This window comes from Vicia villosa, linkage group LG1, assembly GCF_029867415.1.
Source record: "Vicia villosa cultivar HV-30 ecotype Madison, WI linkage group LG1, Vvil1.0, whole genome shotgun sequence".
Taxonomy (NCBI): domain Eukaryota; kingdom Viridiplantae; phylum Streptophyta; class Magnoliopsida; order Fabales; family Fabaceae; genus Vicia; species Vicia villosa.
In genome coordinates this window covers 1,924,240-1,996,328 of record NC_081180.1, presented here as the reverse complement: position 1 = coordinate 1,996,328, position 72,089 = coordinate 1,924,240, and the positions used below count along the sequence as shown (strand labels likewise).

General features: G+C 36.7%; 3 protein-coding genes and 1 pseudogene across 4 annotated transcripts; 3 read left to right on the top strand and 1 right to left on the bottom strand.

The window, feature by feature from the left end:
* The first annotated feature begins 25,579 nt into the window (after positions 1–25,579).
* LOC131626406 (nuclear transcription factor Y subunit B-3-like) lies at positions 25,580–26,417 on the top strand. The gene has a single exon (XM_058897223.1). It carries the CDS (start codon positions 25,630–25,632, stop codon positions 26,044–26,046), a length of 417 nt encoding a protein of 138 aa, XP_058753206.1. The 5' UTR covers positions 25,580–25,629; the 3' UTR covers positions 26,047–26,417.
* A 1,044-nt stretch (positions 26,418–27,461) lies between these two features.
* Positions 27,462–31,413, bottom strand: LOC131626390 (nudix hydrolase 2-like). 2 transcript variants are annotated; one of them, XM_058897215.1, is made up of 9 exons: positions 30,948–31,413; positions 30,631–30,806; positions 29,140–29,205; positions 28,867–29,004; positions 28,552–28,629; positions 28,416–28,466; positions 28,241–28,275; positions 28,029–28,137; positions 27,462–27,946 (listed from the first exon to the last, which is right to left on the bottom strand). In XM_058897215.1, exons 2-9 carry the CDS (start codon positions 30,688–30,690, stop codon positions 27,743–27,745), a joined length of 741 nt encoding a protein of 246 aa, XP_058753198.1. In that variant the 5' UTR covers positions 30,691–30,806; positions 30,948–31,413; the 3' UTR covers positions 27,462–27,742. The 2 variants fall into 2 exon arrangements, with proteins under 2 accessions (XP_058753198.1, XP_058753190.1); XM_058897207.1 differs by lacking the exon at positions 30,948–31,413 and having other exon boundaries at positions 30,631–30,907.
* Positions 31,414–42,694: 11,281 nt separating this feature from the next.
* On the top strand, positions 42,695–66,895 carry LOC131626383 (uncharacterized; annotated as a pseudogene).
* Positions 47,643–49,205, top strand: LOC131645243 (uncharacterized). Its single transcript, XM_058915917.1, has one exon. The coding sequence runs from the start codon at positions 47,643–47,645 to the stop codon at positions 49,203–49,205; it is 1,563 nt and encodes a 520-aa protein (XP_058771900.1).
* Positions 66,896–72,089: the final 5,194 nt, after the last annotated feature.

Here is a 72,089-nt window from a genome sequence, read left to right as displayed (position 1 = left end):
ATACTTTTGAATTATGGGCCTTTGTCCTTGACCCGGCCCAGCACGAATTCTGGGTGAGGGAAGTAGGGTTTTGAGGTCTTGTTGCCTCATTTCTCCCATTTTCTTCCCCTAGTTTTCTTTCTTCCATTATTTTCTTTTTGTCTTTGCTAATTAACCAAGGTTTTTGCTCTTTCTTCATCATCACCAAGGTATTATCATCTTTTTCTTCTTCTTATTTCTTTTCTCTTATGCTTGTATTATATATATTAAGGTTTAGATTGAAATTAGGAATAAAAAAGATGTGGTTAGGGTTTTGTTTATTGAAAACATAGTATAGATCATGTTCTTGTGCCTTATATTGTGTTTAATCTGAATTTGGGTGTTGTTGAAGCATGGATGAAACCCTGGTTCGCAGGGGATTTTTTTTGCAAATCGCAGAGCCCGCTTAGCGCGGTAGGCGCACTTAGCGCGGTCTGGGGATTTCAGAAAAATCCCCTCTTCTCCCTGTTTTTGTTTGATGCAGGGGGAGTGATCTTGTGCTTTAATTCTTACTAGGGCTGTTTATTTTTGTTATGTATTGTGTTAACATATTTGTTTTTGTGTTGCTATTTCCTTAATCATTTCAGATGGGACCGAAATTCCTAGGCTCTAAGAAAAGAAAGACCGGAACCGAAGGTGGCAGTTCTTCTCAAGCACCTAGGGCTATTCCGTTTAATCAAAACCGTTTCAAGAGTCATGTCCAAGAGGAGAGGTACAAGAAGTTAGAGGTTAGGACATGGTGGCCAGAGCGAATTGTGAGGATCAATCCTGAGGGAACCTATGGGTGGTGTCATCGCACCATTGAGGAGTATGGTTGGCTTAGACTTTGTGAGCCTGCACCTAAGTTTCATTTGGAGATTGTAAGAGAGTTTTATGCTAATGTCGTTCCAAATGAAGAATTTCCGGTTGAAGGTGTTCCCTTTGAGTTCAAAACTTGGGTGCGTGGTAAGGAAATTGATTTTTCTCGTCAGGCTATCCGTGAGTTTCTTGGAACTCAATTACCTTTTGAGGATGGTGAGCTGTGTGGGTATCATGTGCAATTAGCAAGGGGTAATTTCGATTGGGAGCATCTGAGGGAGGTCTTGTGTTCGGTTGGGCAGTCTTATGATCTTAATCCTTCACAATAGCCCCAGAAATTCTCTAGGAAGTCGTTGTCTACTAATGCTCAGATTCTCATGTCTGTGGTCCTTCATAATTTGAGGCCCAGGAGTCACACTTCTTCTTTACCTGCTGAGTCTGCTGTTTTGGTTGCTCGTATGATTGAGCATGAGCCGATTGATATTACTCGCATTATTGCGAATGAGCTGAAGAGGGTTGCTTTGAGTGGAACTCGCCATGGTGATCGTGCTCCCTGCAAGTTGATATTCCCGGGTTTGATCATGAATCTGTGCAGGAAAGCTAGAGTGCAGATTCCTTCTGAGGGGCTTATGTCCATTGACACTTTTATTGATGATACTTTTATTGAGCGTTATTGTTTATCTAGGTTGACTGCTGTTCCTGTTGCTGCTGCTCGCCCTGCTCGCCGCCGTAGTGATCCTGATAGAGAGGAGAACTTGGCATTTCATATGGCACATCAGAGAGCATTCATGTTTATGCATGACGCTATGTCTCAGCTGAGGTTGCAGATGATGGAGCCCCATGTGGCTCATCCGTGGAGTTCTCGCCAAGATTTGGTGGATTATGCTAATTGGCCTGAGGTCAGTCCATTTCCTGAGGAGGAGGGAGATGGTGGCGAGGATGAGAATGTGGAAGATGATGAGGATGAGTAGTTCTTTTTAGTTGATGCTTAGTATGTTTAGTTAGTATGTTTAGTGCTAGTTTTTTTTATTTTTGACTTAAGCTTTGTAGTTTTTTTTTTTGTTGTTCCGTCCTTTTATAGGATGAGGTATTTTGAACCTTAGGCATTGCTATGCCTTTTTGGATATTTTGACACCTGTTGGTGTTTGTTTTTTTTTTAATTTATTAAGTTTTTAGTTTAATTGCTTTTATTTCTATATACATATGCAATTGTGTTTTTAAATTTTTGTTGTTGTTCTTGTGAAAGTGCTTCCTTTGATGAAGCAAGCTTTTACAACCAATTGGGGCGGTGATGATATAGTGTGAAATTAGTACGTGCAAGGTACATTTCTACCGTTCCTTTAATATACCATGAATGAGATGCTTGTAACTGTACAAATGAGATGTCATATTTTCTTTAACAAATATAGTTCAATAATGAATCATTTTAGTTCTAAAACTAGTGTGAGGAGCCTTTCCATTGTACATATATATATTATTTTGTGGTTACCAACAATGTGCGTTTAACTCGTGTTTATTATGTTTAATCTTGCGTTTTTTATTTTAAATGTGTAAAGCATGAAAGTGATCAAAGCATTTTGTTTCGCATTTCGAGTAAAACTTCTCTACCATATATAACCTACCCGGTGAGTGTGTGAACATTTGATAATCACTTTGAGCCTTTTTGCCAAGATTCAATCGGTATCATTTCCTTGTTTATATTTGCCGATTTTTGATCTGAATCTTGATGACTTTCTTTTAACCTTAAAGAGTACCATGAAATGTGGTTAGGAATGATTCCTTTTCGCCTTAGAATAGAGAGCATTCGTGATTATGTGGTGGTAATATTCAAGTTGGGGAGAATAAAAATTTTTGGTTGTATTGGTGATGAGAAGAAAATAAGTGATTGCTCGAGAGAGAAAAAGAAAAAAGAAAAAAAAGAAAGAGGAAAAAGAAAAAGAAAAATAAAAAGAAAAGAGCTTTGTATATAGCTAGTTTCCTGTAAATTAAAAAGATGAACTCTTGAGCAATAAAATTGTGTGATCGGTTGATAAGGATGTGTGGATATAATCTTGATTTGAATGCTCTCTTAGGAATTGACCCTTTCGTTTCAATGGCCTTGAGAAATGACACTTCCTTGTTAACCAAGCCAAAATACAACCCTAAAGTCTTTGTGATTCTTGCTTTTACGCTTTTTATATAAATGTTATGTAGATGAATGCATAATTAATTCTGGATGTTGGCGACATTGTTGTGTGAGTGTTAGGTCCTCAATTTTGTCTCTTACTAGAGAAGTGTGTAGGTTGTGATTCAATTTTGAACTTATTTTGTTTTAGGAACTGTTTACATCAATTGTGTATTTAGTATTAGTATCTCAAGCATGGTATTATTTGAGCAAGGGTGAGATGTTGCTTGTGTGCTTATGGAATTTGAACCACCCATTTGTTCTTGTCTTAGCTTGTGCTCTCATGGTTTTGCTTGTTGTTGTTTTTGTGTTTGTTTTTGTTTGAGGACAAACAAAAGTTTAAGTTGGGGAGAGTTGTTAGTTACCAATTTGTGTAAATATCTTAGGTAATTTTTGGTAACTTTCAAGTCTTTTTATGTTTAATAGTAGTATTTTATTATCATTTGGTATATATTTATTCTTATATTTATATTATTGTTGAATAGTTCTTATCTTTGCAATTTCTGTTGGATTGTGTAGTTTTTTTAGATAATTGGAAGCTTGGACCATGGAAAAAGGACTTTGAAGATGTTCCAAGACCAAAGCCAAAGATTGCTGAAAAGAGGTAGCGCGCTAAGCGAGGTTGAGCCCGCTAAGCGCGCTTTGAAGAGAAGAAGGAAGTTCTGGCAGAGAGTTCCGCGCTAAGCGAGGTCTGGAGCCCGCTAAGCGCGGTTGGGCGGTTTAAGCATTTTTTGATGGCGCGCTTAGCGGGCTATACCGCGCTAAGCGCGGTTTGCGAAACTTTATTTATTTGTTTATGGGCCAGATCATTTTGTGAGGGTAGTAGAGATATTTTAGAGAGAAACAAGAGCATAATACACTGTAGCAAACATAGAGTTGAAGATTGGAAGCCTTGATCGTCGATTAATCGCCTTTGATGCTTGTTGATCTTCATCCTTTCCTTCTTGTGCAAGCTACCATTCTCATGGATAGCTAAATCCCTTTTGTATCAAGATAAGATGTAATCTTCCTAGCCTTTTGTATGTTTTTCTTGTGAATATATGTGTATGAACAAGTGATGATCAATATAGATGGTTTAGTTTGTTTATTAAAGCTTTTTCTTTGGTATAAATGTTTGAGACATCAATGTTTGTATCTAGACCTAACTCATCATCTTTCAAACTATAAGTTGCAGACATGGATTTAGAGTTTGATGCTTACTAAGTATCGGTTCTTAAAACGTTATTTGTATTGTTTAAACGGTGGAGAAATCGTCGGTTAAACAATACGGTAAATCTAGCTATATCGTTGCGGACACGGACGATATAGGTGTCGATACGTAATTATATTGATCGTTAGCAAGTTCATAAGCATATATTTATAAGGAAACATACAAACTTAGGTCGATGAAATCGAATCTTGATGCATTTTCTTTAACTTAGAACCTTCATTAATTTACTCTTTGCTACTAAAGTGATTGAATGACCTTTTGCAAACCTAAAACTAAAGTAACATTAACTCAAGACAAAATAGGCTATAGAACGGCGGTGATATCGCAATAATCCCTGTGGATACGATAATAACGAAAAGTACACCACAATACTCTTTCAACAGCCGTTAATAGCTTCTAACGTTCCTTTTGTCAGTCAGCGTAGCCTGCCATCTTGTAATTGATTCTGATTGATCTTTTGTAGATACAACGTTTGAATATCATCAGAGTACAAACAGCTTGGTGCATAAGCATCTTCTGATCTTCTGACCATGAAGTGCTTCTGAGCGTGATACCATTACTTCAGTGCTTCTACTTCTGAACTCCAGTCCTTATGATGCTTCCATAGACCATGTTTTGATTCTGCTTGACCATCTTCTGATGTCTTGCCATACCATGTTCTGATGTTGCATGTTGAACCTTTAGAGTCAAAGCTTCTGAGCGCTGATTTGTGCATACTCTTTATATATTTCCTGGAAAGGAAATTGCATAGGATTAGAGTACCACATTATCTTAAGCAAAATTCATATACATTGTTATCATCAAAACTAAGATAATTTGATCAGAACAATTCTTGTTCTAACACTATGGTGTACCCAACTTCTTGAGGGTATCTTTCTAGGACATCAAGTAGTTGTCTAGATCCTATTTTTCCTAAAATAACATTGACTATGACTGGGCGATTCAAACCTTTTTCCAGAAACTCATACCTAAGTATCACATGAAGGGGCTTTAGCTCTAACTTATGTAGCTCTGGTTCTTGTGTCGGAGTTGGGTCAGTGGTAAGAGTAAGACATTCTAGTAAGCTCTCATAATCTTGGAGATTTTCAGCATCATCTCCCATTACTTCTTCTCTTGGAAGTGCATCAAACTCTTCAATTTGAGGTTCACTTAATGACAACTCCCTAATACACTTATCTATAATGTCTATAAAGCAACAAGTATCATCAATAGAGGGAACTTTCATGAACTAGAAAAGAATAAACTCAGTTTTCTCCTCACATACCTCGAAAGTAATTTTTCCTCGTTTTACATCAATTATCGCTCCTACGGTGGCTAAAAAGGGTCTTCCGAACAAAATCGGGATATTAGAGTATTCCTTTATGTTCATTACTATGAATTATGTAGGGATGTATTATTGGTCGATCCTTACTGGAACTTTTTCCAGAATACCTACGGGATACTTGACTGAGCGGTCAACCAGCAATAGGGACATTCTAGTAGGTTTCAAACTACCAAGATTTAACCTCTCACAAATTGAGAGAGACATCAAGCTTACACTAGCTTCTAAATAATAAAGTGTTTTGTCGATGACATATTTTCCAATTACGCAAGGAATATATAAGCTCCTTGGATCTGATTGTGGCTGACTAGGAAAAATGCTAGTTGGGGGAAGAAGTAGCTATTTGTTGTTGGGCTACTTGTGATATTTGTGTCTTAAGCATCTTGTTGTGGGTGGCCAAAGCATCTACTTTATTTTCCAGTTTCTTGATCTATTTATTCGTATGAATGTTCTGGTTCATAAGCTCTTTGTTCTGCTGAGTTTGGGACATGACCAAGTTTTCCATCATCAACTTTAGGTTGAACTTTTTAGGTGCAGTAGGAGAAACATGGGCTCCTTTTTGAAAACATAGAGGTATAGTGGGTGGTGGACTAGGAGAAAACAAAACGTTGTTGTTTTTATATGAAAAGTTCGGGTGTTTTTTCCAGCCAGGATTATAGGTGTTGGAATATGGACTCTCTTGTGCATAGTTTACCTGGCCAGGTGGGGTTCCAGCCAATAGTTAACACTCTATAGCGACGTGTCCAGGACTACACATATCTCACAGATCGGAGTCACGGCAGTTGCGGTAGCTGCAAGATTTATGGTTAAATTATCAATCTTTTGGGTGATGGCGTCTACTTTAGCATTGACGTGGTCAATGCCATTAACTTCATACATGTAGCCCTCAAATTGGGGCTTTTCCACAGGAGTGCGCACCCACTAATAGTAGTTCTCAGCCATATTTTCTTTTAGGTTGACGGGCGCTTGGCAAGAGGCTGACGCCTAGTTAACAACAAGATCCTCTTTTTGTAGCGTTTTTGCCATTTTTTCTCTGTTTTTGCTCACACAAGTCCCGATTAACATGTACCTAAAAATCACATATAATACCATTGTAATATAATAGAAACATATAAATTTGACACTAAAATGCATGTGAATCGAGTGAAAATATAATGTGTTTTTATGTTATCAAATGTCTTTTTTGTAAGCATTTTTATAAATTATATAGAATTAGTCACAAAATACTCTACCAAAGTTTCATAAAAAATAAAAAAATTCATCTCATAGTTACATGTTACACCTACACATAATTAAAGTGTTAGCTAAAATCAAAAGACATATGTTTTTAGAATATTCAAATGCTCCTCAGTCGATAGCAAGTAAAAAATATAAACACAATAAAACATGAGTCAATCAAATCATTTAAAGTCTATCGAGACATATTATGGTCGTCAAGACTCTATCAAATCACAATAATATTATATAATTGAATTTATGATCATGTTCTGTGTTAATAGTGCTACTAATAAAAGATGATAAAGACTATGCACCACTACCTAAGAAAATTATTCATAAGAGATAGAGAGAACAAAACATGTTGAAAAAACACAAGACAACAAGTCAGACATTTTGTGCAATAAATTTCAAAATAAAGTGAACATTCACACACCATGTAAAATAGTCAAACGAGACGTGTTTCTGTAGACCATGATTTTATGGCCAGTCATATAGATTTCTCTATAAATACCATATTTTGTTAAGTTATTCTATATATTCAATCAATTAACTTAGTACTAAAGAGCCTTGAATGAGGGATCTTGGGTCAAACACATACTTATGCAAGTGTTAAATTTTATTGAGAGACTCGACGAATCAGTCTACATATGTGATGTCCAATTTCCACTAAAAACCAACCAAACTATATCATATCATAATGATTTTTTTATATTTAATTATATTAATAATAATTTTATGAATATGATACTACCATATAATTTTTCTTCTAATTAATCATAAATCACACTTCTAATATCATCTTGCTAACTCATGAGTCATTCTCTTAAGTGATGAGTCATGAATGTGGGTATTCCATCTTCAATGAGCACTACCCTTTAAATTGAAAAGTGTTTAGAAGGTGGCACTTGTTGATTGGAACACTGATGATGGTTCGACGAATCATGGTTTGACATCATCATAGCCATCCAATTAGTGGGAATATTATAGACAGTGGCGTGTGATTTGATTAATGATTAATTATGGATTATTTGACGCAAGGCCCATCCAAATCAAATGCCTGTCCAACATGACTCACAGCCCAAGTCCCTTGAAGAACTTTTTTTTTTGGTTCAAAACCTAAAAAAGAGAATAACTAAAAGATGCATTAAAATATAAAAAAGATACAAGAAGAGGGGAGCTAGACCTGATCCTTAAAGAACTTTAACAAAACATAAATAAAATATTATTTAACAAATTCTTGGATAGGTTCCCTCTAATGACAATAGGTGTTTAGTGAGTACATTCTCTTATAAATGTTATATAGATGTAAGTGATAATAAAAATCATAGAGTTTAAATGTTGAGAATCAAGTTCGAGGAAAAAGTCACATATTGTATAGACTCGAAGTGCCTCTAATAGCGGTATCGTGAGTGTTTGGTTTAAAAAAAGGACCGACTTATTTGCAATTAAAAAAAAAGTCATTGAATACACATGACTGTGGAAGAGAGCGCTTTCACATGAAAGAGAGCATTGTGTAAGACACACACTTGAGGGGGAGTGTTGAGAATCAAGTGTAAAGAAGAAGTCTCACATTGGTTAGAAAAAGGAAGATAGAATATTTTATAAGTGAGAGGACTCACACACGTATCACTTTAAGGTTTTAGATAGACATGTGGTGTGCTTCTCACAAAGTGTTTTCCAGGTGTTATGTGCTCCCTCGTTGACTCCTATGATATATATATTTACACAATCGTAAATTATAATTAAATATTCTCTCATCACATTTTATACATTTTATTTTGCCTTAAAGCGTTTATGTTATTTTATAAATTATAAATATAAGGCTTAAAGTGAAATCTCTTTCACGGTTATTTTATAAACATAAGGCTTAAAGTGAAATCTCTTTCACGGTTTTTATAATTTAATGACAGAATTAATGATTGATTTAACCATGGGTTTAGCAGGAGAGACTTAAAATATGGGTGAAAACTTTATTAAAATTACTATTTGATAAAAAAAATTATAAGGACTAAAATCGAATTTAAATTATTTATAAAAATGAAAATATATTTAATCGTAAATATAATCATTTTTCTCACTTTCTACTCCATCTTCATCTATTTTATAGTGACTATTATTTTAGTATTTTTTTTATAGTAAAACTTATTTTCATTTTTTAGGATAAAATCAATTATTATTTTTTAAATTATGATCTCTGATTAAGATTATATGCATTAGTTTCAAAAATATTCTATTGTACAATTCTGATGGTGATAAATATACAGATGGTTAGTAAGATTAATTAAGTAACAGTGTCTTATTATTTTTTCGAGAATTTTGTTGCACTTTTTAATATGTTTAAAAATTATAAAAACCAGCATTTAAAAGCTAAACTATTATTTAAGTTTAATTGTAATTTTGGTCTTTTTATTTTTTTTATCCCTCTATTTTTAAAATTACGATTTTGGTTCCTTTTTAAGTTTTATGTTGAAAATGAGACACAAATGAGAATTAATTTTGTAGAATAAATAAAATAGGGGGACAAAAATTATACAGAAAACTTAAAAATGAATTAAGATAGTAGTTTTTAAAATAGAGGGATTAAAAAAAATAAAAAAAATAGAAGAATTAAAATTATAATTATGTCCATTATTTAAGAGCAATGGACAGTGGTGGATCTTGAATAATTTATTCTGCGTGCTAAAAATGTATAAGATATATTAAATTTGGTTAAAATATTTTTTACAAATTAAGGTTGATGTAATCATTAGTTTAGCTTAATATCGTTCCATAGACGAAGGTTCAAAAGTTGACCACCCAATATGCTATGCTATCAAAACAAAGGGGTATAGAAGCTACCTTTACAATTGAAAAATCGGTTGTGCTATGTTTACACCAAATAACATACACCGTATTTATACCGTAAAGTTTTTAAAGCATTTTAACAAATGACACAAAAACCAAGGCATGGATAAAATTATTAAAAAAGACAAATGGTACATATAACCGTATTCAAATACGGTGTGGGTGTAATATTAGGTGTCACATTAGCATTTCTCTTGAAAAATACACCGTATATTTATATTATTTCATGTATTTTTTATTATTTTTAGAGTTAATATCTATTTTCATACCTGCCAGTTTGGTTTGAAAAATTCTTCTGCCAAAAAAAAGTTGCAAGAATGATCTCAACAAATTTCAAAAGTTTCATTTTGACCCTTTATCAGGCCACATCATCAAAAAGTCTAATGTGACAGTGTTTTTTTTTAACTTTTTAATGAATGGAATTTCCACATCATATATTCAGCCAGTGCAATGACATTAATAGCCTTAGTTATTAAAAATAACTAAAGGTATTAATGATTATTAAAAATATGAAAAGCTGCATAGCTAAGGGTATTAATGCCATTGCACTGACTGAATATGATGTGGAAATTCCATTCATTAAAAAGTTTAAAAAAAAAAACACTGTCACATCAGACTTTTTGATAATGTGGTCGGATAAAGGGCCAAAATGAAACTTTTGAAATTTATTAAGGCCATTCTTGCAACTTTTTTTTTTGCAGGGGAATTTTTTAAACCAAACCCATAAGACATAGATGAAAATAGGTATTAGCCCTTATTTTTTCTTTGCCTGGATTTCTTTACCACTTTTAAAAGCTTTATAAAAAGCTACGGTGTACATATGTAGCTAATCTAGTGTAAAAATAGCAAACCTCTTACTATTAATAGGTATCTTTGGTGTATTTTAGGAGCTAAATAAATAATTAAAATAATACTTAGATTAAAGAGAATGAAAGTTATGTGATATATAGAACCAAAATTACAAAAACATGATATATGAAAGGCAGCCAATACCTTCCTCAAAACAAATGAACTTAGTGCTACCATTGCACACTACATGATAACAATATTATATATATATATATATATATATATATATATATATATATATATATATATAATTTTGTTGGAGTCAACACACAAACTCCATAAAAGCAAAAGAGGATAAAGATAAAGATAAAAGAAGAGAATAAAGAAAGAGAAAATTATGTAACTAACTTTTTTTTTCTAACTCAATTGTGAAATCTGTTACAAATAAAATTCAATTTGAGTTTATATATTAACACCCAAATAAAAATATAAACTGAATGGATAGAAGAGGAAGACCCGATGTCAAGAACATCTCATCTGATATCAGGAACCAAAAGGTGTTTAGCTTTAAACTAATACTGCTGATTGTGAACTTCCTTCTTGGCTTGGTAGCCCCCATATTAGGTGTTGTTTGTACTGAATTGGGTTAATAATTCATTGTGTTCTTTATCATTATGTCTTTATTTTTAGTTTTGATAAGTGTGTTGTAAGTCAGCAGATGTTATAACATCTGTCTTAACATTGTGTGTTGTTAGGACATTTGTCTTAACATTTGTTGTAAGTTCCAGGATTTCAATTGGCATCAGAGTAGGCACCTTGTTCTGTTTATTAGGTGAGCTCCAGAGAAAATATTTTCTGGTACTATGGATAAAGAAGGAGGATACAACAACAGACCATCCTTGTTGGATGGTTCTAACTATGATTGGTGGAAAGTTAGAATGATTGCTTTCTTGAAATCTATGGACACCAAAGTTTGACAAGTTGTTTTAAAAGGATGGGAACATCTTGTTGATAAATAAAAAGAAGGGAATGTGTCCTTAAAAGATGAAGAAGATTGGTGTGATTAGGATGATAAATCTTTTCTTGCAAACTCCAAGGCTCTGAATGTTGTATTCATTGGAGTAGACAAGAATGTGTTCAGGTTGATAAACACGTGTACTGTGGCAAAAGATGCCTGGGAAATCCTCATGACAACTTATGAAGGCACATCTAAGGTAAAAATGTCTAGGCTCCAACTTCTCACTTCCAAATTTAAAAATATGAAGATGAGTGATGATGAAACTATCCAGCAATATCATATGAAGATTCTTGAAATTGCAAATTGATCCAGCGCATTGGGAGAAAAAATGTCAGATGAAAAACGTGTAAGAAAAATTATTAGGTCTCTACCTAGGAAATTTTACATGAGTGATGGTCATTGAAGAATCTCATGACATCACCATCATAAGGGTTGATGAACTTGTTGGTTCTCTTCAAACTGTTGAATTAGCTATTAGTGACAAGTCTGAGAAGAAGAACAAAGGCATAACCTTTGTATCCAGTACTAAAGATGAAATAGGTCAAGCTAATCTAGACATTGAGGAAGTACTGTCCAAAACTGTTGTGTTACTTGGGAAGCAATTCAATAAAATTTTAAAGAGAATGGATAGAAGAGGGAGACCCGATGTCAAGAACATCTCATCTGACATCAGGAACAACAATGATTCTCAGAATGATCCCAGATCTGAATAAAAGTCCAATCTAAGCAAAGGTATTTGATGTTATAAGTGTAATGGATATGGTCACATTATACCAGAATGTCCAACTTATCTCAAGAATATGAAAAAAGGATTGACTGTATCTTGGTTTGATGATGATGAGTCAGAAGATGAATCTACTACTGAAACTGCTAAACTTGTGATGGCTTTTTCTGGCAGATGGGCAGATGAAGTAGAATCCTGTGATGAGAATGATCTCTATAAAGACATGAATGTATCCTACAAAGATATCTGTGACAGGTGTGAAGAAAATCTCTAGACAACTGAAGAATAGAGAAAAATCATTATTGATCTAGAAATTGAAAAGAAGGAACTTCTGTGCATTGTCTCTCATATGAGAAATGAGGTAACTCTCTTAAATTCCAAACTTGACAACTTAACAAATTCCTTCAAAAGGATAAACAATGTAACTGGAATAATACAAGAAGCTGAAGTCACAAAAGTCAAATATCACTCTGATATTCTTTAAAAGAAAAAGTCTGTAGAAAAGTCCTTTCTTGCTGAAAAGAAAAGAATGATTCTTGGAGGTAAAAAATCTTCAGCTGTTCAAGTGAGCAAAAAGAGAAGTGTCAAAGAAAGAAATGTCAACCTAATATCTCATACCACCTTGAGAAGAACAAAAAGAGAAGACTAGTACTTTGACAGTGGATGCTCTAAACACATGACTGACATTCGCAAATTACTGGAAGATATCAGGTATCACCCCTCAGGTGCTGTCAGATTTGGTGATGGGTTTAAAGGTGAAATTAAGGGAGTAGGAAAGTTGATGTGTGCTGGATCTCCAAAGTTAGAATATTTTCTTCCCGTGAAAGGACTATCATCTAATCTTATTAGCATCAGTCAGCTAGGCGATCAAGGGTTGTTGGTAAATTCTCCAAATAAGAATTCTTAGTTAAATATGAGAAAGATACTGTTCTCATGAAGGATATAAGATCTAAAGACAACTGCTACTTGTGAAAATCTCAAATAACTTCCACATATACAACAACCAATAAGGATAAAGTAAAGTTATGGCACCACAAAATTGGACACCTTCAGTTCAATAGAATGAAGGACATCAGACTTAAAGGAGTCATTAGAGGAATGCCATGGCTCAAGATTAGAGGAAAGCAAGTCTATAATGAGTGTGAATTAAAAAAGAAAACTATAATGTAGCACCCAATGTTATAACATCAGACTACCTTCAAAGTGTTGGAGCTTCTTCACATGGACCTGATAGGACCAATGCCAACCGAAGGATTGGATAAAGTAAGGTATGTCTTTCTAGTCATAGATGATTTTTCTGGATTTAGATGGATAAAACTTCCCAAAGATAAATCAAACATTCTCGATGTCTTTGAATTCTTATGCAAAGAAATTTAAGACGATGGAAATGTTAAGGTTACTAAAGTCAGAAGTTATCATGACAAGGAGTTTAAGACTGCAAAGTTCTCTGAGTTTTGTATTTCAGAAGAAATTAGTCATGAGTTCTCTTCACAACGAGATCAAATAATCAAGCAAAAGACTAGGGCAATACAAGAATCACTTGATATCATGCTTCATGTTAAACAACTGCCACAAGAATTTTAGACTGAAGCCATGAATACTGCATGCTACATCCATAACAGGGTAACCTTGAAAGGAGGAACTTCAATCACTCCTTATGAGTTATAGAAAGGGAAGAAGCCTACAGTTAGACATTTTCATGTCTTTGGAATTAAATGTTATATTCTGACTGCCAAAGAATCAATGAGAGGTGAAGGAATATTTCTGGGTTATGCTACACGAAACAGAGCTTATAGAGTATTTTACTCCAAACATAAATTTGTAGGAGAATTTCTAAGTGTACTCCTAGATAACTCAGTCTCTGAATAGAAGACAAATGTTACAAACAATGTTGGAACAACTCATGTGTAGACTAATGAAGAAGTGAGAGATGACATTTGTGATCTCACAACCATTGAATCAACAGATTCATAACTCAGCAAGTGTATCTTCACTCAAGAACATCCAGAACAATCCAAAAAATTGACTCTGATACATCCTAATAAAGAGGACATCATTGAGTTTAATGAGCAAGTATTTAATACTGATGGATGTTTTGCCTTAAGAAATAGTCTATTTTTCTATATCAAGGAAAAGCAAGCATGTACTTCCTGGTTAAATACTGAAGCTGAATTTAGGGAACCAAAAGGAGGTTTCTCTAAATTGATAAAACAGATGTTGAATGATGTCAACCATAATGTCTTGGCATTAAAACTATGCTGATCTAAATACTATCATATATCTAATTCAACATGGATGTAACAAAAATCTTGATATCCAATTAATCAAGAATTTTGTTGAAGGAAAGATTGTTACTCTAGAACATATGGACAACAAAGAACAACTTACTGTAGTGTTTAAAACAAGTCCAAACACAAGCAGTGGAGTTGGAACTTGCACTATAGAAGAGTTATAGCAATTACAGACATGGAGAAATGCACATGTTACTGCATCTTACCTCGAAGTGCCTCTAACACTCCCCCTCGTGTGAAAGCACAAAACTACAAGTAAGTCGGTCTCTTTCTTTCTCGAACCAGACTCTGATACCACTGTTAGAGGCACTTCTAATAATAGCTGAATATATATATATATATATATATATATATATATATATATATATATATATATATATATATATATACACACACACACACACACACATTACTTGAATAGTAATTTACCAATAATCAATCTTAACCATTGTTTTCTTTATTTACTAGTAAAGGACCCGTGCGCCCGCACGGGTCACGTAAAGTCGGTATAAATATTAAATAAATATAATATGGTTATGGTTAAAGTATTATATTAAAATATATATTAATTAAGCGAAATAATTTCTTCAATGATGATTATCATATCAATATTAATTTAATTTATCAATTTGTAGTTGTTTTAATTTATGTTGGATAAAAATTAAAATAATATTAGAGATAATTAATTATTATTGTTGATTACAATTTTAACTCAGAAAAAATATAGGTCTTGATAAAAAGTAAAAAAATAAATAAAAATTAAATAATGTAGTTATTATGTACTATCATTATCAACAATTTTTATGGTCTCCCACCCCTAGTATGTCTACCCGCCTTTTTTTTTCGCAGACGCACATTATCAACAATTTTTATGGCCTCCCACCCCTAGTATGTCTACCCGCCTTTTTATGAGCATGATTCAAATTGCAAATTTAAATTATCAAAATAAAAAATTGCAAAAAAAATTATAACATCTATATAAGTCAAGAAACAAAAAATAATGAAATGAGATATTATAATTCAATGCAACACATTTAAATCTCATTATTTAACTTTAAATATATATTTAATTTGATTTACCAAAGAAAAATTTGTACAAAAGATGTATATTATTAATATTAATGTTACTTATCACATATATGTCGTTAATTTCTCATATTTGTGTTAGCTACTCATACCGAATCAAAAATACTAATGTAATGGAATAAAAACAGCAAAAATATTTAATTCAAATTACATATCCAATAACAAAAAATAGAACATTTATTAAATAAAAAATAACTTATAATTTTATTTATAATCTTGACAGAAAAAGATGTATATACCAACTCTTTCTTTATATTTGATATATTTAATGAAATGAATATAAATAAGAATTAATGTCAAATATTTTTTTTATAGATATTAAAGAAATGAATATAAATTAGAATTAATGTCAACTATTTTCAATGGGAAAGATACAATAATGCGTATTGAAAGGTGTTATATGCATTTAATTTTTAATTTTTAATTCTATACAAAAAAAAATTGTATGTTTAATTATTTACAATTATTTTATACTGATTCCTCTATTTGAATTTGAATTATGTCAAGGTACTATATATTTGTTGATATTGTATGGAAGGTAGAGAGTTATATGAATTTCATTTTGTTATGATTAATTAACCGTAATGATTACTTTTAGATATTGGAATTGATTGGAAAACTTGTAGCATACAAAAGAAATAAGGATTGTTTTTAGATATTGTCAAATATTAAAGACATAAGGCATGCTAATATGGGTTGATGATGAAAAAATACAATTGAAGGAATAAAACGAAATAAAATGAAATAATGATTTTATAATTATTTGTGTGTAGTTAATTTTTAATTTAGATTGAAATAAATAAATTGAAAAATCATATTTAATTTATGAATTAAATCAAATCCTAATTCTTTTTTAACTCTCCATTGAACTTCAGTGAATCATATATTTAATTTATTGGAATTTAAGATGGTCTTCTGAACCATGAAGACACTTTATTTTTGGTGAAATTTTTATATGAGAGAATCGTAGTCAAACTCTCCCGTGAAATCTTATCCTTCCTTTTGAAATTTTACGTGAGAAAATTGCAATCCCAATTTTAAACTCTCCCGTGAAATTCATGTACCCATTTTTTTCAATTAAATATATTAAAAGTTTTTTTTAAAAAATTAAATATGAGGATGTACACTACTTATATACAATATTTTTATAAATAGTAAATAAATATATAATAGTTGATATCTTGGCCTTTTGTTTTAAATATAAAAAAGAAATAAATTTGTGTCTTTCATAAAAAAATTTGTTTATTCATCAATCATAATTTTCTCATGATTTTTAATAAAAACAAATATATGTATCAACTTTTAGAATAAATGTTAACATCTTATCATAAATAAATGCTAACATTTTTTCATGTCAATTTTATTTTTATTTGTATCATGTAATAATAATATATATCATTTTTTTATCAGGTATATGATATTTTTGTTTAAAAAATTTATAAAAGAAATCATATTTTATTAGTTTGTTACAACAAATTAGACCAAAATACAACACAACACTTATCAATGTATGAGAAAATACAACTTTTCTACACTAAAAAATATGTATGATGACTGATGCAGATTGTCTTGAAGTAAATATCTTTTCACTTTTCTAAAATAATTATTTTGTATTTAGCTTTTTAATTTAACTTTCCCTTAAAAAAATCTAATATTCACGTTCTCAATTAACCCACTTTTAAATTAACTCTCATTATCATAAAAATGATTTAACCTAAAATCATGTTTCCAAAAACTTATTTTTAATTGATTTAAAATAAATAATAAAAATTAAATTTTTAATATTTTTTATTACAAAAAATCTAATAAGCTAACTGATTTGATTTGCTGTTGAAAAAGAATATTTTATCTATAATTGACTTTAATATAATTCACTTATCTCTACTATTTTAGTATAATTTGATTTAAAAATTAAATTAATTTTTTTATTTGTTAATAGAAAGAATAAAACATTTGGAGTTTCTAACTTTTGATAAATCAATCTCGATTTTGTGTGAAATCTAAGTGATTCATAGAATTGAAATATATAAACTCTCCATTCATTTATGAATTTTGTGTGAGAATCTTTAATATATTAAAACCCAATACTTAGCACCTCTATTAACGCCTAATTTTTTTCACACCCCCTAAGAAGAGATATTCTTACATTTTCCTTATATATCTCAATCACTTATTTGAATTTATTTATACTATTAATTAGTCTGTCATTAATAATAATTATAATAGAATTAATTTTTAATTAATAAATTTTTAACGCAAAATGACATTTAGGTACTAAAAAAAGATTATTAAATTATTTTAATTATGATAATTAAGTAAAATTGATAGTATACTTACTTCATTGTATTAAAAGTAGATTGCATTAAATATATTAATTTAAAAAATGGTTAATATATTTAATAGATTTATTTTTTTAATTAATCTTTAAATAGTATCATATTATCATTTTGATTAATCTTTTTCACAATAACACTTGTGAAAATAAGAAAAAAATGAAATCTGTTAATAATATTTTCAAAACTGTAATAATAATTATATTCGATTAGAAACTTTAATGATTAAAATTATTATTTGAAAAATTATTCATATTGTTTAATTCTATTCCTCTATTTTCTATGATTGCTATAAGAAATAATTTCATAATTATTATTAGATATCTCATACGTTTCTTTATGGTGTGTGTATCTTTAGTAGAATTCATATAAAAGAAGATTAATAATGTAGACAAATAAGTGATCAAATATATTTATTGGTTAGAAATCAAATGGTTATATTAATTGGTATTCAATACCATTCATGTGAAATAAATTTTAAAATGAAATATGTTTTACATTTTATTCCTATACATTTAAATTTATTTTATTTTATTTACAAATTAATTAAACCTATCATATTGATTAAATTTGATTTCAATCAATTTTATTGATTTTATATAACATGTTTAACAACATGTAATTAAATAAAAATGAATAACAAACTCTTTAATAACAATAACATCTTCATATTAATCCAGCTCTTCACAAAGTCACATGAGGATAATTACTATTCACTCCATAGTTGGGATAGAGAATAGTGCTCAACTATCTGACCTATGACTTTAAAATTTAAAGTGTTGTTCAAAATCATTTACTTTTCCATAGGCCTTCTAACTTTTATTATGATTTTTCTGTTCATGTATACATTGAGCAGTGTATTTTGAACTTGCTTTGAAAAATATTAAGTCACTTTTTTTTTTTTGACAAAAACAAACTTAATTCATATCATTCATCAAGAGATGTTCAATACAAGGAGGTATCACATGAAAACTACTACGCCTAGGCCAAGAATTGGCCGCCTTTGCTAATGCGTGGGCAACCGAATTCGCTTGACGTTTTATAAACTTCACCTCAAAGTTAGAAAAAGAAAGCAACAAGGATTGTAAAGAAGAAATGATTTGATTAAACTCGGATCTACCCGAGTTCTTCTTATGAAGGGCTTGAACCACCATTTGGGAATCACTTTCGAAGATCACATGTCGGAGATTCAAAACAATAGCCCCTTGGATTGCTTCTTTAAGAGCATGGGCTTCCGCTTCTAATATAGATTGAGTACCTGTATCCCAAGCCGTGCCTGCAGATATAAAGCGACAAAGGTTATCCCGAACACACCATCCTCTATTCGTAGTACCGCTTTGAGAGTTAAAGCCCGCATCAACATTACACTTAAACCACCCCACCATAGGAGCTTCCCATGTCATAGGAAATTGGTTGGGATTGTCAATACTATGAACCTGTTGGGCCGCAAACCAAGCCTGCCAGTTACTTATTGCCCCTAATCCAAGTGTTGTAGCATCCTCATTCTCATTATTCCACAATTTATTATTACGATTCCTCCATAACATATCTACCGTAACAGCTACTCGCCCAGCAACCTCCTTATCTTCCCGGCTACAAATATCAAGAATTAGAGCTTTAGTGTCAACAAAGAGCAATAAACGGGGATCAATCACTGAAGACAAACTTGCTGCCCGCCAACATTGTTTTGTAGCATTACAACCAAACAACACATGCCAATCATCCTCAACATTATCTTCACAAAACTGACACCCTAACGGGCACTGCACATGAACTTGTTGAAGTCTTTGTCTAGTCGGTAAACAACCCCTACAAATTCTCCAAAGAAGATGCTTCACCCGAGGTGGTGCTTTGATGTTCCAAATACTCCTCCAATCTTCTGAGTTTCCTACCGGTAAATGTGTAATCTGGGCTTCCCTCCAAGTTCTATACCCAGATCGCACACTATACATCCCATTCTGCTCTGCCTTCCAAACCAAACAATCTTCTCCTACTTCCTCAATCAAAGGCACCTGAAGGATACTTTTTGTAACTGTATCATCAAAAAGATCACGAATAAGATGCGCATCCCACTTTTTAACATTAGGCAGCATGAGATCTTTAACAGTAATATTATACGCACCTTTCCGTTGAGGACCTACTAAATAACCATCTTCCTTCCCTCGAAGCCAAGGTTCATTCATCACTTTAATATGACTTCCATCACCTATGCTCCACCTGCAACCATGAATCAAGACACTTCTGGATTGCCAAATACTTCTCCAAACAAAACTCGGATTATTACCAATATTTGCATCAAAGAAGGAGCATCTTGGAAAGTACCTTGCTTTAAAAATTCTAGACACAAGAGAATGAGGTTTTGTCAGAAAATGCCATCCCTGTTTGGCAACCATAGCCATATTAAACGATCTGAGATCTCGAAACCCCAATCCTCCTTCCTTCTTACTACAAGATAACTTATCCCATGCCATCCATCGTATCCCCTTATTATTGAGACCACCCCCCCACCAAAACGAATTCAACATTTTCTCAATGTCTTTAACAACCCCATCCGGAATGATATATATACTCATAATATAGGCCGGGATTGATTGAAGGACCGATTTGATCATAACTTCTTTACCCGCTTTGGATAACGATCTACCACGCCAATCATTAATCCTCTTCCATACACGATCCTTTAAAAAAGCAAAAGTGGCTTTTTTACTTCTTCCCACCATAGATGGGAGCCCCAAATACGTTCCAGTACCTAAAACATGGCGAACACCCATTATGGTAGCCAGGTCCTCTTGCGCAGCTTTGCTCAGGTTACGACTAAAGTACACTTCTGATTTGTTCATATTGATTTCCTGTCCAGTCACCTTGGCATAAGTATCTAAAATCTGCATAAGATTATGCACCTCCGCTAAGTTGGACCTGCAAAATAAAAAACAATCATCAGCAAAAAGTAGATGGGACACACTAGGTGCCCCTCTACATATCTGGACGCCATGGATGTCTCCTTTAGCCACCGACTCTTTGATAAGAGCTGATAGACCTTCAGCTATAATAATAAATAGGTAAGGGGACAGTGGGTCCCCTTGCCGTAGTCCTCTTCCTGGTTTAATAGGTCCAACACTTTCTGAATTCACAAGCACTGAATATTGCACCGACGTAACACACATCATCATCCACTGAATCCACTTCTCCGCAAAGCCCATATGCTTAAGCATACCACTCAAGAAATCCCATTCCACTCTATCGTAAGCCTTACTAATGTCGATCTTGAGAGCAAGATGAGCCTTATTCCCTTTAACCTTCCGTTTAAGGGCATGAATGGTCTCAATAGCAATCAGAGCGTTATCAAGGATTGACCGACCTTCGATAAAAGCTGATTGTTCTTCCGAAACACATTTCTCCAAGCAACTTTTCATTCTATTAGCCAACATCTTAGAGACTATTTTGTAAACCACATTGCAAAGAGAAATAGGTCTAAGACATTTCATATCTGTTGGTTTAACGGTCTTCGGGATGAGACAAACATTCGTTTCAGTAAGCGAGGTCGGGAAATAACCTCTATTCAGCCAAAGCGACACCGCCTCAAAGATATTGTCACCACATAACTCCCAGAACTCTTGGTAGAAAGCTGGGTTGAATCCATCGGGACCTGGAGATTTATCTGGGTTCATCTCGAATAAAGCTGTATGCAGTTCCTCCTTTGTTACTGGGCGCAACAACTTGATGTTATCGTCCGCCGTAATTGAAGCCGGTATGAGATTTAAAACTGGATCATGAATACCCTCCTTAGCCTTAAACAACTCAGTAAAGTAATGCTTTGCAATCTCACAGATTCCCATCTGATCCCTAACCTCTTCCAAATTATCATTAACAAGCATTTCAATTTTTTTAGCATTTCTTCTAGCTGTAGCTGACATATGGAAGAACTTTGTATTGAGATCCCCGTCGCGAAGCCAGTGTTGCTTAGCCCTCTGTCTCCAGTAAGTATCTTCAATAATAAGCAGTTTGTTGTATTCATTACTGGCTTCACAAAACTGAGCAACAGAAATCGGATCATGGCTACCTCTACAATTTTCCATAATAGCCTTATAACATGCTAAGTCTTCTTTTTGTTTTCTCCTGCGCTGTTTGTTCCATTTTTCAAGTTCCTCCGCGCACGAAGCTAAACGATGGACCACTTCCGAGTCATTAACCTGATTCCACCCCGTATACACAACGTCACGGATGCCGTCCTGTTGGAGCCAAGAGTTTTCGAACTTAAACCGATGAGGAGATCTCAAGCATTGAACCGGGTCACAACAGAGAAGAATTGGGCTGTGATCCGAATGAGTCGCGAGGAGGTTACGTAGCTTAACATTAGGAAACAAGCTCAACCATTCCGAGTTTGCTAGAGCTCTATCTAATCTCTCTTCAATCACGTGATCAGTACCACGACTCTTGATCCATGTAAATTGATGACCTTCTAGCGGTATGTCAGTAAGATCACAATCATTAACCGCTTGCCGGAACCCGACGCATAACCAATTCGGGTGCTCATGAAGTCCCTTTTTATCTTGCTGAGAGAGGAGGTCATTAAAGTCGCTTTTAAAATCTGCATTGTAACGTGTTAAGGAACAATTAGTAATAATGATGGTTAAAAAAACTATTAAGTATTTGTCTTTAATAAAAAATTAATTACCTTGTAAAAGAATGAGAAAGGGTAGAATGTTTCCAGAAAATTATACCCCGTACCCCTACATTTATCCCAATACCCCTACAATTTTAAAAAAATCTCAATTTTGTCCTTATTAAATTTTTAACTTTTCTTTTTTATTTTTTTTTTCAATTTTACTGAACCGGATATTCCAGGGGTGGGTGTTCCGGTTCCTTTTTTTTTTCAATTTTACTGAACCGGATATCCCAGGGGTGGGTGTTCCGGTTCCTTTTTTTTTCAATTTTATTGAACCGGATATCCCAGGGGTGGGTGTTCCGATTCCTTTGTTTTCTCAGATGCACAAATACAAACCATAAACACTTTACAACAACATCCATCCATCAATAATTTTCAAAAATCATGTTTCATCATATTTTATTACCATTCTCCATGAAATATGAAACAATCACAAACCTAACAGAATTAAAACCTGTTAAAACTATAAACAATATACCAAATCACCAAAGAAAAACAAAGATCTATTTGAAGCATTTTCAATTCACATTTATTTCTTTTGCAGAAGAAGAACCTTGCAGTTTAAACTTCCAGATCTCGATCTCGTTTGATTCCGCACGCAGCAGCTACGAGGAAGCCTTCCCGATGCAACATCCGACCATCATCGACTGCGCAAAATTGAAGAAAAAAAAAGGAACCGGAACACCCACCCCTGGGATATCCGGTTCAGTAAAATTGAAAAAAAAAAGAACCGGAACACCCACTCCTGGAATATCCGGTTCAGTAAAATTGAAAAAAAAATAAAAAAGAAAAGTTAAAAATTTAATAAGGACAAAATTGAGATTTTTTTAAAATTGTAGGGGTATTGGGATAAATGTAGGGGTACGGGTATAATTTTCATGTTTCCAATGCAAATTTGAGTCTTTTGAAATTCTACACGTTAAAACATTGTAAAAATAACTGTAATAATTAATTAAGTTAAGCAATTAATGTAAGTCATGATTATAAATTTAGCGGTATTCAATTTTATTATATTAAATATTTATTGAATTTTGACTTTTATATTATTTATTTATAAAATAATATTTGTAAATGGTTGTGATTTACACTGACCGTGCATATCCATTAAACCCAAAATAAAATATTTTATTTTGATTTCAATATTTAACCGTATACGAAGATTTCAATCATAAATTCAAAAATAAATTCTTCAAAATAATTGCATATAATTTTTAAGAGACCAATGAAATGTTAAAAATAAAATTACGCTATATATACAATTAAAATATCAATCAATTTAATTTTTTTCATGATTACAATATTAAAAAATAATTTAACCAAAATAACTTTGATTATTAAAACATGACAACCATGGTAAATGTTTTGTTACACCATTAAAAAATAATTTAATCAAAATAACTTTGATTATTAAAACATGACAACAATGATAAATATTTTGTTACACAGTCAATTTTATTTTTACAAATCAATGATTATCTAAAATGATATTATCATATATCTTAGTGAATGGAATAGAGATTGCATCACATCCCTGAAAAGGGAAATAGTAATAGATTGTGGTATATATTAGGTAAGACATTTATAAGCAAATATATTGAGTTAAAAACTTGCAAAATAGTGTAAAATCTTAGGAATCTAAAAAGCAGGTCAATATATTGGCATGGGTAAGTTTCACACTTTTGAAAAGTTAATTGGAATAAGCAAGTTTGACAGTTTTGAAAAGTTAAAAAGACAGCATGCGTGCAAAGTAAATCTCAATTTCAATCATGATACAAAGCGTATTACTGTTTAAACAAAGCATATTACTGTTTAAGTCATTTGTTAGTTGAATAAATGTTTAAGTCATTTGTTAGTTGAAAAAATGTTTACAGTCATTTGTTAGCGGAATAAGAATCATTTATAAACTAAAATACATAAAATCAAATCAATGAATAATATAATATATGGATACTACTTTATTATAAATAATAAATTATAATTCATATTATGTAACATCAAATTTTTTCTTAATTGTAATTATTAAAAATGGAATAAAGGAAAATGTCTTCATTACATTGGCATCAATCACGTGAAAAATATAACACAATAATAAAATGCATATAGTTTTACAAAAAGTTCACATTAAATTAAAATAATAATAATTAACAAACCAATTAAAAAGCATAATTTGAAAAAAGCAATCAGCAATATCACATTCTCTCAACTTAAATTTTTCATCGATTAACTTTAATTTCTCATCGATTCTCACTTTCTCCACTGGGTTGCGCTAACTTCCTCCCTCTTCCAACTCTGCTTCTATCCTCATGTAAAAACAATCCCCTCATCTCTCAATCTAAGCATAACAACAAACAACAACAATTTATGGTTAGCAAAAATTTGAATCTTGTTTTTTTCCATCTTCTAAGCGATAACAACAACGAAACAAATAATCAGCGAAAAAATTCAGCCCATTATGTGTTTAACAGAAACACAGAAACGAATAAATGAAAGCATCGCATTAGGAAAAATTATATAAAAGATGAAACATAAACACGGTGACAACATAAGAAAGAAGAAAAATTCTGGCCAAAAGGGTGGAGACGAAAAAAGGATGGAAGAAAGATTTAAAGAAAACTTCTCCTTGCTATAATGGAGAAAGAAGAAGAATATGTAGAACTTAGGTGTAAACCAAAGACAAAAGAAAGATTGAAAGGATCTGAAAAGATGTATAGGAAGGTGAAAAACAACTTTACTTTATAATTGGTGGGAAGGAATTGGAATGGACTGTTGTGTATAGAATAAAGCAAATGGGTTTAGGGTTGAAGGAGAGATTGAACTTGTGGATGAGAGATGCATTATGTAGTTATTATAGGATTCAAGAGGCAAACAAAATTGAATGAGAGGAATGGAAAAGGGTATGCAAATTTGAAATTATGCAGACTTCACTTGGCTCTATGTCTGCATGACCCAATGAAAATGCACCGATGCAATAAAAAAGCGTGTTCCAATAAAGAAGTTTCGCATTAAATTGGATGTTGGAATGTAATCATGATTAGATGTAAAATGACGCTCAGGGGTATGTAAAACCATGTTTAATAGATTTATTAAGTCAACAACGGCTATTTAAGTTGTGTTTATTTATTAGTGTCATTGAAGCTAGGCAGCTATCTATGGCAGAATCAGACGAAGAGTCAGGTGGTCAAGCATCAGGGAGCAAAGAACTTCAACAAGAAAGACTCCTTCCCATAGCAAACGTTGGAAGGATCATGAAGAAAGCTTTACCATCAAAAGCAAAGATATCAAAGGAATCAAAAGAAACCATGCAAGAGTGTGTATCAGAGTTCATAAGTTTCATCACAGGAGAAGCTTCTGAAAAGTGTCAGAAAGAGAAGAGGAAAACAATAAACGGTGATGATCTTGTTTGGGCCATGACTACACTTGGTTTTGAAGAATATGCTGAGCCTCTTAAGGTTTATCTTCATAAGTATAGGGAAATTGAAGGAGATAGGAATTTTTCTATGAATATGATTGGTGGGAAAGAGCAGCAGGGTAGTAATAATACTGATCATCGATTCTTTCAAGGGTGATGATGATGATGATGATGATAATATTTGCAACACTATTTCAGGTTTTTTTTAATGTTTGATTATGGTTTATAGAACTATACACCAGTTTGTTATATTGTTGTTTGAATTTTTTGTTATTAAGATTGAAGTATAGACATTAGTTATAGTGATTGTGATTATATTTCAAAATACATATATTTTAGTGATGATTTGTATTTTTGTTGTTGAGATTGATATATATACATACATATTGATTTTGGTGATTTGGGATTCTTTCATACAAGAGAAGAAAGTAAGACTACATCTACAAAACAAGAGCAGGAAATGAGATTGGTAAAAGTTGTGTTTTGATTCCAATAGCATACTAGCATATATCCAAACAAATGAAGAAAATGGTGAAACATTTGAGTTAATTTGTAGCTTAATTACTTCTTTTAATTGCATCTCATAATAGTTTCATGTGATTGAACTCTCGCTAAGTAGTACCACATCAATTTGAATGATGCGTTGTCAGCACAAGGGTCGAGCGGTCCGACGAATTATGAATCATAAAACTAATATAAAGAATCTCCGGGGTCGTGCGGTCCGACGAGTTATGAATCATAAAACCAATATACAGAATTTTCGTTGACCTTTTATCGCTTCAAAAAGTTGAAATTTCTTGCACGTATTAGCTCTAAAATTAATACGGTTATCTGAATGAACTAAACATTGAATATATTGAAAAAGTGATTCGTTTATTTATTAAAAAATTTGAATGAAAATGTGATATTTTTTTGTGATCGTTGAACATTGATTTGTTGTTACTGGGGGCACTTTTCTAGACTCTTCAACAAATATTATCAAAACTATTCAGCTTATGAGAGGAATGAGAATGGATCATGACTCTCCAACAAATGGAATTTTTGTCAAAATTATAGTGATTTAGAGTGACTATCAAACTCTCCATAAATTCAACATACAATTTGACTTGAAAGACCCTAAAAAAATTTGAGTGCCTAAATTTCCCTAATTGGTAACTGCTCCCAAATAATTGAGTGGCTACATTTCCTAGTATAATATAGAAATGGATAAGATATATCATCATAACTAATGCATATCTTTTCATTACAGTTGACTTCAATGAAATGGTTTAAATTATACCCCCTAGTGGATGCTGGCAGTGTAATGCATTTTCTAAGGGTAAAAAAAATCATCCAATAGTACATGCACAAAAAAGTTTGAACAAGACTAATTAAAATCAACTTAATTTAACATGATTTATTCTTAAATATTTTCATTTCAAAAGTGTTCTTGACAAATTGAAACTCTTGTTCAAATAATGCTGACCAAAAGTACTTTGGAATGTGTGACTAATTAAGGGAACAATATAATATTTCAAGTAATAATGTACAATAATTTGAAAGAAAGACCTTTTGCTTAAATGAAGGGATAAATTGAAAATAATGATAGTGTAGGATAAAACATTGAGAGACAAAGTTACACGTGTACAGAAGAGACAGGACAATAGTTTAGTATATCATATGCTACCAAACTGTTTTTATTGACTCCACCTATGTTTCATATTCTTGTCCTTATATGTGACATGACAATGATGTTATTAACTTATTATAGTTACAATTCAACTGGTTTTTTAATTTCTAACATGAATAATTAGAAAGTAAAAAATGAGCTTCTGAAATAGTTTAGACAATGAATACAAATATACAATAATGCTTTATAAAGAATTAGACCTCTTCAAGCCTCCAGCATTCAAGTAAAGATAGCTATTTTTCTGGTTAGAAAAGTTTGATTTTGTAGATACAGGAGTAAATCCAGAATAATGTCCATCAACCTTTGCTAAGTATATGTCATTAATTTGTCTCAAAAGCTCGTACTTTTCCATAAATGGTTGCGCTGCATATTCTTCAAACGGCATCCACTGCACCGCAGAATAACTAATATCAACTCTATATCGATCTATTTACACGATGAACAGCCTCAGCAAAAGTGTATGTACGTACCTTTCCAGCTTCTATCTCTACTTCCTGGATTTTGATGTCGGAAGAAAGAGGGCGCAACAAACACACAAAGAATAGATCTGACTTCTCAAAGAATGACGCGTGACTTTGTCTGATAATCGGATGAAATAAGAAAGGAATGTGAATGTCTGGTTATCAAAATTGCAAACTCACAAGACAAATTAAGTGAAATATACTTAATGTAAACATGATACCTGAACGCTAGTACTTCAACGAATTCGGAGTCTACCTGTGAAAATTGAAAGAACGGAACTATTAGGCTTAGAAATTAGAACCACAATGGTTCTTTTTTTTTTTTGGTTGATCAAATAGCAAATTTCATGTCTGATTGGCATTCAATAGGTATGGTACCACAAAGAGATTACTTACTCCCGCTTCTTCTTTGACCTCTCTAACTGCTGCTTCCCAAATTTCTTCGCCCTGCGGCAGAATGAGGAGCCTATATAAATTATAAACTGAGAACAGCTTCTTAAATTAATTAGCAAAAGATTATCGATACATTTACCTGATCAGCAACTCCAGTAGGGAATTTCCAGGATCCAGTTCCCTTAAAATGTCCAGTTTTTTCTTGAATCACTAGAACCTAACATCATTCAATAACTAAGAATTGAGGCAACAGTACTAGCAATTATGAATTCTGAAAGATCAAAATATAGTGCGCACTAGAATTAAGCGTCAAATATGCAAATTCTATTCCCGTGATAAAGGAATGGTATGTATCACAATTAGGGGAATGCATATGAGGGCGGTTGTGGTTCTAAATTGCGCAAAGGTTTGATCATGTCGTTGCTCTGCATTATGACTATTAGCGAGTAAATACCTCTTGTTTTTCATTCACCACAAACGCTCCAACACCAACTCGGTGTGTGGCATTCGCCGGAATTGTGTTTGCACTGTCTGCAATCCAATGTACGAGCATCAAATATTTTGGTTCTGCATGGTGATACCAAAAACCTTCCTGCATACAATTGTAACACAGAAGTAATAATGAGTAAATTAAAAATTTAGTACTCAAGGACATGATTTAAATTCATTTTTTTCTCAACTGTTCAAAAAATTCTCAAGAATCAATAAGTGTAAGCACTAAATTCACCTTAATTAAAGTTTCAACAAGGTTGGCCAGATGAATAGGTAATTTTATCCAAACGCCCTTCTTGCCCTACAAGACAATGTTGATTCAATAACTCAACCAAACAAAGATAGTGACAGTTTCCGGATTTCCAACACAGGTAATGAGGAACAATACAAACATTCTAGCTCAATCAGTGTTGTCCATGGCGGAGAGCCAAAATCCCGCCATATCGGATGCTTTGCGGCGCTGTTATAGCGGATTATGGTGGAAAAACCAGCAATATCAACCGATATTTACCATTGAGGCGAGCCAAAAAACCACCACGTATATCCGCCATAGCGCCGCCACTACGGATATTTGAAAACACGAAGCTGAATAAATCATTCATACCGCAAACAATCCATTTTTAAAAAAAGCATTTAATTTTCTAAATAACTCAAACACATTTGGTTTTTACTTTGTCGGAAACTAAATAAACAGGAAACTGAATCATTTATATGTAAATTAGAGCAGAAATCTTATGTAAACTTGAAACTATTACTGTTCAATTATCATCCAAACCAAATGAGAAAGCATAAAAAAATCGTAGTAGAATCAATAATTGCAAAGAAGAAACCTGAGTTATTAAAACTACATTTCTGCATACAAAAATTAAGAAAATAGGAGCATCATCACTATATTACCATGAAAAAGGAAAGACAAAAGCCATAAAAATGACTGTAAAATCACTTAAAGAATCAGATATATTAGCTCAAATTATCTTGCTTAAACAGCCATACAATGAAGCGAAAAACAAAGCCTAATATAAATATTACCTAACTGATTACATGAACTTATCAGGGAGTCCAGGGGAGCACCTGGACCAACAATAGGTATGTGTTTCAGAACCACGAGAAAGAAAGACGTCGCAACTTTATCCAAAATCACGTACCGCACATCTTCATCCAAAATATTAAGGCATTAGGTATATGAGTCAAGTGTGAGTGAAACTTAACTATTCACACTTGAACCAAACAATCTCAATGTGGGTCTTTCTCTTTCATAGTTGATGTGAAATTTAACCATTCACTTAAACCTAACAATCTCCCTCACGTCATATAGCAGGATCCATAGCCGGATCCCGCTTCCGCTCCCTCACCAAGCCAGACCACAGAGTAAAACGCCACATCTTCATCCAAAATCTACCTTTAAACATTAGGTATATATATGTAACATTTTACTCATTCATAACCAATACGAGATTTAACCACTCAAACTTTGAACCCAACCATATGGCATATTACAGTGTGTAAAATCTAAAGTTTATTAAGGATAACGAAGTGACTACAAGTCTACAACACAAGATAAGTCCCCAAAATGACCTAATTAGAGTTCTCGTTCAATAACCCTATGCGGCTATAGTTTGGATCCCAATCCCAACCAACTAATCATGCATAATTTACAATGGAAAAAACATTGCATCCACTGATATGAACAAATTGAAAAGAAACAATGAATTAAAGAAAGTAGAACCTGTTGTTTCCAGTTTGAAATTGAAGGTCTAAGAATGGACAAAAAGGTTGCAGAATCCATAACGAGGTCGTTGATTTCAACGATAACACCGTCATAATCATCATCTGTTGAAGCTAGTAGTTGAATTTGTGGAGGCTGATCTTCCTGTGCAGTAAGAGATGATGAATCTGTTGAGGCTGACATTGATGGCAATTCAAATAATCACAATCATAACAACAACTCTAATATTAACCGAAAAGAACACATAAAAAAATTAACAAAATCTATAAATAAAAGTAATAATAATAATATTAATTAATATTAATAATTCTTAGTACGTTGGAATTTCCGTGTGCTGCTGGGTAACTAACTGGGTTGTTTGTTGGGAATGGAAACTCGCTTTAAGATGAAATAAATTATAATAAAGGAATAAAAATAAGTAATTTAATTACAATCAACGAAAAATTGCTAACTAAATAAACAAATATAGAAAATAAAATAAAATAAAAAATTTCTTAACAAAAGAAAATTTTTAATTTAATAATTTACAAATATTACTCTATTAAAACAAATGAGATTAAAGAAATTTTAATTATTTAGAAATTTATGTACTGTAAGTAATAATTTTAAATTACTAATATTAGTAGATAAAATATAACAAAATTTGCTATAACTAGGCAGCCAAGGTTCCATGGGCGGTGGTAAGGGATGAGGGTGTTAAACTTAGATTCCGATGAGGAGTATGAGTTGATTCTTGAGTTGAGGATGACAAGACTTTTAAACAAGTGATGAAACCTAGAAATTCAACTCAAAAGATGCATCACCTCCCTTATTTACCTCCCAATGTAGTTATGTCCTTTGGGGTGTCGAGAAGGCTAAGAATTTAGCTTGACACCCCTCCATTCTCCATATCTATGAAAAAATTAAATTGTCCAACAAATTTTCATTATCATATTTTCATAAATTTAAGAGAATAATCGGATTTTTTCAAATTCTCTAATAATATTGGAAATTTTGAAGGCGTATCGGAAATTTGGCAAAAACAAGTAAGATTTACGGTATATTTTGTGAAATTTTCTGTATTTATTATCGGAAATTTTAAAATTTTCGGTATTTTCGTATCGGAAATTTCAAAATACCCGGTATTATCATTTACCAATATTACATAAAATTTTAAAGTTTTCGGTGCCTATTACCATATTGGAAATTTCCGATTTTGCAGTGAGGACCAAAGACAGAGACGGTTCTATTGCGGAACAGACCACCGATATAACACACATATGTGTCGGCAGGCCGTCTTTGAGGGAGTGCAAGATGGGCTACCGCACAGGGCCTCAAATTTTTTACGATTAAACTGTAACTATATGAGGCCTCATAACTCTTTTTTACTATTAAAATAGGGTTAAATATGGCCTCTAATTATTTTATTATGGTTTAACGATGACTAACCTACATAGGGCCTCCAAAAAATTGAGACGGCCCTGTGTGTCGGTGCAATCAAGACCCTCCAAAAGTGTCGGCAAAATATCAATCGTTGAAAAAAACCTAATATTAAAACATACCTAAAATTTCAGTTATAACGAAATTTTTGATACTACCCGAAAATTTGAAATTTCTGATATACCGAAAATTTCAAATGCACTACCGAAAATTTCTTCGTACCAAAAATTTGTTAGGGTGTACCGAAAATTCTTCGAATCTCATCAGTGGTAAAATTGAAATAAAAAAAATGGAGGTGACATGCATAATTTAGGGATGGCAAGATAAATTCTGGAGAAGGCTCGAGTTAGTTTTTGGCTATGAAAAAGTGTCTCTTATGTCCGAATGTTTAGTAAATGTTTATTAGGAGTGCTTAAAATTAAACTAAAATAGATCTTGCCTTTATTCAAGAATAGGTCCAAATGAGCTTTCTTCAAAAAGGGACAGAACCGGCTAGTACCCGGGTTCAATCCCGGCTGGAGTCAAAAACGCCCTGGGGCCACGGTGTCGTCGCCTCCAAGCCCGGGTCCGGATTAGTCACGTGGGGCCCCCTTCCCCCGCGAATACCGGTCGGTTAACACCACAAAAAAAAAATAATAGGTCCAAATTTTTAGATTATCTTGTGTCAAGTTTTTTTTTTTAAGGGAGAGTATATTTTATTTATGGGAAAAGATATTCTTACACCAGTTTTAACACTTACACCGTATTATTATACATAATATTTATTAATTTTATTTTTTTAATAATTTAAAATTTTGATTTCTGTGCAAAAGTATGTTATCTTATTATATATATATATATATATGGTGTAATGGTATATGGTGTATGCAAAAGGTTTAAAAATAGTACACCTCATTTTATTATTTATAAGGTGGAAGGACCTTAAAAAGATATTGGTTCTAATGAGATCATAGTTTGAAGTTATTTTTTATCCATGGGACCCTCGTCCACCTTCTTTGTCACTTTCAAAAAAAGAGTGTGGTTGAGTTGCGGAGAAGTTCTTGTTCATTTTTGGGATGATGCTCTGGGGAGGTAATGGATGTTGGAAAAAAAAATTATATTGGGAGAGAAATATGATATTGTTAGATTTATAGTAATTGAGGATAAAAAAGATATTGTATTAGAAATTATATTATCTTAGGGATATTTTGTTGTGTTGATTTTACTTGTTATACTTTGAATGTGGTTGAAAAATTACAAGACTCAGGATTAGAGACATTTAGTAAGGAATTCAAAAGCAACTAAATAATTGTTCAAAACAATGAATGGCAAATGAAATTGTGTTTTCTACGTTTTTTTTTTATCAAAAACATATTGCGTTTTAGGGAAACACCCTAAATGTCTCTCAAATCTTTTAAAAGGTATTTTTCAACTATCTTTTTCAGGTACGAGAGGCACATGTGAGTTATTGAGATGAAATTCTTGTGAAAGAAAACTAGAAGGGAAAATAAGGGATTCTTAGGATTTATTGCACTGTTCAAAAATCTAAGTGGATATCTAGGTGGATTGAGGAACACTTCAAACAACTTGTTTTTGTGTGATTTATATACTAGGAAGAAAAGAGATTTTAAAACACTTTGGGAGAAGAAAATAGATGTTCTTAATCAGAAAATTGAAAATCATTTTTTTAAAACTATTTTGGAATCTTTTGTAGAAACAATTAAAGTAGAGTGATGTCAAGTTATTATATCCCTAGTGTCATACCCCAAAATTTGCCCATACCACTTCTCCTATTCAAAAGACAAATCAAGACGCAGGGCTCAAAGACATCCCTCCTAAACAAACGCCTGTGAACTAGGGTTTTGATTTTTTCAAAGAGAAGTCAACTTATGATGCCTCAAGTGGATTCCATGGTCTATCATATGATTCAAATAATCCTCATGCCAAGTTTCAAGCCCTGACTCAAAAGATTGCTCACTCAATGGCCCGAACGATCAATAAATCGACTAGTTGACCCAAAGGTCAAACTACAGTCAAAACTTCTAATGTGTGGTCAACATCCTCGTTATGAAGTATCATTCATCATTTGATCAAGGATTGATCATGATTCATCAAGAAAAGTTCAGAAATCAACAAAACCTAAAGTTTCTAAAAGATCGCCGAAAGTCACTTTTTCTCGAAGCTCATAATTTGAACATGATAGACTCAATTGAGATGAAACCAAAAGGAGGTTTTAGAGGACATCTTAAGCCTTCCAAAAAGTCATAGAACACCTTCACACGATCAAAATTGAGAGATTTATGCATTGACGAAGTTGGACAATTTTGGAGAAATGCACAAAAGTCAACTTGAACAAAATTGCTTATTTTGACTAGTGGACCTAACTTTTGAGTTCCAAACATCTCTATGGGCCTTATAATTTCATTTAAATTGATTATTTTATTTTTATAATAATTATCTTATTTATTTGAATTTTTTTAATTCATTTAAATAAGAATAAATCATTATAAATATGAAAAAATTAGTTTAAATCAAGGATTTGATTTTACAATCAAATTCAATCATCAAAATACTCTTCATTTAAGTACAAAATCGTGATAAATAGGATTGGAAGAGTTGATTCAAGATTTTGTGCAAAAATAGAAAAGAATCACATAATTTTCAATAAAAAATTATCTTTCAAATAACATGGATCCAAGCCCATTCTTGTTGACCTATTTCCACCCTTATATATATAGAAACATGCTGCAAGGAGGGGGGGACGAAAAAACTGGTGGAAAAGACTAGGGTTTGGAAGCTTTCAAATTATCAAAAGTTAGGGCACTCGAGATTTATTCTTACAGCGAGAGTCAGGTGGTTTCGATCTTTCCATTCAACTTTTGAGACGTCATAAGGTAAGTCTAAGGAATTTGTAAGGTTAACTATACGTGGAATGCACATATCATATGCAACAACTTTATTCATTCTTTCTGATTTTCGTATTGCATAATTTATGGTATTTCAAAGCAATTTAAACGTACTGACATGTTCCTTGAGTTATTTAGAATGAATCTGGATTATTACATGGGTTCATGAACGTCAGAAACATCACTTGCCATTGTTGGAGATAAAGCTTTCATCTTTTCGTACCCATGGCTACGAGTGTTTTCAGCCAAAACTAATCCCTCCATTGAATTCAGAAGATCTTTATTATGAGACCTGGGTTCAAAGGAGTGTCTCTTTGTTGTTGTTTTTCGTGTTTCGAAGGTGCAGGTTGATGGAGACGGGCGCTTAGCAAAATTCGCAGGTAAAGTCCCAACAGTTTCCGCAGGAAAATCCGCAGGTGCGGAGGTTGAAGATGATGACATGGGGAGCTGGAATGCGTGTCGCTGCTTCACTGGCTGGTCAACCATTCGTTCTCTCTCCGCACGCGTGGCGCGACTTGGTTCGCTGGTCAAACGCTTCTGACCCTCTCTCTCCTTTTTGATTGGCGAAGCATGACACAGGGGGGTCCCACTCTGAACTTTTTGACTTTTCCATTCAGCAATTGCCTATTTATTTATTTTTACTTATGTGATCCACTAACAGCAAACGTGAATTGCTCCATTGGCAAAGAGGAAAGACTGGAAGTATCAGCACATGTGTTCGATTCCCTCAGGCGTCTATTAATTTTTACAACAATCTTTCAAGTGTTCCAGCGCACACATCCTACTGTGGCCTCACCATACGACCTCACGCACCCACCTTTGGATCAATACTAGCATAGGATCTGACGGCCAGTTGTGAAGCTCCATCATACACCCTCAAGATCAAGCCACATAAAATCCCAGCTAAGTACTTTAAAATAATTTTTATCTTTTTGTTTATTTTCCTTTTATCTCTTTTATTATAATTTCTTTTTGATCATGTTATTTTTAAAACAAATTGTTTTTACTTGATAATTTCATAATCACTTATTTTATTTAATCGAAAAATCTGATTTTTTTTATAAAAATAAAAGTAATTGTTTTTCAGCTAATAACTATTTTAGGGTAACAATTTTAATTTTTGGCTAATTTAGTTTTTATGCCTTTAAACCTTGATTTCTTCATGATCATTAGTCAACTGTTAGGTAGATGTTGTCCATTAACTTAATATCCTTATAATTGTTGGGGACTTTAATGCACTAACATTTATCTTCTTTGTGTCCAATTTTCAGGGTTAATCAAGATCTTCCGACTACGCGCCTCACCCGATCAAAAAGCTAAGTTTTCTAACTTTGTTTAAATAATAGTTTTATTTTATTTTGCCTTATAAAATATTATAAAATAGGGTTTGTTTCAATGTCAATGAATTCTACATACACTTAGCCCTATTATTTTCATTGCAATTTTCAGGGTGAATCAAAGGTTCGAGGAAGTCAAGGCTCGAGATAAATTAATTATTCATCTTTCTTTATTTTCTGTCTTAATTCCCCATCCCCGCAGGTGTTTATTGTAATAGCATAGGACATTTGAACTGCTTTACTTTTTTTTTTTTTGCTGTGGTTAGTAAATTAGGGAGTGCAAGATCATCAATCAAACGTTAGATCACTAACAATATAAGATAAATAACTGAATTGAACCACATGATTGTTGCACCCACACACCTTTAGGGTAATTCCTCTTGTTGCCTTATATTGTTGCCTTATATTGTTGCCTGCTGCCTTAACGATTCTGTTGCCTCTAAGTGTACTAAATAGTCAAGTCCCTCGATTCCGAGGATACCTAAAGCAATGTTGCCTGTCGCCTTCAAAGTTATTGAAACTCCCTCGATGTTGCCTTATAAAATGATTGTCCCAAATTGCTAAGGTATCCTCGCATGATGCCTAAAAATGACTATTGTATCTTTCCCTTAGACTACCTGCCCTCTTTATGGCAAGGGACAGTCTTATGGCGAACGATTTCCCGATGACCCTTCACATCCAATTGAAAGACTTCCTGCCTTCTCGTGGTATGGATAGATCCTTTCGCCTCGAAAAGCTAAAAGAACAAATTTCTAAACTTAGGGTAGTTGCTATTAATTGCTTGCTCTAAAATTCAAAACTCTTTTCCCACTCTTTTCAAATCAAAATTTAAAAAGACTACGCTTATTTACAAGCTAAAGTTCTTTTTTCAAAGTTTTTACTTTTCACACCTCCTTTTTCAAACATTTCAAACAATACAAAAAGTGAGCTAAGCAATTAAGAGCCCATGGATAACCATGGATGCAAAGGGTGCCTTACACCTTCCCTTTGTATAACTTACCCCCCGAACTCAAAATCTTTCAAAGGTCTTTCCTGTTCTTTTAGCCTTTCCTAAAAATTGGATAAAATAAAAGTCGGTGGCGACTCTTGCTATCCGCACATTTCAAATAAAAGTCAGTTCACCGTATTACAGAACTGGCGACTCTGCTGGGGATGCTTTCGATTAAAAGAGGGGTTACCTTAGAGCTAGGATCACTTTAAACTTGTTTGACTTGTTTGCTTTGTCTTTAAAGGCTGTTTTGGGTATTCTACTGTGTGAAAGATCCTACACCCGGATCTAGTGTACCTTAGGTATGTGGCATGAGACCAGGAAGGCTGTACGACATGTATCGTTATGGTTGAACTGGTGGCCACCGTTAGAGTGACGCTTTGGTTTGTCCTGATGGCCCTTGAATATGATCGAGGAGACATTTGGCTACCGCGTGGTGTCATAAGCACTAATTCGCCCTTAGAACCCTAGTTGAACTTGACTTTGGCCCATAGGAAGTAGCGAGATAGCTGGCTTTGGATTCCTGACTGAAGCCGGTTGATACTCGATGCTGCACTCATTGAGATTGGACTCTAGGGATGCTTTTGGCTGGTCGATCGAGTGCCATGTTGAGACAATGCCCGCGAGAAAGATCAGGGATATGAGCACCATAGAACCCGGTTACTATTCGAGGACAGGTTGAACCAACTTAACTTCAGTGGGGAGGGTACTTACCTACAAACTTCACGCAAGCCTTTAAACCTAAGGACACTTGTGTGACTTGTCTGTGCTTTCCACTAACCCTTTGGCTTTCTTGCAGGTTCTTCTTGTGGGACTCACTCGTCTTTACCATCTTACGCTTTGCCTGAGACATTCGCATAACATCATGACATCATGACATCATAAGCATAACATGATTTAACTAACCCTTTCAAGGATCTTAGGGATTTAGGGCGCACTATTTCAGGTGCTCTTATCAAGGACTGAACTGTTATCAAGGGGCAAGAGGATTTACTTTCCTCTCGCCACATACCTTCCAATTCAGAGACGTTGTACCTATCAAGGGGCAGGAGGATTTATTTTCCTCTAGCCATGTACCTTCAAATTCAAAAGTATCCCGAATCAGAGGCTTTGACCCACTAAATATGTTGAGCTCGATTCCCATAGAAGAACATCCAAAATCAAAGTTCTTCAAACAAAGATGCGACCAAATCACTTTCCAATGTTGCTAACTAAATTTCCTAAAGATCCTTGAAAATATTGCATCTGCATTTATAACATCACATCACAGGTTTCCATCACAGGTTTCTCGCCTCCTCGCTGTTCATTTCAGCACCATGAATCTCGAGCAATCAGTCAAAGACCTTTAAGCTCAGAATGCCCAGTTTCAAGATTTGATCCTGAACTTGTCCAAGGGGCAAGAAGAATTAAAGGCACTCATATTCTTGGGGTACAATTACAATGCGAGATGCGCTTATTATTCGAACAATCCTGGTTATGGTGTAAAGGATGATGGACCGTTGAAGCGTGCCATTAAAGATTTAATCATGACACTCAAATCAGAAAAGACCACGACAATGAAGTCACGACAACAAAGTCACGACAACCGAGTCACGATAATGGAATCACGACAACTGAGTCACGATAATGGAATCATGACAACTGAGTCACAACAATCAATTCACTCATATGATCCAGACGCTCAGGGCAATAGAGCCAACGAATTCTAACACCTACTATAAACCCAATGCGAGGTGCGCGTACCATTCCAACAGTCTTGGACATTACACAAACAATTGCTAGACATTAAAGAATAAGATTCAAGATCTGATCGATGACGGAGAAATCAAATCCAACTCTCCTGAAACCCCTATGGTGATCACCGCTCCTATACCTAGTCATGACATGATTGATTGACGTCTAGACGGGCGAACTTTTGGATCATTAGATCTACTTTCATTTGCAAGTTTCTTTTCTGTTTGTTTAAACATTTGACTCATGATAGACATTATCTGTTTTAATAATCATCATCAGTGCATTGCATATGTTTTTCTTGAATAAATTATTTTGCTATCACTCATTTTAAACTGTGTCTTTACTTTGCATATGTTTTGTGATACTCGACTCCTGCTAAAGTTGTATGCCTTTTGAGGGAGGATGACGAAAACGATACCGCAACCTCATACAATATGCTTTCGAACGGACTATGTTGACGATGTGCAGGCATTGTTTCAATTCCTAAACAGTGGAGATATAAGGATGTTAATCCCTCGCCAACCCCTTTGAGCCTGAGAAGTAGAAGTTTCTTTCTCATACAAATTAAACCCTTAATCACAACCTGGGGCAGGGTAGTTACTCAGTTAACTCAATTGTACTAGTTGTTGTTTATACGAATAATGATGGATTTCCGCAACCAGTAAGTCATGCAATCAATATCCACCAAAAAGAAAAATCTTCAAGTCAAAACCCATGAAGGAGACTTATCAAAAATCAAAACATCCCGCTGACTGTAATCTTAAAATAAACAGTTCAGGCAAAAGTTAGGGATAACAAAAAGAGGTCAGTACAAATCCTCGACAAAAATAATGTCACAAAAGCAAAAAGAATTACAAAGAAGAATGACTGACTGTCCGAATAAACTTCTGGTGCTTCAACTGCCATCAAATATCAATGTTAATACTTCAAGCTTTGCGAAAATCTGAAACGCAAAGTTAACTGAGCCTAGGATCGAAGGACATCACGAAGATTGGGATGGGTATCAATAAAATTTTGAGCCTTTATCCTTTGTTTCTTAAACCATGAACCAAGCCACGTTACAACCTTTGAAAGTCCTAACTGAAGCATGGTTAGTTCGAAAGCATACTGTCACCAAAAAGGTATCCCGACTCCTTAAGGTTTACTACAAATGTTAAGTTGATATCCTATTTTTACAAACATCACATTGTTACAAATAACATGTTTTTACAAATATCACGCGTTTACATCTCCTGTTTTAATGTTTTTCAAAAACTCAAGACAGACGTATGCATTGCATCTCATGAATTCATTATTAAACATATTCTGCTACATAATTTCAAATGTTAGCAACAGAAAGAATTTGCACAGGGTATGACTAATGACTCAAAGTTATCCCGACCAACAAAGATTACTCCAAGAAGCAATGTCTCCTACGTACACAAGGGGCATGACACGTTTTGCCCAATCAATCTGGGGCAATCAAGTCAAGATTCCAAGAATCTCTCAAATGCCAGACAATCAAAGGCATACATCCCAAGTGGATTTCAAACTATTTCCCGATCAATCTGGGGCAATGAAGTCAAGATTCCGAGAATCTCTCAAGGATGCCAAAACAATCAGGGGCATGCACCCAAGAGGGTCATAAGCCATCACTCGATCAGTCAGGGGCATCATCCTAAAGTTTATGATTACTAGGGGCACATCGCCCATAATGCACATCTCATAAAGTCCTCGCGAGGCGAATCTTTCCAATGTTCCTACTAACTAGGGCAAATCTATGCAAGTCCAATTTTACATTTTTACCAAATACTCAGTGGTGCGTCCTAATCAAATCCAGGAATGGTAGTTACTATAATACTAGGGGAAACTTTCAAGACATCCATGCCTTCTTGACTTCACAAGATCATATCCCCACAGAGCAATCCTCGAGAAGATATCTTCAAATGCCCTTGTTCCGACAAAGACATAGCTCCTCAACAGAGTTCACGTCTTTGACATCATCTGTTCCCCTATCTACTTCTCTGCTCCAAACATGGTTTATCAATATCTCCTATCCCTAGTCTGGGCACATCAAGTTACTGATCATCCCGAAGCAAAAATCATAAATCCCCAGCTTATGTCTTCAAAACAAGATCAGACATCAAAGTCACAATGATACAGAGATTTGTTTTCTCAGAACAATATTAGTCATACATCATATATATCACATACATATTCATACATCGCATACATCACTTCATGATACATAGCATATAAGTTTCTCATTTATTTTAAGAAACTCATTACATAACACATGCATCACGACATTGCATAAAAACTTGCTATGTGTTGCACCCCAAAATTTGCCCTCTTTATTTAAGCTATAAGTTAATAATGACGTTTATTTCGTCATTCAAAAATTGAAGAAAAAAAATAAAGAGTTCTTGAGATGTTAAGGTAGTAAAGTGTGAAGAATGGTTTAAAACAGTGTAAGTACGAGAAAATTCACAAATACTATTTGGAAGGTGATATGAGTTAAGGTCCCGCGTAGTCTCCACCGTTTCGACGATATCTACAACTTTCATGTTCGGCTCGGAAGCCAATTCTTTGAGGAAGGTTGTCAGATTTGCAAATTACTTGAGGTTTCGCAGTGAAAAACGGTGCTGAATGTAGGGTTTTCGAACAATAAAAAAATTCACATCTCACAATCCGCTCGTCGGATTCGCTTGAAAATTTAACTGGAGCTCCGTACTATCATTACCAAGATTTTATATGTTCGGACCGAAGACCAATTATGCACTAAAAATTCCCAGCATTTTGAAGAACGCCTTGATTTTTCAGTGAAAAGTGTGCTTTCGGGTATGTTGCGCCGAGTTCGAAAATTCATAACTTTTTCGATTTTTATCGTATGAAGTCCATTCCGGCGGCATTCACTCGGAAATTTCGTTATCTTCGATTCTTCGTCACACGTGCTAAGTCAGATTTCGAGCCGAAGTTTGAGTTTTATCACGTTCTTTGAACGGTACGCACAAAATTCTGCACAGTCGCACCAGATGAACCGATTTTTCTCGTCATTCAAACACGCATAATTTTCTCACCGTTTGTCGGATTGAGACGATTCTCGCGGCCACGAGTCACAAATTTGGTCACCTTCGCAGTGATGTTCATTTTATCTCCGAATTTCGCACCGATTCATGTTTCCCCAAAAATAAGCAAAAAGAGATACGTCGGGGGCATTTTTGACATTTCACCACTTACACTATAAAAACAATTTTCCCTCCTTTTCTCTGATAACTTGAATTCTCCCAAAATTCACAATTTTCTTTCCCTCGCTTCACAAACAAAAAATCCAACTCTTTCCTTCCACTCTCTAAAATCAAACACAACTTTTATTTCATTTTTCTCAAGAACATGATGAGTTTCACGAAGAACTCAAGAACGCACCAACACACAAATTGATTGAAGCTCAAGGATCTCTCTCTCTCTCTCTCATCACCGAATCATCACCATGGAGTCTCTTATTTGATCCACCCTCTCCGTTGCGCTCCTTGGTTACGAGCAGCTCCATCCGTCAAGCGATTTCCGCGCCGCCGATCACCGCCACGGACCAGCGCCTCTTTCTCTTCGTCGTGTGCCATGAAGACTACTCCCTTTCGCCGCTTCAGATCGTGAATCGCGGCCATCAATTCCGTTTCAGCCTCCTCTTCATCTTTTCGGTAATGCCACAATCTTTTAGTCTCTGTTTCAATTGTTCACATTATGGATGAATTTGGCAATCATTATGTGTAGTTGATAATAGATGTTGAATTGAAGTTTATTGATATTCCTTGCTTGATTCTCGAGTCGATTTGTGTTGCGGTTCAAGTATTAGATGCTGAAAGTTGATTAGAATTATGGTTTATGTGAAGATTTGAGCACTTGAATTGGTAGTTGAACATGAGAATTGATGATGATGTTGTCGTTTTGTTATGGTTAATTTCGCTTGATGATTAATGATGTGAATTGTTGTGTGCATAAATAGATAAGAGTTGTTCAAGGTGCGGTTGATGGTTATTTGTTGTGAATTTTCGGTGTTGATTGTTGTTGTAGTTTGTTTAAGAAAATTAGTGAAAAATGTGTTGATATGAGATAAGATAGGGCTGGAAATTTAATATGGATTATGTTGATGATATGTTTCAAGTGCATATGAACTTGAATGAATGCATACCACATGTTTGATGAATTAATTGTGAGAGATGTGATTTGATCATTGCTTGAATAATGAATAATATGGATGTAGTGATTAATTGGTGATACTTGCTCATGAATTGTTGTTGATTTTGTGACTTGTTAGTGCTGGGAATGTATGGTGTTTTGTTGTTGTTTTAGAACCTCAAAATGCATAGAATTATGGTTGTATGAACATGCATAGTTGCTGGAAAATTTGACATGGTTTTGGTGGTGTTTTGGCTGACACTTTGATGCTTTTTTGATGATGAATTGCTGCTGGAATTTTAATACTGTTTTGATGTTGCTTTGGTGCTTTGAAAATGCATAAAAACATGTTGACATAAGTGTTTAAGTGCTGGAAATTTAGGCTACTAATCGGTGAAGTTTTAGCATGAAAATTGGTTGAGAAATAGTGTGGTTAAAGTGTGATAATGCTGGAAAATTATTTCATGCCATGTTTATGTGAATTGAACTTGTGTGGTGGAATTAAGGTTTGATTTTTGTTTAGTTGGAGAGTAATGTGATAAAATGTTTGTCGGCATGAGATGTATGTCCCGTAATTGGCGAAATAGATATTGGTTAATGATGGATATTGCTAAGTCTTGATTAGTGTTACTTGGGGAGGAGTTTTCTTGTGAATTACTTAAGGATAATTTGTTCTGACTCAGCATGATGGATTTTGGTTAGTTTCTATGTTACATGTTGAATCTGATGGATGCCATGCTTATTGAAACGTGAATTGGGGGCTGCACCGCATGGAGTTTCGTCATTAATTGCTAGTATGCTTGTTGTGTATGGTGATAATAATTGTTGCTTGTGTTAAATAATAATTGAGTCAACTTGGTGTCGATGCTGTGGTTTTGTTCTGTTGCAAGTATGAGTGTACTTACGCTGAAAATTATTTAGAGTTATGGTTTGAATGAAAATTTGAGTGTTTGGTTTGGACTTTTGAACATGAAGGATGGTGTTAATGTTGTTAGTTTTGTTGTTAATTTGAATATGATGCCGCTGAAAATTAAACGTGTTTGTTTGTGTTGCTATTCGAGGGTCAATTTTTGAGGAATAATTCATGCTAAGTGTTGACGTGTTATGTTGATTCAAGGATAAGTAATGAAGTTTTTTTTTAGAGTTTATGGTTTATTTGTTGTGTTGAAATAATGAGGCCTATGATGCAGAATTTTAGATAGTATTGGTCGTGTTGTATTTCATTTACTTGCCTCATGAAAATGCTTAGAAGACATATGAGCATAAAGTGTTTGAATCCTAATTGTTGATAGTGGAATATAACATGATTTGTGAAACTTATAGGGACTGTTTTAAACTCTTTTCAATGCATAATTCTGGTTGTGTAGTTTTGAGTGCATTTCATCTTTATTTTGACTCATGAAAAGTGTAGAAATTGAAGGAAATTGTTGTACATTTGGCTTGTGATAAAGTTGTTGATACAAGATGGAAATAGAGCTTGTTTGATTGATTGAGTGCTGCTATTGAGTGCTGAATTTTTCTGTTATAACATGAATGCTATCCTCTTTTTCCCCCCAATTTTGCAAATTGACGCGACGCGTCGGGTTTAAATGAAAGTACCATATCTCTCTAACCTTTTTGAATTTTTGAGCATGTGAATAATGTTTTTCATACGTAACAATATTTTCGGAGCTGTTTGTGCAGTTTATTTTCTGTTTTGACCGACTTTTTTTTTTATCGTTTTTGCTTCTGCCCCGTCTTGAAATTCGCGCTTCCGGGCCGATTTTGTAAATTCTAATTGCATATTTGACTTCTTTAGCACGTTTTAACCTTGCAATAAAATTTTGGTTTAATTCTGACAAGTTTAGTTTTCACTGTTTTTACCCGGTTTCGCCGTTTCGGTGTACTGTTGTGCATGTAAATACTTGTGTTGGCTTCCGTAGTTTTAGTGTACATATTTGATTTGTTCTTGAATGCTATCTCATGTTTCGTCTTATTCGCTTTTGTTATGTTTTCACTTTCTATTCTGTTATCCATTTCCGATTCAGCTTATAATTCAATAACGCAATTCCGATTGCGGTGCTTTGTTATCTCTAACGTGTGTGCTAGTATGCAAGGCAACATGGAGGCTCTGGTCGATGCCCGCTCTCGTGTTCCGCTTTATTTGCGGGACACGACATTTATCCTCTCTCTGATTCGCGTTTCTACACGCATCCTTTATCATTATACTTGCTTGTCCGGATTTCTGTTTCCCTTGCAGGTGTATGGTATTCGTTGTGCCCGATGCACACGTTGGCGCGTGATTTACTTTCATCGCGCCGACTCTTGATTGTTTATGCGGATTCTAATCGGAGTGCTGACATGTTTGCTGTTGCTTTTGCTAGCTCGCTCGCGGGATCCTAGTTTACTCGCTCTCTTCGCTTTAGTTTACGGATCATCATCCGTTTGGTATTGATTTCGTTTCATTTTATTTCTCTCGCACTTTATCGCTTTCCCGCATCATCCAATAACATGAGAAGTAGGACTTAGACATGCATCTGGCCAAGTCCTCGAAAGAGGCTCTGTTTTTGTTGGTGTGTTTATATTTGTGCTTTGCGGCAGGGAGTCACGGTGTAATAAGTCCTATATGGCACTCCGTTAAGTCCTCATGGAAGGCATGCGGTCAAGGGTTCGTAATCAACCCCCGCCTAGTCTCATCGAGTCTGTTTGGTAGGCGCACGCCTCGCGTTGTTTGCTTCCGAACGTGCAAAAGATCTTGTTATCGAGTATGTCAGGTAAAGGGTTCATGCAATCGGACCCCCGTCTTTCCTATAGCTCGCGTCGCTCGACGTTGATGCTCGGTGTACGCACGCACCGTTTTCCTTTACGATCCGTGACGGCTTGGTTGCTGAGAGGGGTCCGCCCTCTTGTCTATGGCCCGATCATTTTCGCGAGGTCTAATGCTTGGTTGACTTGGGTTGAGCTGCTCCCCTTGGCTATGGCGGGACCGCTTTTCTACCATTCGGTCAGTACCGTTGGTTTTGTTTGCTTTACGAGCGGATGCTCGTTTGTGTGATATTATTGTTTGCTTCCCTTTTCCCTCGTAGGTTGATTAGTTTAGTTTAGACTGATACCCTTTGTATGATAACATTAGGTAGCAAGCTTTCCCCCTTAGCTTAGGTCTTCCTCATGCATTCTTTAAAACACAAACCACACTCTTTAATTTTCTCTTCTTAAGAGCTTGTTATTTCCGCTCCATTCCCAAGCATAAGTCTCCAAAGGTCGAGCAGCGGAGTGTGAATGTAACTCGTTCACCTAAAAAACACAAAACAAACAGAAATTAGTTAGCCGAGCTACGGTAGCTCTGATTCTGCAAAACAGATACGTAGGCAGCGGGGTAGGGCCCGTATTCATTTTAGTCCATATTAGCGTAGATTTGTTACACACCCATAGATTTAGACACATGCGTGGATACCATCGAGTACGATGGGCGCGAGGGGTGCTAATACCTTCCCCTCGCGTAACCGACTCCCTTACCCTTTTTCTCTGGTCGTGAGACCGTTGTTTTGTTTTGTGGTTTGCTGGCATTCCCTTCCTTTTCAGGATAAATATGTTAGTGGCGACTCTGTTAATTTTCGCGGTAGCGACAGCTGGCGACTCTGCTGGGGACGTCTTGACCTGTTGCTGGTCCGGACCTAGCGAGTCGATCCTAGCGCTTGTGTGTTTATCTTTGGGTTTTTATCGCTTTGCATATTTATCTGTTTGCATTGCATTCTATGTGCGCTTTTACTTTTCTGCATCATATTCTGGACTGTCTGGATTTCTATCTGTGGGTGGGTGTTTCAAGAGGTAAAAGGCCCAATACCCAGGCTATGAGTGATACCATAGGAACTAGGAATAGAGTGGCCGTGACGGACAGAAGGCGTATGCCTGATTGATCTGATCACGTATCCACGGGCAGAGCTTGGTGGAATGAGGCAATATCGTATGATAGCGCCTACATTCGATCCTCTGTTGGCTTTTCGACCTACCTTGGCCTAGATTTACCCGTGAGTGGGGCGGGAATCAATCTTTGCTTAACAGGTACATTGATGGTGACTTCGGATCTTGTTCGTGGGTTACCGCTGTTCTTGTTCGTGGGTTACCGCTGTTCTTGTTCGTGGGTTACCGCTGTTCTTGTTCGTGGGTTACCGCTGTTCTTGTTCGAGTGTACTGTTGGTTCCTGTTCGTGGGGTACTATGGTTCTTGTTCAAGTGGTAGTCTGTGTTCTGTTCCAGTGTGTTGTTGACTACGGGCTTTGGTTCTGTAGATTGACATTTCGTGTTCCGTATGGTATACCATTTGGGGGCCGAACCTTTGGCTCTGTATTATGTGTGTTACCGGCAGTCCAGAATGCCTGGTGGGCGGCAACAAGCCCCACCACTTTGCATCATAGCATATTTATTTCCAAAAGAAACGCAAAAAAAAAAGATATGTATAATAAGCATTTGCATGTCATGTTTTTCAGGGACATTCAGGAGTTCATTCAAGTTGAAGATGGACATTCCCACTGATACTGTCAAGGAGCGTACAAGGCACACCAGAGCTTATAAGATTCCGGATATTGATGTTTCGGGGTTGATTGGTTTGAGTTCTCGGTTGGAAGGGGAGGTTCTTCGTGACTTCAATCATGATTATGGCAATTTGCTCTCTATCCTCAAGACATCTTTCGATCCAATGGCTTTGATCACCCTGTTTCAGTTCTATGATCCACAGTTGAGGTGTTTTACATTTCAGGACTATCAACTGGTGCCAACACTCGAGGAGTTTTCTTACATACTCAACATCCGAATCACTGATGATGTACCTTTCATTCGAGTTCCCGAGGTTGTGAGATTTGAAAAAATAGCTGAAGCTCTTCACATGGGTATAAAGGAGGTGGAAAGAAATTGGAAGTCATCGGGCGGTGTTTCTGGTTTCTATCTTTGCTTTTTGATCAGTAGGGCTGAGGATGCGGCGAAGAAGGAGCAGTGGGTTGATTTTAGTCGTTTGCTTGCTATCATGATTTATGGTATTGTTTTATTCCCTTCAAGAGAAAACTTTGTGAGTTTGGCGGCAATTTGTGTCTTTATGAACAAAAACCCCGTGCCAACGTTGCTTGCAGACGCTTATTTTTCGATCCATTCGAGAAGTAAGAAGGGAGGATATGTTGTTGGTTCTTGTCTTCCGTTGTTGTATCAGTGGTTCATGTTGCATTTGCCGGTGAGAGGACCTTTTGTGCTCAAGAAGAGTTCTCTTAAGTGGTCAGATAGGATTGTTAACCTCACATCTTATGACATCAGGTGGAACTATTGTGTGGGGAAGATTTGGAACATCATCACTAGTTGCGGTCAATATCCCAACGTTCCTCTCATGGGAACCAGAGGTTGCATTAGTTACAATCCCACACTCGCCTATCGTCAATTGGGATATGCAATGGAAAGGGCTCAGAATGATGTAGAAGCATTTGAATCAGTGTACTTTGCTGATGGTAAAGATCCTCTGGAGCTAGAAAAGATAGCGTATGCTTGGACCAAAGTTCACAGGAGAGATCAGAATACTTTGAGCAAGAAAGTTCCTATTGCTATGGGTCCTTACCGAAAGTGGGTTGAAGCAAGAGTGGCAAATCTGTTGTTGCCATTTGCTAGGTCATGTCCATTGTATGAGCAACCTCCCGTGGTTTTATCTGATACCGTTGCGGCTGAACTCTATATTCAAACTGAAGCGGACAACATCAAACTAAGAGCAAAGGACAATGAGGTTGGCTTGGAGAGGTATTTTCAAGATCGCGAAAAGGCGGAATTGGCTCGTAAGCTCAAGCATGCGCAAGGTGAAGGTTCAAGCATGACACGTGCCCAAAGGCGATCTCATGACTTGATGGAAGAAAGCTTGTACCAAAAACAGCAGGAATGTGCGAAGTTGCGAAGGTCCGAAAGCAATAGCAAGAGAAGGATGCAGGATTCAGAACAACAGTTGATGGAAGAGAAAGCCAAGTCAGCTAGACTTGAAGAAGAGCTTGCAAGCTTCCGGTCCCAGCGGAGAGGAGATGGAGGAGCTCATTCTGTTGTCAGACGATCCTAGTGCTGCTGTGGTTTGGATTTGTTTGATCTAGGGGTTTGATTTGATGTGTATTCTTGATGTTTGTCGCCCATGTCCAGGATTGTTGGATGGGGTCGCATTTTGATGTTCTGGATTTCTTTTGTATGCCTTATAAGCACTTTGTGACACGGTTATGTGTTTTGTTTGTATGAACTCAAATTCTCGGTTATGTTTGAATGAAATATGCTCAGTTTGTTGAATTATTCTCGTGCGTGGATTATTGTTCGAATATATTCTGTATCAGGGTTTCCATGTCCTATCTGAGAGTGGGATGAACTCTTGGATACCTGAAAATTGACAAACATTTCATGCATATCATTCATATATCATACATGTCATATATTTGCAGGTTTTGCAGGTCTTATATCTTATGTCTCGTTGTTTTATTATCAGAAGGAGTTCTAAGACGGCTAATCACCCGTATCCGACTAGGAGCAATCAGAGAAGGCAGATGGAACAGATTCAGGAACAAATGGCTGAGATGAGAGCTCAACTGACGGAGCAGATGAACGCGCAGATGGCGCAGTTTATGGAAGCATTGACTAATGTGACCAAGGGGCAGGATGACTTGCGAGTTCTCGTCGAGAATTCTAGAAGGAATGAGAATGAAGGACGCCAAGGGCTGTTTGAGGATGTATCTGGTAGGATTGATGATCACCATGATCCGAATGAGTTTGCTCGTATGGGAGGACACTATAATCCTTTCAATCAGCATCACGGGTTTCCACCTCCACCTCCGTCTCGTCTGTTGGGAAGGAGAGATACTCAGAACCGTGGTAATCTGGATTTCGATGTTGAGAACTTTGATCAGCTATCGAGGCACAGTGCTGAGGGTGCGCATGATGAAGTTGAAAGGTTTCGTCTGATTGAAGAACGTCTCAGAGCTGTTGAAGGCAAAGGGGTGTTAGGCATGGATATCAATGACTTGGGGTTGGTTCCTGGTGTGAGGATTCCACCGAAATTCAAAGTTCCATCTTTTGACAAATACAATGGGGCGACTTGTCCCATGACTCATGTTAAGGCGTATTATCGAAAGATGTCGGTATACTCTGAGGATGAAGGTTTCCTGATGCACTTCTTCCAGGATAGTCTTGTTGGGGCTTCTTTGGAATGGTATGTTCAACTCGAGCGCACTCATATCCATTCTTGGAGAGATCTTGTGGAGGCTTTCATTAAGCACTATCAGTACAATGTTGATATGGCACCCAACAGGACCCAGTTGCAGAATTTGGTTCAGGGGTCTAAAGAATCTTTCAAAGAGTACGCTCAGAAATGGCGTGAGTTAGCCGCAAGAGTTCAGCCGCCAATGACTGAACGTGAGATGATTGACATGTTTACCAGTACTTTGTCTGGACACTACTACTTGGCTTGTAGTGCTTCAGCAAACTTTTCTGAAATGGTGAGATATGGCGAGCGTGTTGAAATGGGCCTCAAGATGGGGAAAATTCAGTTGGGAGCTTCTTCTAACTCCACTGGTGGTAAGAAGCAAACTGAAGGTTATGCCAGAAGGAAAGAAGGCAATGCAGATGCCATATATGGAAGAAGAGGTTCAGGGAGAAATAATTCACAGGTTAATGCTGTCATGATCCCAGTACCACAACAACAACATCAGCAGGGACAGCGTTCCAGTAATGATCGCTATCCTCCCAGGACTAGGCCTCACAGAAAGATTGATCCGATTCCTATGACCTATGCTCAGGTGCTGCAACATTTGCTTAAGATTGAAAAGATTACTTTGAGAGATGCTCCGAATGCTCCGGACACACAATCTCCGAATTACAATGCGAATGCACGATGTGCTTTTCATTCAGGTGCTGCTGGGCATGATACCGAGAGGTGTATTGCGTTAAAGAACAAAGTCCAAGATTTGTTGGACCAAAAGATTATTCAGTTCACTCCTACACCCAATATTGTCAATAATCCGATGCCTGCTCACGGAGGTTCGGGTGTGAATGCCATTGAGAGTGAAGAGATAAGGGTTGTATCTGAAGTGAGCTGTTTGAATTTTCCTCTTTTATCTGTGAAGCAACATCTGATTAATAGCGGTATCTTCCCGGGCTGTGGTGTTGATTGTGAGAATTGCAAAAGTCAACCTGAAGGTTGTGCTGATTTGAAAGGTATGGTACAAAAGCTGATTGACGAGGGTCCTCTTCAGTTCTATCGAAGGTTGAGAGGTGCGAAGAGTAAGGATGGTGAAGTGTCTGTGATCTCAATTCCTTATGATCCAGTTGTTCCAATATGTATTCAGGTGCCTATTCAGATACCTGTCAGTATCCCGTATGAGGAACAACCAGCGGCGTTGATGATTACGGTGCCAGGGCCTATTCCATATGAGAGTGAGAAGGCCATCCCTTGGCATTATGGTTCAGACGTATATTACTATGGCACGAAGGAAGAAGGCGAGCCATCTAAAGAGAAGTTTGTTGAGGCCTCAGTTGCAAACACTGATAACTTCGCCGGTACTGGTAGGATCACTCGCAGTGGTAGGGTGTTCTCCCCTCAGCTTGTTCAAAACAATGCAGATGCTTTGGCTAAGGCCAAAGGAAAACAAGTAGTGCCCGATGTCCAGAACTCTCCGATTCAGAGTGGGGCACCTGATAGTGCTGTGTCTTCCAAGGATGTGGAGGAATTATTGAGAATCATCAGGAAGTCTGATTACAAAGTTGTTGAGCAGTTGGGTCAGACCCAGTCAAAGATTTCCATCTTGCAACTGCTTATGTGTTCAGAAGGTCATAGAGATGCTCTCTTGAGAATCCTGAATGGTGCTTACGTCCCGCATGAAATATCTGTGAATCAGTTAGAGGCGGTGGCCAATAATATCTCCGCTGGGAACGGTTTGGGATTTATGGATTGTGATCTTCCTCCAGAAGGGAGAAACCATAACAAGGCTTTGCATATTTCGATTGAGTGTAAGGGGACGACTTTGTCCCGTGTTCTGGTTGATACTGGGTCTTCTTTGAACGTGCTTCCCAAATCAGCTCTAATGAGAATTGACTATGCCGGTGTGGAGCTAAGGCCTAGTGAGTTGGTAGTGCGCGCCTTTGATGGTTCAAGGAGGTCTGTGTTCGGAGAGGTAGATCTACCAATCCAGATTGGTCCTCAGGTCTTTACTACAACCTTTTATGTGATGGATATTCAACCTGCTTACTGTTGTCTGTTAGGACGACCGTGGATTCACAAGGCTGGTGCTGTGACATCCACTCTTCATCAGAAGTTGAAGTATCCGATTGACGGTAAAGTAGTTACAGTTTGTGGTGAGGAAGATTATATCGTGAGTCACTTGTCCTCTTTCCGATATGTGGAGATCGAGGGTGAAATACATGAGACGCCTTTCCAAGCGTTTGAAGCTGTAAATGCTGTGAGAACTCCTCCTTATGAGATAACGAAGCCAGAAACGATTATGTCTTCTCTGAAAGACGCTCAGGTTGTTGTTGAGACTGGAAAGGTGGAAGGCTGGGGGCAAGTAATTGATGTGCGTCCCAAATTTGACAAGAATGGTCTTGGTTTCAGTCCTGGAAAGCGTATCGCATCGCCAAAGCCTAATATCCTTAGCCCGATCAAGTTTGTGAGTGGTGGTGTCATTCAAGATGGCCAGGTTAATGCCATTGTCAATGGCGAGGAGGTGGATAGTGACTGTGATTTTGATAGCTGGATTCGTCCAAGTATTCCTGGGGAGATGCCTCGCAACTGGACAATTGAAGATGTCATCCAAGTTACACAAGCTCAGGAGTAAATTCCTTGTTTTTACTTTTCTTATCATGCAATAATTCCTATGCTCTGCCCAAGGCGTAGTGAATCATTTGTAGGGCCATGCAGTTCGCATTTTCAAAGTTAATCATGAAATAAAAGGACGTTTTTGCATTCAAATGTTTTGCTCTTTGTCTTTCTTTTAACTTTTTCCTTTAAATGGCAATGTTTTTGCACACACTCGCACATAGCTTAATAAAAATAAAACTAAAATAAAAACATCAATCATGCAGATGTTCCACTACCACGGATTTCATTGGTAACAGTTCCGCTATTGCTTATTATGATTTTGACAATCCGATCTACCAAGCCGAGGAGGAAGCTTATGAAGATTGTGATCTCCCCGATGAGTTGGCCAGATTGTTGAAACAAGAAAAGAAAGCGATTCAGCCGCATCAAGAGGTAATCGAGATGGTAAATGTTGGTACTAAAGAGCAAGTTCGAGAAGTCAAGATAGGGGCTGCGCTTGAGAATAGTGTGAAGCAGAGGCTTATTACTATGTTGAAAGAGTATGCGGATATCTTTGCTTGGTCCTATGAGGATATGCCTGGTCTCGATACAGATATTGTGGTACATCGTCTACCTCTCAAGGAAGATAGTCCTCCTGTCAAACAGAAGCTTCGAAGGACTCGCCCAGATATGTCTGAGAAGATTAAGAAAGAGGTTGAGAAACAATTTGATGCTGGCTTTCTGCAAGTTGTGAATTACCCGCCATGGGTTGCGAATATTGTTCCTGTGCCTAAGAAGGACGGAAAGGTCAGGATGTGTGTGGACTACAGAGATCTTAATAGGGCGAGTCCAAAGGATGATTTTCCTCTTCCTCACATTGATGTGTTGGTAGATAATACTGCTCCTTTCAAAGTGTTTTCCTTCATGGATGGCTTCTCTGGGTACAATCAGATCAAGATGGCACCAGAAGACATGGAGAAAACAACGTTTATCACACCATGGGGAACTTTCTGCTATAAAGTCATGCCTTTTGGGTTGAAAAACGCAGGGGCAACGTATCAGCGTGCCATGGTGACTCTTTTCACGACATGATTCACAAAGAGATTGAAGTGTATGTCGACGACATGATTGCAAAGTCTCACACTGAAGAAGAGCACTTGGTTCACTTGCAGAAATTGTTTGAAAGGCTTCGGGAATTCAGACTGAGGTTGAATCCGAACAAATGCACTTTCGGAGTGCGATCCGGAAAGTTGTTGGGCTTTGTTGTTAGTGGAAAAGGTATTGAGGTCGATCCTGCGAAAATAAAAGCTATACAAGAGATGCCTGAGCCGAGAACAGAAAAAGAGGTTCGTGGTTTCTTAGGGAGATTGAACTACATTGCTAGATTCATCTCTCATCTTACGGCCACTTGTGAACCAATATTCAAGTTGCTAAGAAAGGATCAGACGGCCAGGTGGAATAATGATTGTCAAAAAGCATTCGAAAAAGTGAAAGAGTATCTGCAGGAACCTCTGATACTAATGCCTCCAGTTCCAGGAAGACCTTTGATTATGTACCTCACAGTTCTTGAAAATTCAATGGGATGTGTGCTGGGTCAACATGACGAGTCTGGCCGAAAAGAGCATGCAATATACTACCTTAGCAAAAAGTTTACCGACTGTGAATCCCGATACTCACTGCTCGAGAAAACTTGCTGTGCTTTGGTGTGGGCTGCTCGCCGGCTGAGGCAGTATATGTTGGTTCACACCACTTTGTTGATTTCCAAGATGGATCCTATCAAGTATGTTTTTGAGAAGCCCGCTCTTTCCGGAAGAGTAGCCAGGTGGCAAATGATTTTGACTGAATATGATATCCAGTATACTACCCAGAAAGCCATCAAAGGTAGTGTGTTGGCGGATTATCTTGCGCACCAGCCGGTCGAAGATTATGAACCGATGAAGTTTGAATTCCCCGATGAGGATGTGTTGTACATCAGAGATTGTAACATTCCCGGACCGGAGGAAGGACCCGAACCAGGATCGCGATGGACGCTCGTGTTCGATGGTGCCTCTAATGCACTCGGGAATGGTGTTGGAGCTGTAATTACTTCTCCTTCAGGTTTTCATAGTCCATTTACAGCTAGAATCTGTTTTGATTGCACTAATAATATGGCTGAGTATGAAGCCTGCATTTATGGTATCGAAGCTGCGATCGATTTGCGAATCAAATACTTGAAAGTTTATGGGGATTCCAATCTTGTCATTAGCCAGATCAATGGAGATTGGGAAACTCGCCATCAGAATCTGATTCCATACAGGGAGCATGTGATGAGACTCATTCCTTACTTTGATGAGATCACATTCGAGCATATTTCTAGGGAAGAGAACAATCTTGCTGATGCTCTCGCTACTTTGGCTTCCATGTTCAAAGTGAAATGGGCCAATGAAGCGCCTAACATCACCATCAACAGATTGGACGAACCAGCATTTTGCTTTGAGGCTGATGTTGAGTTGGATGGTAATCCCTGGTATCATGATATCAAAAAGTTCCTCGAAACTCAAGAGTATCCTCCCGAAGCGTCGGTGACTGATAAGAAGTTTCTGAGAAGGTTTGCAGCTAAGTTTTACCTCAACGGTGGTGTATTGTACAAGAGGCATCATGACGGTGTGTTGCTCCGATGTGTTGTGAAGGAAGAAGCTTCAAAAATCATAGGGGAAATGCACGAAGGCGAGTTTGGTACCCATTCAAGTGGGCATACAATGGCTAAGAAGATCTTGAGGGCTGGTTACTATTGGTCCACTATGGAAACTGATTGTCATAACCATGTCAGAATTTGTCACAAGTGCCAGATTTATGCTGACAAAGTGCACATGCCGCCTGTGCCTTTGAATGTTTTGACTTCTCCGTGGCCTTTTGCAATGTGGGGCATTGATATGATTGGAGAGATTAAGCCTACTGCTTCTAATGGACATCGCTTCATTTTGGTTGCCATCGATTACTTCACCAAGTGGGTTGAAGCCGCATCTTATGCGAATGTTACCAAACAAGTGATTACTCGCTTTATCAAACACAACATAATCTGTCGTTATGGGATTCCTGAGAAGATCATTACTGATAATGGATCGAATCTCAACAACAAGATGATGAAGGAGCTTTGTGAGTCCTTCAAGATTAAGCATCACAATTCTTCTCCGTATCGTCCAAAGATGAATGGCGCTGTTGAAGCGGCCAACAAAAACATTAAGAAGATTGTGCAGAAGATGGTAGTGACGTACCGAGATTGGCACGAGATGTTACCTTTCGCTTTGCATGGTTATCGTACCTCTGTGCGTACATCGACTGGGGCAACTCCTTTCTCACTGGTTTATGGTATGGAAGCAGTATTGCCAGTTGAAGTTGAGATCCCTTCCTTGAGGATTATGAAAGACGTCGAGCTTGACGAGTCAGAATGGGTACAAAATCGGATGGATCAGTTGAACCTCATTGATGAAAAACGCTTAGCGGCCATCGGACATGGTCAGGTGTACCAAAAGAAGATGAGGAAAGCTTTTGACAAGCGGGTGCGACCCCAAAGCTACAAGCCAGGTGATCTGGTACTCAAAAGAATCATTCTCCCTCAAGGCGATCCTCGAGGCAAGTGGACTCCGACGTATGAAGGCCCCTTTGTTGTGCAAAAAGTATTCTCTGGCGGCGCCATGATGCTTGCAACAATGGATGGCGAGAACTTTCCGCACCCTGTGAACGCAGATGTAGTCAAAAAATACTTCGCATAGACCTGATAAAAAAAAAGAAGAAAAGAAAAAAGAGAGAAAAGAAAATGAATTAGGCAAAAGAATGAAAAAGAAACAAATATACCCGCTAAGTTGAAAACCCGAAAGGGCGGCTTAGGCAAAAAAGGGACAAAAGCGAATGACTACATCTCGCATGCCACCATGGCAATCACTCTTCATACATGCTTAGGGCTCCCGAACGAGGGATAAGCAAGACTCCGTGTTCTTGAGTTTGCACCTGGCAGCTCAAATCCCTAAAGCATTTTCTAATTCCAATCGTCGTGTTTAGGGCTCCCGACCGAGGGATAAGCAAGACTCCGTGTTCTTGAGTTTGCACCGGGCAGCTCAAATCCCTAAAGCATGCACAACATCCACTCACTTTGTTTAGGGCTCCCGACCGAGGGATAAGCAAGACTCCGTGTTCTTGAGTTTTGCATCGCTGGCAACTCAAATCCCTAAAGGCGCTCACAAACCCCGTCGGGTCCACAAGTTTGGTGATGTCATATCAATCAGTTGTTAAATTGGGCAGTGATCAGTCCTAATGAGTACGGTCTTCCAAAGCAAGGAGATGAGAGCGTCGGAGTTATAAAAGTGATAGCGGGATCGAAACCAATGGATATCCGTTTCACATTACCATTTCTCTTGTACTCAATAAATGTGTGGTTACCTCTTACTAGGAACTACTTCTGAAAAGTGTTCGCTCTTTTATGAGCATTCCTTTTGCAATTAATAAAGATCCTTTTTATCTTAAACAACTGTTTTCTTTTACCGTTTTGTTTGCATAAAACGTCCTAAGTTTGTGTTAAACTTTGCATATGAAAACTGCATTGCTTTTACAATACATGATTAGAAATGAAATCTTTGAATCTACTTCGAAGTTTTGTGTAACTGGGATGGCAGGCTAAGATACCATGCTATATCCTGGGGCATTTGCATTTGTTTGTCTCGCAGGTACATGATTGCAAGCGCTTCGTATCAGCATATCGGCGGACTTAATCATGAGAGATTCTCACTCCCCAGCCGAGTGTTTCTTAATGAAAGATTCTCATTCCCCAGCTGAGTACTTTCAGATGGGACTTTCCTTGCTCCAGGATTCTCATATCCTCAGTAAAGCACATCTTAATGCATTCTCTATGCTCCAGAAGCCTTATTCCCGACGGAATGCTTTCTCCCCAGTTGAATCATGATGGAATGGTGTCTGATTCCCCAGCTAGCTCTTAATGAGGTTCCTTGCCCGAGTTCCTCGTTCTCCCCAGTAGAGCGTTTTCTCTCCCCAACAGATTGACCTGTTCTCCCCAGGAGAGTCATCTCGTTCCCCAGTGGAGTTGTCTTAACAAAAGGTTCTTATGCTAAGTCCTTATCCCCAACGGATTCCTCATCTCATCAGTGGATCTTTGTGCAGAAGTATTCATCTTCCCCACCGAGTCTTTCCTCAGTAGAGATTCGCATGCATCCTCAGCAGAATCTGTTTCCTTCAAGGATTTTCCCAGCGGAATGCGTCATACGCAAGCTAGTTGGTCACTCCCCATCAGAGTTGTCTTCATGACTTGCTCTTATCTCCGTATCCCCAGAATGTCGAGAATTTGCTTCTCCAATGAAGTTTCTAGGGTATTACCCAAGCAGATAAGTGGGATGTTCATATCCCCAAGCAGGATTTATTTCCCCATACAGAGCTCGCATCCAGATTTGATCGTCTCCAGCAGATTTCTGATCCATCTTTGCCAGCTCGCAGTCGTGACCCTTGATCACTCATCTTGTCCTCCCCGCAGAGTTCTATACTCTCTCCAGGACTTCTTCAGCAATTCAGTGCTCATCTGTTGCCTCCCTAAGCAACGTTCGGATCATGCATCATTTGCATAGCATTCTCAAAAGCGTGTAGCGTCTTCCTTCTCGGGAGCGTTATTCTATAAACATTCATACATGCATCATGCATAAATCATATCATATCTGTTTCTTTCTGCAGGACAGTTATCCAGATTCAAATGCTCCCTAGAGAGCAATATTCGCCTAGTCATTACAGGCGCTTATCCTGATGTTTTGAATCAGAAGAGGATTGTTCTACTTATTTTCTGGCATAGCTCAGATCAGTTCAAAGACATTCCTATTCCCGATGCCCCTAGATCGGTGGAAGATATTTGTTCCTATCCTGATATCCAGCTCAGTTGAAGGAACGGCCTCCGGATCTCTATAGATCTTCCGAAGGAGCAAGCCCTCTGATACATCAGATCAGTTGGAAATATCTACTCCCTGACGATTTAGTTCGTTCAGAAGAAGAAACTCGTCTGCCCAGTCCTGATGCCTAACCATCAGTTGAAGACGCTTTCTTTACCCGGCGTACACAGTTCGGAAGAGATATCTGTTCCTATCCTAATATTCAGATTCAGATTAGTTGAAGGAACCGCCTCCGGATCTCCCAAGATCTTACGAAGGAGCAAGCCACTGATATCATCAGATCAGATGGAGATGTCTGCCTGATCGACTTTGTCTTTCAGATGAAGATTGTCCTACTTATTTTCTAGCATCATGTCTAGATCAGTTTAAAGGCATTCTTTCCCCGGCGTACACAGTTCGGAAGAGATATTGTTCCTATCCTGATTACCAGTTCAGTTGAAGGAACCGCCTCCGGATCCCCGTGGTCTTACGAAGGAGCTAGTCGCTAATTCCCAGATTAGTAGGAATATCTACCTGATGATTTAATTGCATCAGAAGAGATGTCTGCCCAGATTCCCAGATCATGATTCCCAGATCAGAGATACTTATTACCCGTTGATATTCAGATCAACCGGTGTATCTCCTTCGATTCCCAGATCGACTTAAGACATCTATCCCGATGCATGTTCGGAGACATCTGCTACGTCTGATACTCAGATCAGTCGAGATGTTCCTTCTCTTGATGCCCAGATCATTTGAAGTGTTTCCCCTGCCTGTGGGTGCCCGTTCCTCCTTTTTCACAAGTTGGAGCATATTTATTATCCAGATCAATTGAAGTTTTTTATCCTCGCCTGCGGGGTGATACATTCCGTCTTATTATAAGACAGGATCTTCTATTGATCAAGAGTGCAAATTTTCGAGTTCATTCCGGTATTCAATCTCCTTCCACCTCAACGATTCGAAACTTTCGTTTCTCGCTCGTCAGGTTCAAGAAGTTTGAATAGGGGCAGCTGTTGCACCCCAAAATTTGCCCTCTTTATTTGAGCTATAAGTTAATAATGACGTTTATTTCGTCATTCAAAAATTGAAGAAAAAAAATAAAGAGTTCTTGAGATGTTAAGGTAGTAAAGTGTGAAGAATGGTTTAAAACAGTGTAAGTACGAGAAAATTCACAAATACTATTTGGAAGGTGATATGAGTTAAGGTCCCGCGTAGTCTCCACCGTTTCGACGATATCTACAACTTTCATGTTCGGCTCGGAAGCCAATTCTTTGAGGAAGGTTGTCAGATTTGCAAATTACTTGAGGTTTCGCAGTGAAAAACGGTGCTGAATGTAGGGTTTTCGAACAATAAAAAAATTCACATCTCACAATCCGCTCGTCGGATTCGCTTGAAAATTTAACTGGAGCTCCGTACTATCATTACCAAGATTTTATATGTTCGGACCGAAGACCAATTATGCACTAAAAATTCCCAGCATTTTGAAGAACGCCTTGATTTTTCAGTGAAAAGTGTGCTTTCGGGTATGTTGCGCCGAGTTCGAAAATTCATAACTTTTTCGATTTTTATCGTATGAAGTCCATTCCGGCGGCATTCACTCGGAAATTTCGTTATCTTCGATTCTTCGTCACACGTGCTAAGTCAGATTTCGAGCCGAAGTTTGAGTTTTATCACGTTCTTTGAACGGTACGCACAAAATTCTGCACAGTCGCACCAGATGAACCGATTTTTCTCGTCATTCAAACACGCATAATTTTCTCACCGTTTGTCGGATTGAGACGATTCTCGCGGCCACGAGTCACAAATTTGGTCACCTTCGCAGTGATGTTCATTTTATCTCCGAATTTCGCACCGATTCATGTTTCCCCAAAAATAAGCAAAAAGAGATACGTCGGGGGCATTTTTGACATTTCACCACTTACACTATAAAAACAATTTTCCCTCCTTTTCTCTGATAACTTGAATTCTCCCAAAATTCACAATTTTCTTTCCCTCGCTTCACAAACAAAAAATCCAACTCTTTCCTTCCACTCTCTAAAATCAAACACAACTTTTATTTCATTTTTCTCAAGAACATGATGAGTTTCACGAAGAACTCAAGAACGCACCAACACACAAATTGATTGAAGCTCAAGGATCTCTCTCTCTCTCTCTCTCATCACCGAATCATCACCATGGAGTCTCTTATTTGATCCACCCTCTCCGTTGCGCTCCTTGGTTACGAGCAGCTCCATCCGTCAAGCGATTTCCGCGCCGCCGATCACCGCCACGGACCAGCGCCTCTTTCTCTTCGTCGTGTGCCATGAAGACTACTCCCTTTCGCCGCTTCAGATCGTGAATCGCGGCCATCAATTCCGTTTCAGCCTCCTCTTCATCTTTTCGGTAATGCCACAATCTTTTAGTCTCTGTTTCAATTGTTCACATTATGGATGAATTTGGCAATCATTATGTGTAGTTGATAATAGATGTTGAATTGAAGTTTATTGATATTCCTTGCTTGATTCTCGAGTCGATTTTGTTGCGGTTCAAGTATTAGATGCTGAAAGTTGATTAGAATTATGGTTTATGTGAAGATTTGAGCACTTGAATTGGTAGTTGAACATGAGAATTGATGATGATGTTGTCGTTTTGTTATGGTTAATTTCGCTTGATGATTAATGATGTGAATTGTTGTGTGCATAAATAGATAAGAGTTGTTCAAGGTGCGGTTGATGGTTATTTGTTGTGAATTTTCGGTGTTGATTGTTGTTGTAGTTTGTTTAAGAAAATTAGTGAAAAATGTGTTGATATGAGATAAGATAGGGCTGGAAATTTAATATGGATTATGTTGATGATATGTTTCAAGTGCATATGAACTTGAATGAATGCATACCACATGTTTGATGAATTAATTGTGAGAGATGTGATTTGATCATTGCTTGAATAATGAATAATATGGATGTAGTGATTAATTGGTGATACTTGCTCATGAATTGTTGTTGATTTTGTGACTTGTTAGTGCTGGGAATGTATGGTGTTTTGTTGTTGTTTTAGAACCTCAAAATGCATAGAATTATGGTTGTATGAACATGCATAGTTGCTGGAAAATTTGACATGGTTTTGGTGGTGTTTTGGCTGACACTTTGATGCTTTTTTGATGATGAATTGCTGCTGGAATTTTAATACTGTTTTGATGTTGCTTTGGTGCTTTGAAAATGCATAAAAACATGTTGACATAAGTGTTTAAGTGCTGGAAATTTAGGCTACTAATCGGTGAAGTTTTAGCATGAAAATTGGTTGAGAAATAGTGTGGTTAAAGTGTGATAATGCTGGAAAATTATTTCATGCCATGTTTATGTGAATTGAACTTGTGTGGTGGAATTAAGGTTTGATTTTTATTTAGTTGGAGAGTAATGTGATAAAATGTTTGTCGGCATGAGATGTATGTCCCGTAATTGGCGAAATAGATATTGGTTAATGATGGATATTGCTAAGTCTTGATTAGTGTTACTTGGGGAGGAGTTTTCTTGTGAATTACTTAAGGATAATTTGTTCTGACTCAGCATGATGGATTTTGGTTAGTTTCTATGTTACATGTTGAATCTGATGGATGCCATGCTTATTGAAACGTGAATTGGGGGCTGCACCGCATGGAGTTTCGTCATTAATTGCTAGTATGCTTGTTGTGTATGGTGATAATAATTGTTGCTTGTGTTAAATAATAATTGAGTCAACTTGGTGTCGATGCTGTGGTTTTGTTCTGTTGCAAGTATGAGTGTACTTACGCTGAAAATTATTTAGAGTTATGGTTTGAATGAAAATTTGAGTGTTTGGTTTGGACTTTTGAACATGAAGGATGGTGTTAATGTTGTTAGTTTTGTTGTTAATTTGAATATGATGCCGCTGAAAATTAAACGTGTTTGTTTGTGTTGCTATTCGAGGGTCAATTTTTGAGGAATAATTCATGCTAAGTGTTGACGTGTTATGTTGATTCAAGGATAAGTAATGAAGTTTTTTTTTAGAGTTTATGGTTTATTTGTTGTGTTGAAATAATGAGGCCTATGATGCAGAATTTTAGATAGTATTGGTCGTGTTGTATTTCATTTACTTGCCTCATGAAAATGCTTAGAAGACATATGAGCATAAAGTGTTTGAATCCTAATTGTTGATAGTGGAATATAACATGATTTGTGAAACTTATAGGGACTGTTTTAAACTCTTTTCAATGCATAATTCTGGTTGTGTAGTTTTGAGAGCATTTCATCTTTATTTTGACTCATGAAAAGTGTAGAAATTGAAGGAAATTGTTGTACATTTGGCTTGTGATAAAGTTGTTGATACAAGATGGAAATAGAGCTTGTTTGATTGATTGAGTGCTGCTATTGAGTGCTGAATTTTTCTGTTATAACATGAATGCTATCCTCTTTTTCCCCCCAATTTTGCAAATTGACGCGACGCGTCGGGTTTAAATGAAAGTACCATATCTCTCTAACCTTTTTGAATTTTTGAGCATGTGAATAATGTTTTTCATACGTAACAATATTTTCGGAGCTGTTTGTGCAGTTTATTTTCTGTTTTGACCGACTTTTTTTTTTATCGTTTTTGCTTCTGCCCCGTCTTGAAATTCGCGCTTCCGGGCCGATTTTGTAAATTCTAATTGCATATTTGACTTCTTTAGCACGTTTTAACCTTGCAATAAAATTTTGGTTTAATTCTGACAAGTTTAGTTTTCACTGTTTTTACCCGGTTTCGCCGTTTCGGTGTACTGTTGTGCATGTAAATACTTGTGTTGGCTTCCGTAGTTTTAGTGTACATATTTGATTTGTTCTTGAATGCTATCTCATGTTTCGTCTTATTCGCTTTTGTTATGTTTTCACTTTCTATTCTGTTATCCATTTCCGATTCAGCTTATAATTCAATAACGCAATTCCGATTGCGGTGCTTTGTTATCTCTAACGTGTGTGCTAGTATGCAAGGCAACATGGAGGCTCTGGTCGATGCCCGCTCTCGTGTTCCGCTTTATTTGCGGGACACGACATTTATCCTCTCTCTGATTCGCGTTTCTACACGCATCCTTTATCATTATACTTGCTTGTCCGGATTTCTGTTTCCCTTGCAGGTGTATGGTATTCGTTGTGCCCGATGCACACGTTGGCGCGTGATTTACTTTCATCGCGCCGACTCTTGATTGTTTATGCGGATTCTAATCGGAGTGCTGACATGTTTGCTGTTGCTTTTGCTAGCTCGCTCGCGGGATCCTAGTTTACTCGCTCTCTTCGCTTTAGTTTACGGATCATCATCCGTTTGGTATTGATTTCGTTTCATTTTATTTCTCTCGCACTTTATCGCTTTCCCGCATCATCCAATAACATGAGAAGTAGGACTTAGACATGCATCTGGTCAAGTCCTCGAAAGAGGCTCTGTTTTTGTTGGTGTGTTTATATTTGTGCTTTGCGGCAGGGAGTCACGGTGTAATAAGTCCTATATGGCACTCCGTTAAGTCCTCATGGAAGGCATGCGGTCAAGGGTTCGTAATCAACCCCCGCCTAGTCTCATCGAGTCTGTTTGGTAGGCGCACGCCTCGCGTTGTTTGCTTCCGAACGTGCAAAAGATCTTGTTATCGAGTATGTCAGGTAAAGGGTTCATGCAATCGGACCCCCGTCTTTCCTATAGCTCGCGTCGCTCGACGTTGATGCTCGGTGTACGCACGCACCGTTTTCCTTTACGATCCGTGACGGCTTGGTTGCTGAGAGGGGTCCGCCCTCTTGTCTATGGCCCGATCATTTTCGCGAGGTCTAATGCTTGGTTGACTTGGGTTGAGCTGCTCCCCTTGGCTATGGCGGGACCGCTTTTCTACCATTCGGTCAGTACCGTTGGTTTTGTTTGCTTTACGAGCGGATGCTCGTTTGTGTGATATTATTGTTTGCTTCCCTTTTCCCTCGTAGGTTGATTAGTTTAGTTTAGACTGATACCCTTTGTATGATAACATTAGGTAGCAAGCTTTCCCCCTTAGCTTAGGTCTTCCTCATGCATTCTTTAAAACACAAACCACACTCTTTAATTTTCTCTTCTTAAGAGCTTGTTATTTCCGCTCCATTCCCAAGCATAAGTCTCCAAAGGTCGAGCAGCGGAGTGTGAATGTAACTCGTTCACCTAAAAAACACAAAACAAACAGAAATTAGTTAGCCGAGCTACGGTAGCTCTGATTCTGCAAAACAGATACGTAGGCAGCGGGGTAGGGCCTGTGCGAGCATAACACTTTCTTTTCCCTACATTCTGCATTCATTTTAGTCCATATTAGCGTAGATTTGTTACACACCCATAGATTTAGACACATGCGTGGATACCATCGAGTACGATGGGCGCGAGGGGTGCTAATACCTTCCCCTCGCGTAACCGACTCCCTTACCCTTTTTCTCTGGTCGTGAGACCGTTGTTTTGTTTTGTGGTTTGCTGGCATTCCCTTCCTTTTCAGGATAAATATGTTAGTGGCGACTCTGTTAATTTTCGCGGTAGCGACACTATGTCTATTGCAGGATACAGACAAACGAACAAAATCTCCAACCTTCCAAGATCTAATTTATATACCACGAACGGTAATGACACGATCAATGCTCGAAGATCTAATTCATTTACCACGAACGGTAATGACACGATCACTTTCAAAGTCTAATTCAGCTACTACGAACAGTACTGACACGACAAAAGATCTAATTCTATCATCACGAACGGTGTAGACACGGTCACTGACCTTCTCAGTCTAATTCAGCTACTACGAACAGCACTGACACGACAAAAGATCTAATTCTATCATCACGAACGGTGTAGACACGGTCACTGACCTTCTCAGTCTAATTCAGCTACTACGAACGGTACTGACACGGCAGAAGATCTAATTCAGATACTACGAACGGTACTGACACGATCAAATTTCAGATCTAATTCTATCATCACGAACGATGTAGACACGATCATCTCTCCAAGATCTAATTCAGATACTACGAACGGTACTGACACAATCAAATCTCAGAGATCTAATTCCATCATCACGAACGGTGTGGACACGATCACCTGCTTCTAAAGTCTAATTCGGTTACTACGAACGGTGCTGACACGATAAGAGAGCTAATTCTATCATCACGAACGATGTAGACACGATCATCTTTCCGAGATCTAACTCAAGTATTACGAAGGGTACGGACACGATCAATTCCCAAGGATCTAATTCATGTACCACGAACGGTAATGACACGGTCAACGCGCAAACAACATCTTCTCAAAATTCAACTACCAGATGGCATCCACAAGCCCATCTCCGACAAAAGTCCCTACTTCAAATAGGGCAAATTTCTTGGTATTCTTATGTTCAATCATCTTCCACCTTCAGATACCGACTGGCGCGCAAACCACTCTACATCTTCAGGTTTAAGATAATTGAACAGGGGCAGCTGTCATACCCCAAAATTTGCCCATACCACTTCTCCTATTCAAAAGACAAATCAAGACGCAGGGCTCAAAGACATCCCTCCTAAACAAACGCCTGTGAACTAGGGTTTTGATTTTTTCAAAGAGAAGTCAACTTATGATGCCTCAAGTGGATTCCATGGTCTATCATATGATTCAAATAATCCTCATGCCAAGTTTCAAGCCCTGACTCAAAAGATTGCTCACTCAATGGCCCGAACGATCAATAAATCGACTAGTTGACCCAAAGGTCAAACTACAGTCAAAACTTCTAATGTGTGGTCAACATCCTCGTTATGAAGTATCATTCATCATTTGATCAAGGATTGATCATGATTCATCAAGAAAAGTTCAGAAATCAACAAAACCTAAAGTTTCTAAAAGATCGCCGAAAGTCACTTTTTCTCGAAGCTCATAATTTGAACATGATAGACTCAATTGAGATGAAACCAAAAGGAGGTTTTAGAGGACATCTTAAGCCTTCCAAAAAGTCATAGAACACCTTCACACGATCAAAATTGAGAGATTTATGCATTGACGAAGTTGGACAATTTTGGAGAAATGCACAAAAGTCAACTTGAACAAAATTGCTTATTTTGACTAGTGGACCTAACTTTTGAGTTCCAAACATCTCTATGGGCCTTATAATTTCATTTAAATTGATTATTTTATTTTTATAATAATTATCTTATTTATTTGAATTTTTTTTTAATTCATTTAAATAAGAATAAATCATTATAAATATGAAAAAATTAGTTTAAATCAAGGATTTGATTTTACAATCAAATTCAATCATCAAAATACTCTTCATTTAAGTACAAAATCGTGATAAATAGGATTGGAAGAGTTGATTCAAGATTTTGTGCAAAAATAGAAAAGAATCACATAATTTTCAATAAAAAATTATCTTTCAAATAACATGGATCCAAGCCCATTCTTGTTGACCTATTTCCACCCTTATATATATAGAAACATGCTGCAAGGAGGGGGGGACGAAAAAACTGGTGGAAAAGACTAGGGTTTGGAAGCTTTCAAATTATCAAAAGTTAGGGCACTCGAGATTTATTCTTACAGCGAGAGTCAGGTGGTTTCGATCTTTCCATTCAACTTTTGAGACGTCATAAGGTAAGTCTAAGGAATTTGTAAGGTTAACTATACGTGGAATGCACATATCATATGCAACAACTTTATTCATTCTTTCTGATTTTCGTATTGCATAATTTATGGTATTTCAAAGCAATTTAAACGTACTGACATGTTCCTTGAGTTATTTAGAATGAATCTGGATTATTACATGGGTTCATGAACGTCAGAAACATCACTTGCCATTATTGGAGATAAAGCTTTCATCTTTTCGTACCCATGGCTACGAGTGTTTTCAGCCAAAACTAATCCCTCCATTGAATTCAGAGGATCTTTATTATGAGACCTGGGTTCAAAGGAGTGTCTCTTTGTTGTTGTTTTTCGTGTTTCGAAGGTGCAGGTTGATGGAGACGGGCGCTTAGCAAAATTCGCAGGTAAAGTCCCAACAGTTTCCGCAGGAAAATCCGCAGGTGCGGAGGTTGAAGATGATGACATGGGGAGCTGGAACGCGTGTCGCTGCTTCACTGGCTGGTCAACCATTCGTTCTCTCTCCGCACGCGTGGCGCGACTTGGTTCGCTGGTCAAACGCTTCTGACCCTCTCTCTCCTTTTTGATTGGCGAAGCATGACACAGGGGGGTCCCACTCTGAACTTTTTGACTTTTCCATTCAGCAATTGCCTATTTATTTATTTTTACTTATGTGATCCACTAACAGCAAACGTGAATTGCTCCATTGGCAAAGAGGAAAGACTGGAAGTATCAGCACATGTGTTCGATTCCCTCAGGCGTCTATTAATTTTTACAACAATCTTTCAAGTGTTCCAGCGCACACATCCTACTGTGGCCTCACCATACGACCTCACGCACCCACCTTTGGATCAATACTAGCATAGGATCTGACGGCCAGTTGTGAAGCTCCATCATACACCCTCAAGATCAAGCCACATAAAATCCCAGCTAAGTACTTTAAAATAATTTTTATCTTTTTGTTTATTTTCCTTTTATCTCTTTTATTATAATTTCTTTTTGATCATGTTATTTTTAAAACAAATTGTTTTTACTTGATAATTTCATAATCACTTATTTTATTTAATCGAAAAATCTGATTTTTTTTATAAAAATAAAAGTAATTGTTTTTCAGCTAATAACTATTTTAGGGTAACAATTTTAATTTTTGGCTAATTTAGTTTTTATGCCTTTAAACCTTGATTTCTTCATGATCATTAGTCAACTGTTAGGTAGATGTTGTCCATTAACTTAATATCCTTATAATTGTTGGGGACTTTAATGCACTAACATTTATCTTCTTTGTGTCCAATTTTCAGGGTTAATCAAGATCTTCCGACTACGCGCCTCACCCGATCAAAAAGCTAAGTTTTCTAACTTTGTTTAAATAATAGTTTTATTTTATTTTGCCTTATAAAATATTATAAAATAGGGTTTGTTTCAATGTCAATGAATTCTACATACACTTAGCCCTATTATTTTCATTGCAATTTTCAGGGTGAATCAAAGGTTCGAGGAAGTCAAGGCTCGAGATAAATTAATTATTCATCTTTCTTTATTTTCTGTCTTAATTCCCCATCCCCGCAGGTGTTTATTGTAATAGCATAGGACATTTGAACTGCTTTACTTTTTTTTTTTTTTGCTGTGGTTAGTAAATTAGGGAGTGCAAGATCATCAATCAAACGTTAGATCACTAACAATATAAGATAAATAACTGAATTGAACCACATGATTGTTGCACCCACACACCTTTAGGGTAATTCCTCTTGTTGCCTTATATTGTTGCCTTATATTGTTGCCTGCTGCCTTAACGATTCTGTTGCCTCTAAGTGTACTAAATAGTCAAGTCCCTCGATTCCGAGGATACCTAAAGCAATGTTGCCTGTCGCCTTCAAAGTTATTGAAACTCCCTCGATGTTGCCTTATAAAATGATTGTCCCAAATTGCTAAGGTATCCTCGCATGATGCCTAAAAATGACTATTGTATCTTTCCCTTAGACTACCTGCCCTCTTTATGGCAAGGGACAGTCTTATGGCGAACGATTTCCCGATGACCCTTCACATCCAATTGAAAGACTTCCTGCCTTCTCGTGGTATGGATAGATCCTTTCGCCTCGAAAAGCTAAAAGAACAAATTTCTAAACTTAGGGTAGTTGCTATTAATTGCTTGCTCTAAAATTCAAAACTCTTTTCCCACTCTTTTCAAATCAAAATTTAAAAAGACTACGCTTATTTACAAGCTAAAGTTCTTTTTTCAAAGTTTTTACTTTTCACACCTCCTTTTTCAAACATTTCAAACAATACAAAAAGTGAGCTAAGCAATTAAGAGCCCATGGATAACCATGGATGCAAAGGGTGCCTTACACCTTCCCTTTGTATAACTTACCCCCCGAACTCAAAATCTTTCAAAGGTCTTTCCTGTTCTTTTAGCCTTTCCTAAAAATTGGATAAAATAAAAGTCGGTGGCGACTCTTGCTATCCGCACATTTCAAATAAAAGTCAGTTCACCGTATTACAGAACTGGCGACTCTGCTGGGGATGCTTTCGATTAAAAGAGGGGTTACCTTAGAGCTAGGATCACTTTAAACTTGTTTGACTTGTTTGCTTTGTCTTTAAAGGCTGTTTTGGGTATTCTACTGTGTGAAAGATCCTACACCCGGATCTAGTGTACCTTAGGTATGTGGCATGAGACCAGGAAGGCTGTACGACATGTATCGTTATGGTTGAACTGGTGGCCACCGTTAGTGTGACGCTTTGGTTTGTCCTGATGGCCCTTGAATATGATCGAGGAGACATTTGGCTACCGCGTGGTGTCATAAGCACTAATTCGCCCTTAGAACCCTAGTTGAACTTGACTTTGGCCCATAGGAAGTAGCGAGATAGCTGGCTTTGGATTCCTGACTGAAGCCGGTTGATACTCGATGCTGCACTCATTGAGATTGGACTCTAGGGATGCTTTTGGCTGGCCGATCGAGTGCCATGTTGAGACAATGCCCGCGAGAAAGATCAGGGATATGAGCACCATAGAACCCGGTTACTATTCGAGGACAGGTTGAACCAACTTAACTTCAGTGGGGAGGGTACTTACCTACAAACTTCACGCAAGCCTTTAAACCTAAGGACACTTGTGTGACTTGTCTGTGCTTTCCACTAACCCTTTGGCTTTCTTGCAGGTTCTTCTTGTGGGACTCACTCGTCTTTACCATCTTACGCTTTGCCTGAGACATTCGCATAACATCATGACATCATGACATCATAAGCATAACATGATTTAACTAACCCTTTCAAGGATCTTAGGGATTTAGGGCGCACTATTTCAGGTGCTCTTATCAAGGACTGAACTGTTATCAAGGGGCAAGAGGATTTACTTTCCTCTCGCCACATACCTTCCAATTCAGAGACGTTGTACCTATCAAGGGGCAGGAGGATTTATTTTCCTCTAGCCATGTACCTTCAAATTCAAAAGTATCCCGAATCAGAGGCTTTGACCCACTAAATATGTTGAGCTCGATTCCCATAGAAGAACATCCAAAATCAAAGTTCTTCAAACAAAGATGCGACCAAATCACTTTCCAATGTTGCTAACTAAATTTCCTAAAGATCCTTGAAAATATTGCATCTGCATTTATAACATCACATCACAGGTTTCCATCACAGGTTTCTCGCCTCCTCGCTGTTCATTTCAGCACCATGAATCTCGAGCAATCAGTCAAAGACCTTTAAGCTCAGAATGCCCAGTTTCAAGATTTGATCCTGAACTTGTCCAAGGGGCAAGAAGAATTAAAGGCACTCATATTCTTGGGGTACAATTACAATGCGAGATGCGCTTATTATTCGAACAATCCTGGTTATGGTGTAAAGGATGATGGACCGTTGAAGCGTGCCATTAAAGATTTAATCATGACACTCAAATCAGAAAAGACCACGACAATGAAGTCACGACAACAAAGTCACGACAACCGAGTCACGATAATGGAATCACGACAACTGAGTCACGATAATGGAATCATGACAACTGAGTCACAACAATCAATTCACTCATATGATCCAGACGCTCAGGGCAATAGAGCCAACGAATTCTAACACCTACTATAAACCCAATGCGAGGTGCGCGTACCATTCCAACAGTCTTGGACATTACACAAACAATTGCTAGACATTAAAGAATAAGATTCAAGATCTGATCGATGACGGAGAAATCAAATCCAACTCTCCTGAAACCCCTATGGTGATCACCGCTCCTATACCTAGTCATGACATGATTGATTGACGTCTAGACGGGCGAACTTTTGGATCATTAGATCTACTTTCATTTGCAAGTTTCTTTTCTGTTTGTTTAAACATTTGACTCATGATAGACATTATCTGTTTTAATAATCATCATCAGTGCATTGCATATGTTTTTCTTGAATAAATTATTTTGCTATCACTCATTTTAAACTGTGTCTTTACTTTGCATATGTTTTGTGATACTCGACTCCTGCTAAAGTTGTATGCCTTTTGAGGGAGGATGACGAAAACGATACCGGCAAAACCTCATAAACGTAGCAAACCTTGAGTTGGGACAGATCTGATTTTAGGTTTAAGACGAAGATTTATGAAAAATAGAAATTAAGGAGACAAAAAAGATGCAGAGAAGAAGAATAAAAGGAGAGGAAAGCGATTTGTGGATGAATCTTGCTGGGTTTTCTAAAATATGGAACATGTTGCCAAGTCAGCGCCATGTGTATACCAGCTG

What these genes read in the sequence shown, in the direction of transcription:
- LOC131626406 (XM_058897223.1), top strand. Translation starts at nt 25,630, where the DNA reads ATGGCAGAATCAGACGAAGAGTCAGGTGGTCAAGCATCAGGGAGCAAA.
- LOC131626390 (XM_058897207.1), bottom strand. Translation starts at nt 30,813, where the DNA reads ATGTCAGCCTCAACAGATTCATCATCTCTTACTGCACAGGAAGATCAG. An exon ending in CTACTGGAGTTGCTGATCAG is followed by an intron (nt 28,467 to 28,551) that starts GTAAATGTATCG and finishes ATTCTGCCGCAG; the next exon opens with GGCGAAGAAATTTGGGAAGC. An exon ending in TAGAGATAGAAGCTGGAAAG is followed by an intron (nt 27,947 to 28,028) that starts GTACGTACATAC and finishes TCTGCGGTGCAG; the next exon opens with TGGATGCCGTTTGAAGAATA.
- LOC131645243 (XM_058915917.1), top strand. Translation starts at nt 47,643, where the DNA reads ATGGACATTCCCACTGATACTGTCAAGGAGCGTACAAGGCACACCAGA.